Source organism: Podarcis bocagei, assembly GCF_964188305.1.
Source record: "Podarcis bocagei genome assembly, chromosome: 2".
In the NCBI taxonomy this organism is placed as follows: Eukaryota; Metazoa; Chordata; class Lepidosauria; order Squamata; family Lacertidae; genus Podarcis; species Podarcis bocagei.
In genome coordinates, this window is record NC_138126.1 from 82,199,744 (window position 1) to 82,251,445 (window position 51,702).

The 51,702-nt window shown below is 43.4% G+C and overlaps 2 protein-coding genes across 8 annotated transcripts; one reads left to right on the forward strand and one right to left on the reverse strand.

Annotated features, from left to right (window-relative positions):
* Positions 1–842: 842 nt before the first annotated feature.
* Positions 843–6,167, reverse strand: LOC308578117 (uncharacterized protein). The gene has a single exon (XM_081178383.1). The coding sequence runs from the start codon at positions 5,607–5,609 to the stop codon at positions 2,742–2,744; it is 2,868 nt and encodes a 955-aa protein (XP_081034509.1). The 5' UTR covers positions 5,610–6,167; the 3' UTR covers positions 843–2,741.
* Positions 6,168–6,359: 192 nt separating this feature from the next.
* On the forward strand, positions 6,360–51,463 carry ARHGEF37 (Rho guanine nucleotide exchange factor 37). Of its 7 annotated transcripts, XM_081178447.1 has the most exons (14): positions 6,360–6,499; positions 21,535–21,947; positions 29,263–29,471; positions 30,395–30,518; positions 33,104–33,251; positions 35,097–35,296; positions 37,405–37,535; positions 39,118–39,222; positions 41,930–42,040; positions 42,732–43,061; positions 45,500–45,628; positions 46,643–46,841; positions 47,963–48,135; positions 48,717–51,463. In XM_081178447.1, exons 3-14 carry the CDS (start codon positions 29,271–29,273, stop codon positions 48,948–48,950), a joined length of 2,085 nt encoding a protein of 694 aa, XP_081034573.1. In that variant the 5' UTR covers positions 6,360–6,499; positions 21,535–21,947; positions 29,263–29,270; the 3' UTR covers positions 48,951–51,463. The 7 variants fall into 7 exon arrangements, with proteins under 7 accessions (XP_081034573.1, XP_081034574.1, XP_081034571.1 ...); XM_081178448.1 differs by lacking the exon at positions 21,535–21,947 and having other exon boundaries at positions 6,364–6,499; XM_081178445.1 differs by lacking the exons at positions 6,360–6,499; positions 21,535–21,947 and adding an exon at positions 8,387–8,516 and having other exon boundaries at positions 46,646–46,841.
* Positions 51,464–51,702: the final 239 nt, after the last annotated feature.

The following is a 51,702-nucleotide window of genomic DNA, read 5'->3' on the forward strand; positions in this document are numbered from 1 at the left end:
GACCTTGTATTTCCCATGCTGCTTGCAGCTGAGTAGTTCTCTATAAAATTAGCTCTGGATGACTGGATTCACAGACTTTGCAGGATATTGCTTTCAGGACACCCATTCTGTGCTAGCATGTGCAAGCAACCTCTCCACTGCCCCCTCCCCCTTGCCATGCCATTATGTCAGCACTCTGCCCTTTATACAAGGGCACAGCCCCTGCTAATAGCTTCAATTCTGAAGTAGATCTGTGGCTTTCCTGTGACCTTGGCTGGTGCATTACTACAGGAGACAGGAGCTTGTTTATGAGGCTACTTTAGAGCTGCCTGTTGTGCTTTTGGCTGCAGATGAAGAGAAGGGTTTATGCTGTTAGAAGTCAAATGGTACAAAGTGAAATGTAGGGACAGAATTCAGAGATAGCTAAATAGTAAACGATGGACTTCAAAATTTGCAAATCTCCATATTTTTTCAGTGCAGTCCTGCAATCGGCTAATCATGTGTACAAAAAGGCAAAAGTTTGCACAATTTCCATATATTAGTGGAAAGAAAATTATGTTTAGGGAAATGGCTTGCATCCAAAAATGTGACCATTAGGAGAAGTGAGCACTAGAATGCTGACAAATTTTCATGAGGACATAAAAATAATAATCTCATACTGTTGTGGAAATGTGACAACTGGCTTTAAGATTGAAAAAATGAGAAACAGAGAGAACCCAAAACTGTGTTTGAATGCCCTGCCCTCTGGTGATTTCTAGGATTCCCTCATGCCTGTCAGATGTTGTGCCAGAGATTCCCATTATGGTGTGCCCCAGCCCACAGTTTGGGAGTCACGTCTTAAAGAAAACAGACAAAGAGGCTCAAAACTTTAAAAATGCAGCACAATATAAACAAAAAGCATCACACAGAAATGAAACTGGTAAAAGTTAATATGAAACAGCAAAATCGTTCAGCAGCACCAGTTGTTATTACCTGCCCTCCCCCAGCAGGTCCCAGGGTGAGTTACAACAATTTAAAATTCAATATTAAAAAGAGTTGAAACAAATTACAGCCACAGGAATAGGGTGGGTGCTGAAAACACATATTTCAAGTGTCAGAGGCCAAGGTAAAGCAGTGCATCTTCAGCATAGTTTCCAAACTATATAACGACTGTGCCAGATTCACCTTTGTGGGAAGCAGGGGTGCCAATTTGAACAAACTATTGGGGGGAGGTAAGCCCTGCCCCACATAATTAGTCACATGATGGGCCACACCCACACCATTTGAATGGCAATGCCCATCAACTTGGGGGGTGGCCCCCTCAAATATTTTATGGGGGGGCTGAAGGGACCTTGGCCCCTAGGAGTTGGTTCCTATGGTGTGTGGGGAATTCCATAGACCAGGAGCTGTGCAATCAGCTTGAATTTATCCCCAAAGCACCTTGGAATAAGTGCTTTGTAGTGCATATGGTTCAACTAGACCTACTTTCTTCCCCCAGAAACAACAGATTATATATCTACCCCAAATATGCAGAAAGTAGCATGAGATTTTCACCCCTCTCTCATCCCTGCTGATTAGGAATTATTGTTAGATCCAAACAGGTAGCTTTTATGACTCTTAGACAAAGTTTCTTTTTCCAATCAATATTGCCACCCCCCTTGATTGGAAGATCCCAGAGCATAGGTTTGGTCGCCTAACCATTTGCCCTTGTGATGCTTTACCTTTCTACCCCCGCTTGGATCTTCTGTATCACATTTACACCTGGGTGTTCCTTTTTCAGGATTGCTTCTACTCTAGAGCGCTTCATGGTGGATCCCATGAAATTACCTTTAAAGCAGGCGGCACTATAGCCATAGCTGGGGGGAAATGGCACTTATCTGAGATGACAAGAGGAGGGAAGGAGAACATGGTGGTATGCTTGAGAATTAATTGCACGGCACATTCATCTCTCAACAGAAGAGAACAACAAGAACAACAGCAGACTTTGGTAAATAAAGGTGTGTGCAGCCAAATATTTTTGAAGATATAACTTTAGTAAAAGGTTTATAAAAACCTGAAGTATATGCCCTCCTGTATATCATAATTCCATACAGGAACAGAAAGGATTTTGTTAATTTTATTTTGGCATTGTCATGCTGGCTGGCAATGTGATTCTTTTGTAACTCTAGTTCCCATTTTATTCTACTTTCAATCTTTTGTGAGTATCTGTGGGTGGGTCTCCTTTTAGAACAAAATATGGTCTAGAAACATATGGTACGATGGCAGTTTAGGAGTGCCATTGTTTAGATATTATTTACCCACCACCTACAGTCGCCAGACTATTGCTACACACGTCCTTTCCTCGCCTGCCCACCCAGAGAGGTGGAGGTTTACTCAGAAGTAAGTCCCACTGTGTTCATGGGGATTATACTCAGATGCACAGGATTGCAGCCTGTAATCCTATGCAAACTACTTGGGAGTAAGACCATTGAACATAGTGGCAATTGCTTCTAAGTAGTATGCATAGGATCAGATTGCAAGTTTGGATTTGCAGGAATCTCGTATCCTGCTCAAACCATTTCCCCACCACCACTGAATGCCACGCTCTCCAGCTATATTTTTTCCACATCTATTATTCCATGAAAGAAAAAGTTTCATCGCAACTGGCCTTGTGAAACATACCTGATGGGGACAGAATGGTGGCTGTCAGTGCCAGTGGCTATTGCTGTTATCTGTTTGTAATGCCACTATATAAATGAGGTATAATATACATACAAGGCATTTCCCCCCACAGACTACTTCCTTTATGGCACTTCATCCGAAGCAAATCTAGGCAAAATGGGGTGTTCCTCTTCTTTTCCTTCACCTGTCTTCATAGCCATATCAAGCTTTTGCCAAAACAATGCAACTTCCTTCTCATCCTGGGGCCATTTGAGATATGTCTTCTTCCTAATAAGTTTTCTCATTCTATGGTAGGGTGATAAGTACTCGCTGGGAATGTCCTCCAGAAAAATGAGAATCAGGACATCCTTGTTTTCATCAAAAAGGCGAAAGCTGGCCACCTGGATCTCCTTGGAGCACCACTCACTTTCCAGGTAGTGGCGACTTATGATACAAATGGTTTTCCTGCTCATGTAGATGTTGTTTACAATATTTTCCAGGATGGACCGTCCTGGCTCAAAGTCTCGGTGATGAAGACAGAGCTTCCAGTGATACTGGTTTTCTAGCACTGGCAGAAGGTCATTTATCACCCATTCTTCATTGTGTGTGTTGTAAGATAGGAAGGCGTCATAAGCATAACCCATGACTCGCTCCTTCCTTTTTTCCCTCTTGTCAATGAAATATGCAAGTAGTAGGTGGTAACTGTAGATCATGTGCAACCTCCACTGATAAATGAAGCAGACGAGCATCAGTAAAATTGCTGCAGATGTGTTTGTGATATACAGGATAAACCCATAGTCAATTATGCAAGAAGACGTCTCAAAGGTCCACAATTTCTGCCCCTTTTGTGTTGAAGGGGAAGCACAGATGTACTGGTAGAAATGGAGCACCTGAGTTTTAGGATCCTTTAGTGACCAGTTGAGGAACATTTCATTACTACAGGAACAGGCAAATGTATTTTCCCTGAGATCTAGAAAACGAAGGGCAGGCAAAGCTCTTATTTGGTTTTTTGTGATAACGTCTATTTGGTTTTCAGCTCCTCTGAAAAGAGTTAACTTGGATAGGTTGCCATGGGAAACAAAGCTGAGTGAATTTAGTCCGTTTTTATTGAGGTGCAGTTCCCTCAGGTTTGGTACAGGCCAGAAGAGCATATTGCTGACATTGTTAAGAGAATTATCACTCAAATCAAGCTCTTCAAGCGTAGGGGTATATTTAAAAGTCTTGGGATCCAAAAAAGATATTGCCAAGTTGCCTGCGTGGATTTGCACAATGGACTCCAGTCCTTGTAAGAAGTTAACTGGAAAATTTTCAAGTCCGTTATGACGTTGGCTGTTTATATTAAATTTGTTTAAGGACCTTAGCAGTTTAAAGGGAGGATTGGCAAGCATTTTGGAGGACTTGTAACTGATATAATTGTTAAAAAGGTCTAGGTCTACTAAAGAGCTTAAACCTTGAAATAGCCCTTCCTGGAAAGTGTCTTTGGTGATCTTGTTGCTACCAAGAACAAGGCTCTGCAGGTTACTCAAACCTTTAAAGGCTCCAGGTTCTATAGCAGCAATCTGATTGTCTGCCAGGTTAAGAACCAGCAGAGAAGTAAGATTCTTGAAAACGTCCTTTTTTATCGAATCCAGTTTATTTTGCCTTAGTATCAGGGTTTCCAGATTCTTTAAGCTTCCTGGGAAAGGTTCGTTGAGTTCTGTTAAAAGATTTATTTCAAGATTCAGTTCTTGCAAGCTGTGTAGATCACCGAAGATATCTGAATGGACATGAGAGATACGGTTTCCAGTGGCATAGAGACTTTTCAAATTATTTAGATGGGCAAAGTCATCTGGAAGAATTCTATAGATCTTGTTAAAACTAAGATCCAGGCATTCTAATGATGGCATGTTAGAGGTAGCATTTGGCACCATAGTGAACTTGTTGTTTGCCAAAGAAAGAAGTTTCAAAGAATGCAAGGACTGAAACAGTGTCATTGGCAGCACTTTCAGCTTGTTAAATGCCATATTCAGATACCTTAGATGTGTGCAGTTTTCAAAGGCTCCTTCATTAACACTTGTGAACGAATTGTGCTGTAAGTTAAGAGTCTCAATATTTCCATGCCTTAGACATACCTGCTCTATAAGTCCATCTGTTTCAGTCAGGTGTAACTGGTTTAGGTGGATAGCCTCTAGCCAGGTGCAATTGATCATTTGGAGCACCTCTGAGATAGCTGGTGGTTTCATAGCTATACCTCCTAAAAATAATGTCTTTAAGCCTTTTAGGAAGCAAGGGTCTTGTATCAACCATACAATGGAGATATTAGGGATAGAGAAGGATAAATCAAGTGAAGAAAGGCTTTGTAAAACTGAAGTTGTGACATCAATGAGAGAAATTGGGTTATGAGATGCATCCAGTTTACGAAACTGCTCAGGTACACTAATGATCTGTTTGGTTGAGAAATTCTGCAGATCATTGTCTTTGATGTGCAGTTCCTGCAAGGATTCCACTTTAAACACAGCATGCATAGCATTCATGGTATACAATCTGTTTGAAGATAAATCAATTACCTTTAATTTCTCCAAATGGGCAAAGGCATAAGGTTCAATCTTGAGTATTTGATTGCTGCCAAGCATCAAGACCGTGAGATTTGTAAGCCCATCAAACATGGAGCTGGAGAGAAGAGTCAGCCGGTTTGCAGTGAGGTTCAAGAACTCCAGGTAGCTTGTGTGTATGAAAGCACCTCCTTCGATGTGTTCTATTTTGTTCTGAGAAATGTTCAGAACTTGAAGGTGACCCAAGTTTCTGAAGTCAGTCCTCCACAGACTTCTGATTTTATTCTCAGACAAGTCCAAAGCATCAACCTTGCCAGGTAGGTGGGTTGGGACATTTTTCAAGTTCCTGTTGTAGCACAGAACTTTTGTTCTGTTCCCCAAGACTTCATGCACCTCACATTTCTCAAATGAGTAAGGTGTCACCCTTTGGTCTTGGCTGAAGAAAAGGAGCAGTGTTGATACAAGCCTCAGAGAAAACATCCTCCTTGTTGTGTAACTGCTCCCAGTGAGTTTGAGAGCAAAATGGGTAAATTGACACTGTGAAATATGTGCATTGCTGCATCGGAAATTCAGCTACTTACAAAATGAGAAGAAATGTTCCAAATGTGGAACATGAAAGTGCTGACTCATTGGAGATGTGTACAGGAAGAAAACGGAACTGGTATGGCCAACTAGTTTCCAAGCCTTACTATAATTCAGTCGAAGCATGTACAACTGAATCATAGAATCATAGAGTTGGAAGGGACCATGAGGATCATCTAGTCCAACCCCCTGAAGTGCAGGAATCTTTTGCCCAAGGTGGGGTTCAAACCCACAACCCTGACATTAAGAGTCTCATGCTCTAACAATTATTGTTGTTTCCTTGTTTGCCAGAGCAATTTGTTTTACACATTTCTTAGTTGCTTGATGCTGTCATATGTAGATGTGTGGTGCGATCCTATGCATGCCTTCTCAAATTCAAGTTCTTGAGTTCAGTGGGGCTTACCTCCAAGCAAGTGTGTATAGCATTCTAACCCAAGCAAAACATTTGGTTTAAGGTGCACCTTCCCAGCAAGAACCAATAATTTGTCTGTACAGCAGGGACACAGCCTCTTAGGACACACGTAAACATCTTTAAATTGCATCAGCGCAGGTGAGGGAATGTTTCCAGCAGAGCTTGTGCTCAAACAGGCTCAGCAAGATTTTCTCTCTCTCCTTCATAATGCGTTCTTTGCAAGCCTTCCATTCCAGACTTTTCAGCCAATCAGGAAAAACAGAGATCAGATACCGCAAACTGAGAGCGACTCCCAGAGACTGGCGTCTTAGCAAATGTGGAGCAAAACATGGATGGTTAAACAGTGGAGATAACAGAAAAGAAGAGCACAACTAAGGTAAGCATCTGCCTGTATATGTGTTTTCAAAGCTTTGGCTGTAAATAAAATGCTCCAAAGGCGCTTCCAGGCTGATGCTTTTTGGGGGTGGGATTCAGTCCATAGCTGTCAGCCTTCCCTTTTTTTGCTGGAAATTCCCTTATTCCAGTGCCGCTTCCCGCTGCTGTCCCAGATTGTTAGATATCCCGTAGACTGTCCCCGGGACAGGTGAGGCTGCTGATCCCTTATTTTCGAGGCTGCTGATCCCTTATTTTCGAGGCTGCTGATCCCTTATTTTCAAATCTGAAAGTTGACAGCTATGATTCAGTCGCATACCAGCAAACTGAGGCTGTGTAGTAAAGTCTGACTGGGAGCTTTTGCACAACAAACCTGTTCCCCCCTAAAGATGGCAGTTTTTGCAATAATGAAAGTGATGCGAAGATGCACTCAAAAGTGTGGGATGGCGTCATCTAACTTCCCTGCAAACAAATCAGAATGAATGCTCAATAAGCAGGTTATCTGGAATTGACCCAAATTTGTGACACGTAGTGATGGAAATATTGACAGCTGCACAAATTAGAGGTAGGGGGTGAAATAATGTTTGCCAGGATCCGAGTTGAAGACAGGGATGTTCTATTAGCTCATTGCATTTCTTAAAACTTATATAATCATTGAAGTTTGCCCCAACCACATTTTACCTTTTGCAGAATAGTCCTCTACGGTTTATTCAACACCAGTGGTGTATCATCCAGACATAAGGCCATGTTGCGTATTCTGCAAAATGTTCTTGACACCATTATTGGTGGATTTGTTCTGCTTCAGTTTGTTCTGTGATACTTTTGAGATGCTATCACACGATTGCTGTGTGAAGCGGCTATTGTACAACAAAACTGGGACGAAAATAAACCAAAACTTTTGTAGTACAGGACTTTAACAGGAAGTTATGGGATATGTACTGACTGGAAATGAAGCAGTGTGACTTCCCTAAAACAATTGCACGTGCAAGTAGTATGGAAAACAGGATTGCCTCATGAATGCACATTAAAAAGGACTCGGGCCCATAACAGTTGAGGCAAGGGAGGCAGTCTTGCTATGGTGGAAGAATGTATGCTTCAAGCAAAGGTTGAGTAGATGCTTCCCGCCCCCGTCCCCCTGGAATCGGGAGTGTGGAGCTGCCAGAACACTTCCCACTTGCACATCCTGAAACAAGACCAAAGAAGAGGGGTGTCTCCAGACTATCAGACTTTTGTACAGGGATTCAAGTGCATACTGGAACTAGGTTTGCACATTTAAAGTGCTCTGTCTCCCTAGCGCAACAAATCCACTTTTCAAAAGACCTGGGGTTTTTTTGCCGTTTGGAAAGTGGAGAGGAAATACATTGAAAAGCATGCAATGAACTAATGGCAGATAAGACATGTAAACACACCACGGCACATGTGAATGAGGACAAATGCAGGATGCATGTTCATTGTCATATTACCACGCTTTAAGCAAATTGGAACGGATGCTCAATAAAGGTTGGATATAACCTAACCACCACACCATGTAAGCTTAGTGCTAGTAAATCAGGATGAAGCTCAGTAAATAGGCTGGCTGGTGGTGGCATTAAAGCAAAATGCTGCTGAAGGAGGGAGCCTAGCCTTCATTTTTAATAGGTTACATGAGCATTCACCGTCTTAGGCAGCATGGTGAGAGAGCATTTAGTCTCCAAAAACTAAAGATGTTCAACCATCACTTGGGGGAAAAAAAAACCTTTCAACATTAATGAGCACAGCTGGGTAGTTATGCCACCGATGTCACTACAAAATAAATAGGCAATGAACTGGCCCAGCCACATACCATGCAGCAGTCACTATCCAAACACATCAGCTGGGGAGGGGACAAGACATTGCCAGTAACAAGATGTTGCCAGTTGAACAATGGGAAAATGTGATATATTTCCAAGAGAAGCATTACTTTCGGGGGCTATCTAATTTTAATGTATAAAATAATTACCTGAATCTTTGCAGCAAATGAATGAGAATGCTTCATGGGCAAGGTAAGCATTAAATTGGCACTAGCCTAGGGAATGTCTGCCGTTCTTTTACCACTGAAACTAAGCTTCGGTGACAGGCAGGGATGAAACATGACCACACATTTCACAGCGGGGATGATGGTGAAGTTTCCAAGAGTGCTATATGCTGATTTCTTGCATATCAAATAAACAACATAGGAAGCTGCCTCCTATCAAGACAGACCGTTGGTACATCAGTCACAGTACTTTATAAACTAGCTGGTGGAGACTGTCTGCAGTTTCAGGCAGGGTTTTCCCCAGCCCTATCTTGGGACACCAAGATTTGAACCCAGGACCTTTGTTTGTTTGTTTGTTTAATTATTTTACAAAGTTGTTATTGTAATTCACCAGATCTTAACCTATTACAGTACAGTGGTACCTCGGGTTAAGAACTTAATTCGTTCTGGAGGTCCGTTCTTAAACTGAAACTGTTCTTAACCTGAAGCACCACTTTAGGTAATGCGGCCTCCTGCCGCCGCCGCACAATTTCTGTTCTCATCCTGAAGCAAAGTTCTTAACCCGAGGTACTATTTCTGGGTTAGCAGAGTCTGTAACCTGAAGCGTCTGTAACCCAAGGCACCACTGTATTTGTAAGAATGGATTCCAAATAACATTGAATTTGTCCATGGCAAGTCTGTGTTTATATGCAAGTTGTTTGTATGTTGTGAGTTTTATAGGTCTTCCATCCAATCGTAGAAGGGAGCCGCATTTTTATTTTTCCAATTCACCAGTATTGGTCTTTTTGCTGTGGTAAGGGCATGAAGAGTCCACTCGTATTGTCCTTTTGTAAGGTTCCATGTGCTGGGTATATAATTCAAGAGGATACTTTGCTCTGTAAATGTAAGGTTGTTCCGTACAGTTCTGTTATTAGTTTCAGTTACCTTCTGCCAAAAATCTTTCAATATAGGACAATGAAAAAACATATGTTTTAGAGAAGTATTATCCCTATTACATCTCCAGCAGTTAGATACCCTTATTTAAACAATCATAATGGGGTCCAGTATATTCTAAATATTATTTTTTGTTGTATGAGCCTCAATTTAAGGTCCAAAGACACCCTTGTAATATCAGTTAAAACAGTTTCCCACTGTGTGGTGGAAACTGAGATCTCTAGTTCTTTATTCCAATCCTTTTTTGTGGAATATAAGATTTTCTCAGAAAGAAACTCACCAGACAAGCTGACCAGAGGAGGAGGAGCTTTCATGAGTGTGCACAGCTAAGTATTACACTGTTGCTTTTGTTTTGAAAAATTCCAAAACCCCTTTTATTATGACTATCCAAAAGTAGTGAGCAAGCTTTTGAGTACAACATACTCGTAAGTCTTTGATGTAAATGGTGTAAGGAGGATAGAGCGGTGCAGGAAATGTTGCCTTGGTATTGAAGCCATACTGTCTGCCTTGGTCAAAAGTTCATTTTTATTGTATTGTCTTAGAAGAGGCATGACTATGGAGGTTGTCAGGAAGGATGCCTGCACTTTAGGATTTTCTCACTGTGCTACTGCGTAAAAGGCTGATCACTTGGGAACCATACTGCTCCTACTGTGAGCACTCTGGAGTCAGAACAGAGTATAAATCTGATACATTAAAAAAAAAAGTGGTAAAGCTATTACAAGTGGAGGAGGAATGTTAGATGCCAGATATGTGCAAATGTTTGTCCTGACTCAGGGAATTAATGTTGTTAGAAAGTTAGTGCTTTATTAAAGAAGTACCAACTTTTGCATAAAGCAACATGGAGGTGGAACACTAATCAGGGGCAGGACTTGGGATAAGGCATGGGCTGCACAAGCAATTTGCTGAGCTTCAGCTATATACAGTATCATGCAATTGTTTGCTGATGCAGAGTGCAAGCATACCTCAACTATCGCGCAAAATGTAAGGAGTGCTGTTGTAGAGATCAAAGTACAAGGGTGAACGCATGTCAGTTTGGAGATGGCAGCAACTTCCGGCAGATATCATTGAATGATCTATGTACGGTGCTACATTTCCTTATTTACTTGCAAACAAGTCTCCATAAGCCAAGCGGGTTGGATTTGTTCCTTTCTTTACAGTAAATTTGCTTTACCCAACACATCCAAAGTACTTATACCCCAATCTGTGTCTCATATATAGAATAGTGTGTGTCATTCTTTTGAAGATCTCCATAAAAGTATTTAAATAGTTCACATCCTGTGGTATCTTGATTCCACCCTACCAGAAAGCACCAACAATCTGCTAGATAATCTGAGTATTTACATCCTATAATTCTTTCTTGGATAGCTGAGGAAATTGTTCTCTGCTTTCCTGATGTTGTTATATATGTTGAGTAATGTGAATGATATTGTGCCATTTGCAATTAAGCATCATTCTTTCTAGCAGTGGCTGGAAGCAAGTGATTCAACAGGCGTGGTTGTTGGGTAGTGAGTGGGTAGCATAGAAACCCCATTATGCTTTTTCCTTTGTGCATTCACCACAGAAAGCCGTGGAAAGTGTTGAAAGGAAGAAAGTGTATTTGGGGTACAAATCAACACACTAGTGGGACAGGAAGAGGAATGGCATGGTGGGGTCTGTGTAAAGCCCCAGATAAAAAAATAAGGCATTTTATTAAATAGACAGGAATCATGTTCACACATTTTAGCTGACAATATCCAACTTTGTACTTAGCATTATTATCCTGGCTTTTAAATATAAAAAAGATCATCACATGCAACAAGGAAATGTTGCATGGGTGGAATACTGCAGTGTTGAAATCTGTTCATCATGTTTATATGATACTGCACTTTGGCTTAGTGGCTAAAGCGTGTTGCTACACCTAGAGTTAATTGATGGAATATTTGAGTCATCATTTTCCACATGCCCAGCTCTAGCTGTTTTACAGTTTAGAGTGTTTTCATGAACAAAAAGGAGCAGCGGAATTGTTATTTTGGATGTGCAAAGGATACCTGTTATTACTGCCATTCTAAACTGTCAAAGAATGCAAACTCTCAAGAATTTCTTGATCTTTTCTTTTTTGCAAAACTTTATGAAGTTGAGAGAAAGTGGGGGAAAGCTCATTCTCAACAGAATATTATTTCTTCTGTCAAAATATAAGCTGTCTGCGTGACCACATACACACAGAGAGAAATCTACCAATATACTGCAGGCCCTACTGCAGAGCCTTGTTTTTTCCATTTACTACTACTACTAAAGTTGTCACCAGGTGATCCTCCCTAGGGAGGGCGTTCCATACACAGGGCACCACAACTGAAAAGGCCCCATCTGTAGTCAACACACACCTAAATTCAAATGGTGAGGGGATTCAGAGGAGAGCCCTCAGATGAATTAAGCCCTCTTCATGAGAAGACCCTCCCCTGAAGAGGACGTCAGTGAGGGCAGAGGAAGCCCCAAAGAGACCAGAGGCACAGCAGGACTTTGTTTAGGCTGCTCAGCCTCCCCACCTAACAGCTGGCATGCACGGGAGCACAGCAACAGCAGCCATTTTTCCATTTCTCCTCCAGCGTCCAGCTGGCCCCGAGCTTTAATTCTGGTTGTGAATGTTTATGAATACAGTGTGTGGGCATGGATTGAAGAGAGAGTGGCAGAGAGGGTGTTTAGAGGTTGCTCCCTACTTGACGCAATTTCACTTATGTGGGGGGGGGGGGCAGAACTTAATGCCTGTATATCCAATTCTCCATTTCATGCAGAATGAAGGATACTTTAAAAAGCAATGTCCTCTATCCAACCAGGTCTGGATTGGAACCAGGGCTGTGAAGATGAAAGCCTCTACATCTTTTTACCACTGTATCTTAACTGTCCAGTCTAGGCATCTTTTGGGGCTTTTTCTGTGGCTTAAAATGATTTCATAATATGAAAGCATGAATTAAAAGAAGGAACCTGTTTAACAATAGACGCACCTGCATCCTTTGCAATGCACAGTTTGCAATAAGAAGGGGAAGAAAAATAGCTATGTAATACTTTCATTGTTTAGCATCCTTTAAAATACGTGATTAAGAGGACGCTGAGAGCTCAGCGGAAGTTGCTAAAGAATAGAATTCTTGCTTTAAATAATGAGAGAGAAGCAAAACTTTCAAATGAAAAGGGAAGTGGGGAAAAGATTTATGCTTCTAGGTATTAATCATCAAGCTCTGCCTATAATTCCCAGGCTTTTTGCTCATCATTAAACGCAGACTGGTTCTAATTTAACTGGACGGGCTGTCTTCCTGCCTAATAATGCAAGGCTCCATGGACCTTTCCAGGTGATCATCATTTTGCAGTGCAATGAATGTGCACTTGTTACAACTAGCACCTGAGTTGTGGGGGAAATCAGGGTTTTTCAGCACCGAAACTGCTTTGCTTAAGAAACAGCATTTTTCACCCCAGCAAGTGCATCTGCTGTGACAAATGTTACACTGATGTTGCAGGCTGCTTGAGTGTGGTGTTTATACCATCACAGACAGTAAGCAGTAAAATGCCCCTCATCTATGCCTGTGCCATCTTGTTTTCTTTTTCTTTAAAAAATGGAATTCGAAAAAGAACTTTAAACGCCATTTACTATTTCTACTGACAATACAATCCTTATCTACACAACTCATTTGACTCAGGAGCCAGTCAGAATAAAACACCAAGAACAGATATCTCAGATTTTATATATTAAGAGACATGGAGCAACACCACTCCCTGTACCCACAGATCTGTGAGCATTCAAATGTATAGGCAGGGCCTGCAAAGCAAAGGGATCCAGGCCGTTGGCTGGAGTGGAGAGACGAGCTGTGGATTTTACATGCAGATCTGCCTACTGGTCTATGGAATAGGCTTGTTTATTCTCACTTGAAGGGCAGTTCCTCCCTCTCCGCCCCACCCTCCCCCTCTGGATCTGGCTTTGTCAAAGAGGTTTTCGCGGAATCGATAAAATGTCCAGGAAAAACCCAGAGTATGACAAATAGGGTGATTTTTTTAAAAAGAGAAAAGCTGGTCAACAACTTTGCCCGGATTTTCACTTTTGGGAATATGGCAACCCTGACTGTGGGAGGGGAGGGGGTTCAAGCCTCTTTCTAGGGAGCTCTCTGGAGCTTGTGGCAGCAAGCATCAGTTGCTGTATTGATACACACTGAGCCATGGGAGGATCTGATAGACAAGGTGCCGTGGGCTCTTCAAGGGAGTATGATCACCATGCATTAAGGTTTAGAGGTAATGTTTCCATAATGTCACCATACATTCCTGCATGGGTAATTTGGGGGCAGTGTGCAGTGTTGTGATTGGTAGGTAATGGCGCAGTTGCCAGGGATGCTGTGGGAGTGACTCTCAGCGTTGCTGCATTATCTTATGTTCATACAGTATTGACATTGTTTACTATTTTTGGCTGCGTTAGCCAGCATGGTGAGAAGCCAGGATTGTTTTCTGTGTCCTCCTCCCCCATCCTTCTAGATGTGAGACTGCTTAAGGATAATCTTGGGGAAATTGCAGGGAGTAAAATAAATGGAAGGCACTGGATTGGGAGAGGAAGCTAATGGAAAACATAAGAGCCGGTGCTCTGTTCAGGAAGCAACAACCCATTGCAGTTACTGGCAACCTTAAGAGATGGTTTCCTATCACTCTGATTAGCTGCATTTAAACTGCTCAATTGAGACCCTTCAAAGGATCAAGAGATGAAGGTTAATAGCAACCATTTCTGCCCCAGGAGAGAACAATTAGGTTTTCAGTGAAGATTTTCCATTCTTTTATAAAGTTCAAATGGGAGGAGAGAGATGTAGGACAGAGGATGCATTAGGACTAGATCGAATTGTGTGGGTGGTGGTGAAATTAGAGGGAAGGTTGCTTAAAATTCTGAAAGATAATGTTCTGCTGAGTGCAAGCCTGATCACCGAAGAGACCTTTATCCTATATTAAATGGGCAGACATCAGAACAGCCAAGCCTATTACAGGCTCCCAGCCCATAAATACACCTCTTGGAACTAAAATGCTGGCATTTAATATGTTCTGCTCACCTCAGGTCCCCTATGCTGATATTCATTGACTTCTTTTTTTTTTCTTTTGCTGTTTATGCTGTGACCCACACAATTAAGGTGGTTAGATAGGCAGTACCACATGACACAGACTTTCCCCTAGTCTTTCAGTAATTTTTTATCTATGGAATGAGTGATAATTCTTTGCTATAACAGTGATTCTGTGTCTAGAGCCTTTATTGTGCATTAAGTAATATTCATTGAAACAGAACAGTTATGTATATTTCTCAATTAGGGTTCTGTACGCATTCAGAATTCAGAAGCAGGTGTGAAAGCTCATTATGACTAAGTCAATAGATTAACCATTCTGCATCTCAGGCCATATGACGGCTTACTCAGGTGTAAGTCCCATTGAGTTCTGACGTGCTTACTCACAAGTGTGCACAGGGCAGCATTTGAAAGCGGGGAGCCCCCAGATGTTGTCAGCTCCAGCCAGCATGATCAGGAATAATGGGAGTTGCAGTACAGCCACATGTGGAGAGCCACAGGTTAGTCGCCAAAATTGAAAGCTTTAGTTAAATAGTAGGTGGAGAACATTTGTTGGGGCTGAAGGTTAAAGGCAAACTTTGCTTCTCAAACTATTTTGGTTTGGGTGTGGCACTGTAACAGGAAAAAGTAAGACGCCCTTTCCTCCCAATAATGAATGGTAAAGGTAAAGGTAAAGGGACCCCTGATCATTAGGTCCAGCCGTGGCCGACTCTGGGGTTGCGGTGCTCATCTCGCTTTATTGGCCAAGGGAGCCGGCGTACAGCTTCCGGGTCATGTGGCCAGCATAACGAAGCTGCTTCTGGCAAACCAGAGCAGCACACGGCAACACCGTTTACCTTCCCTTCGGAGTGGTACCTATTTATCTCCTTGCACTTTGACGTGCTTTCAAACTGCTACGTTGGCAGGACCAGGGACCAAGCAACAGGAGCTCACCCCGTCGCGGGGATTCAAACCGCCAACCTTCTGATCGGCAAGTCCTTGGCTCTGTGGTTTAACCCACAGCGCCACCCATGTCCCACCAATAATGAATGGTAGTGTTTGCTTATTAAAATAAGAATAAGAAAATTGTATTGTAGAGTTGCAGGGGACCCAAGGGTCATCTAGTCCAACCCCATGCAATGCAGGAATCTCAGCTAAAGCATCCATGACAGATTGTTATGAAAATCCTCAAAGGAAGGAGAATCCACCCCCCCCCCGAGAGTATGTTCCACTGTCAAACAGTTCTTCCTGATGTTTAGTCAGAATCTGCTTTCTTGTAACTTGAAGCCATTGGTTCGGCTCCTAGCCTCTGGAGCAGGAGAAAACAAGGACCAAGTTACAATGAGTCTTGTGGTTTGCCATTAAGTGCAGGATTTTACTTTTATAAATAGCCAGCACAGACCAGGAGAGGGGAAGTTCTGGATCAGGACTGCAGCAGCGAGCAAAGGGTTAAGATCAGGGTTAAGAATCATAGAATCATAGAGTTGGAAGAGACCACAAAGGCCATCGAGTCCAACCCCCTGCCAAGCAGGAAACACCATCAGAGCACTCCTGACATATGGTTGTCAAGCCTCTGCTTAAAGACCTCCAAAGTAGGAGACTCCACCACACCCCTTGGCAGCAAATTCCACTGTCGAACAGCTCTTACTGTCAGGAAGTTCTTCCTAATGTTTAGGTGGAATCTTCTTTCTTGTAGTTTGGATCCATTGCTCCGTGTCCGCTTCTCTGGAGCAGCAGAAAACAACCTTTCTCCCTCCTCTATGTGACATCCTTTTATATATTTGAACATGGCTATCATATCACCCCTTAACCTCCTCTTCTCCAGGCTAAACATGCCCAGCTCCCTTAGCCATTCCTCATAAGGCATCGTTTCCAGGCCTTTGACCATTTTGGTTGCCCTCCTCTGGACACGTTCCAGTTTGTCTGTGTCCTTCTTGAACTGTGGTGCCCAGAACTGGACACAGTACTCCAGGTGAGGTCTGACCAGAGCAGAATACAGTGGCACTATTACTTCCCTTGATCTAGATGCTATACTCCTATTGATGCAGCCCAGAATTGCATTGGCTTTTTTAGCTGCCGCGTCACACTGTTGGCTCATGTCAAGTTTGTGGTCAACCAAGACTCCTAGATCCTATTCACATGTACTTCTCTCAAGCCAGGTGTCACCCATCTTGTATTTGTGCCTCTCATTTTTTTTTGCCCAAGTGAAGATCAGGCCCCCATGCTGGGAAATCATGAAAGGAAGATTCTACACTGGGACAACACCCAATTTCACAACAGTACACACTAAACCTTAAAATCTACCACTTTCCTTAATATATCAGAAAAACTCAAAATAAGTTTTGGCTTTCTTGCTTGCTTATTTTGTTTGTTTGTTTGTTTGTTTGTTTGTTTTTTAAATACCGGTAGTTATTTTGATAAATAGAAGGTGACATGCTTAATCAACCAGAAGTTGGTGGACAGCTTTATTTAGAGGTTGATATCAACCACTATCTAAATGAACAAGGAATCATAGGGTATTTCAGCTGCAGCTATGTGCCCTTGTTCTTATGGGTTTCATAAGCAGATAAAGGTAAAGGGACCCCTGACCATTAGGTCGAGTCGCGGACGACTCTGGGGTTGCGGCGCTCATCTCACTTTATTGACTGAGGGAGCCGGTGTACAGCTTCCGGGTCTTGTGGCCAGCATGACTAAGCCGCTTCTGGAGAACCAGAGCAGCGCACGGAAACACCATTTACCTTCCCGCTGGAGTGGTATCTATTTATCTACTTGCACTGTGTGCTTTCGAACTGCTAGGTTGGCTGGAGCTGGAACTGAACAACGGGAGCTCACTCCATCGTGGGGATTCGAACCACCGACCTTCTGATCATTTCTGCAAATTCCATGGATCAGAAATAAGAAATGAATGAAAGGGGTTCTGGACTCAGAATCACTTCTGACAATCAAGTGCTTATGTCCCAAAAAACCAAAAAGCTTTCTCTTGCAAGTAAAGTAGTCTAGCGTTGTAAGAAGTGCAACATAGAAAAAATGGACTTGAAGGAAATTATGACACAAAGTATCACATGAATTGGATCTCTGTTTCAACTCACTTGAACATACACAATATGTATCACCATTCTTACTAGGTGGTATTAAAACCTGTCTGAAAGTGAAGGGGAAATGGAAGTGTTATATCCTGCACCACTTTAATAACTACACATCTGTGGCAAAAATGACCTGACTATTGGTGTATGTTATAGGCAACTGATTTTTGTCCCCTCTTCCCGCTTGTTTCTTTTTATTCCTGAATCAGAACATGGGCTTGACAACAGATTGAATTTCCAGTCTCATAAAATTTGAGTGCATTGGAAATTGAGTACAGCAAGTGACCAAAGCCCCATGTGGTGGCATGGTATTCCATCATTAGGATGATGACACCAAATGAATGTTACAGTGGTACCTCAGGTTAAGTACTGTACTTAATTCGTTCCGGAGGTCTGTACTTAACCTGAAACTGTTCTTAACCTGAAGCAACACTTTAGCTAATGGGGCCTCCTACTGCCGCCGCGCCACCAGAGCACGATTTCTGTTCTCATCCTGAAGCAAAGTTCTTAACCTGAAGCACTATTTCTGGGTTAGCGGAGTCTGTAACCTGAAGCGTATGTAACCTGAAGCATATGTAACCTGAGGTACCACTGTAAATGGAATATCACCTAAGAGATGTTAAGACCCTACTTACCTTGTCTGGGCACAGTGTGCTAATGACCTCGCTGCTGTGATTAGTTACTGCTCTTCTATCACACTTCACATGTACTCATCTCTCTGTGAGGGAGGTCATTTGAAACGATAGCTTCCAGAGCAATCATTTTGCAAGCCAAGTATCTCAAGATCTTGATGTTCTTTCAAATTGTTGGTTATTTTACCATTAGATCATGTGCATCGTAACAGTTTGAACAGCATGATTTACTGGAATAGAAGTAATTTAATGGAGACAAACAGACGGAATTGCTTAGATCCGTCCCTGTAACTTCTTTAAGAACCACGTCTTAAACATTTGCTGAGTTGGGTGTGCATGAAATACTACATGCTCCCCTTGAAGCTTATATGGAAATAGTCTGAAACAAAACCATTGCTTTGTGCATAGAGGCAACCTAGTGCTGCAGGACTAAGGAGATCAGTGAAAGATATTAAGAATGTCAGTGCTAGATAAATTTAAAGAAAAATAATAAGATGATGTGTTAATGCTTTTGGAAAGCTCAAGAGCATTTGAAATAACAGGAACAATCTCAGTAAAACTATAAAGGGAAAATATTCATTTGGTGTTGAGCCCAGTAATGCTGGGTTGATGAGAAAATGGGACAAAAAGATTGATCACAGAGATGGGCTAGTTGAGGAACACATTAGGGGCAAGGTGACCAGATGGCACAAGCTATGAAATTAAATGGAAGGCCTGAGAATTCGAAGGAGGATCAATAAATAACTCAACAAAGAGGACTACATTGATCTGGCCTCATAATGAAAATGGAGTGTCAAAAGACCGCAAACAAGAGTTTTTAGATTGCATTGTGTATTAATAAATGGAAAAAGGCCAAGACCAAGAAATATGTAGCTTCTTGTGACTAAGGAGGCTTGCAAGTAAAATTGGATGGCAAGCAAAAGCCGTGAATATTATGACATTATATGGCTGTTCCTAATGTAACTGGTGGACAGCTGAATAGGACAGATAGCGGTGGGTGGTGATTAAAGAGGCAAAAAGTAACTTCAGCTGACCTGGAGGAAAAAGTGACAGTGATAGATTAGGCCTTCTGAGGAAATAGCACAAGCTTCGTAAGTTGGAAGGTTTAAAATGAGAGTCTTACCCAGCATACGGCCTGCATAGCCAAGGTCCCTTTCGAGCCCAAGAACATACAATAAGAAAATAGGACTGTGGGGCAACCTACATTCATATCCTGGCTATCCTAACTGACCTGTACTGACTATCCTCAGGTTTTTTGACCCAACTCTGGAGCCTCCTTTAATTGCTGGGCACTGTCAACCTTTGTAACCCGACCTGCCCTTCTCTTGGTTCTTTTATGTGACAAACAATTCTAGTATCATACCAGAGGTTAAATCACGATATCTTACTATTGTGGGTTCCTATGTTCAGTTACATTTGTCCACTGAGCATTCATTCAAGGATCTGTTGGCTAAAAACAGGTAAACTTGGAATCTAATCACCAGTGTGGGAGGCAATGCCTTGGATGGGGAGGGGATGGCTGTACTATTCCTGCATGGAACATGGGAAGCTGCCTTATATTGAGTCAGACAATTGGGTGAGGGGTTTCTATACAATGACTGGCAGTGGTCCTCCAGAATTTCAGACAGGGTGTCTCCCACCTAGCCCTATCTGGAGATGCCGGGGATTGAACCTGGGACTTCCTGCATGCAAAGCAGATGCTCTGCTGGGGAGTCACCTACCCCAGCTGATGAGGGTCATGCCTACAAGCATTTTGCAATCCTGTATGGGCTTGTCCACACTTCTGCTTGTCCCATGCCTAGGAAGCATGGATCTGAGCAGTTTTCTGCTTGTTCCATGCTTTCTAGGCATGGGTCTGAGCAGTTTGGCCTTTCCCTCACTGCTTTCCCCTGGAAAACCTACTCTTTTGTGCTGAATCGGAACAAACAGCAATCCACAGAAAACCTGAGTGTCATTTGTGCCTATTCAGCACTAATGATTGGGTTTTCTGGGGGTCGGGTGGGCAGTGGGGCAAATGGAGGTGTGGATAGGTCCCATCTTTCTGCTTTTTTAGATGTGGAAGTCATTATGCCATGCTCACAGAGCAGACATTTTATGGCTAGCACCGACTGAACATTCTCGAAGTTCTATATGTGTCTACTGGTGGGAAAGAGTTGGTGATCTCTGCTTTAAAGTATGCCTTCCTGGTTGCCCAGTCCCCTTTTCAGCCCTTGGCTGTTTTTTTGTGTGTCCTGTTGATAGTGCTCCAGTGTCTCCTTCTGGGCCTAATCTAATTTTTAATCTGCAGGCCTCCATTTCCATCATCCCAGAATACAAGGCTGCATCTAGTGCTAGAACTTTTAAAACATCAACATGTTCTTATAAGTTACCTTTCTGTAGAAACCTTTGCTTAAAGCAATTCATCAAAATAAAATAAGCAAGCAGAAGTAACAGCACAGCTGAAAAACAACAGCCTAAAAAGTAAAACAGCTACCATACAGTAAAGAATTGTGTCAGGCTAGCAAATCCCACCCCTTAGAAACATGCAAGCTAAGCTTTGTTAAATGTTGACATTAGATTTGTTAGCAACAGGAAGACAAATTTGGGAAGAAGATGCAAGGCAAATATGCTGAAGCCAGTGAATTAGATTCTACTGATCTGACTGGTAGAACTGGGGGATATGCCGTTATGCCATTCCTTCTTCTCAACCTTCCCAGGTCACCGTGAGGAAACCTACCTACAGCCACACACATTATCACAAAACCGACGAGAGAGCCAGCTAGGCCACGAGAAAGCCATGCCATCAAATCTGAGAAGCTTGGCTGGCTGGCTGCTGCTTTTTGGAGTCATCGCCTGTGCCGCCCCCGGCATGATTATAAAGATATGAAATTTAATAAACATGAATTAAACATTAAACCTCCCTCCTCCGCTGGTACAATTTGTGCTCCTTCCCAATCAAATCTGTTTTGATTTGGGGCTATTATGGTGCAAAAACCTGTAATTACCAAATGCTCAGAAATCAGCCTCTAGGGAGAGCTTATGTCCCCACCTGTCAGGCATAGCGGCAGGAATACAGACCGCAGTTTATATACTTTCCGGGGCGTCTTTTCTTTTTAAAGCAAAGCCTGTTTGCTCATGGCTTTCATAAACCTCCAGACCATGCTTGTTAATAAGAGTAAATGAAGCTGCCCACGGGACGTTGCGCTGATGCTGGAACATGCTGAGGGTTTGCCAGTTAGTAAACAGGCTTTGAGGGAGTGCCTAGGACTGAGAGGTGGCCTAGAGCCAAAGCTCAGTCAGCTGAGTTGCTGTTTGTGGCCTGCACTGCTCTCTGCTCCCCACAGGATTTTCCTATTGTGTGTGAAGGTGTTTCTTTTTTCCTGCAGCTGGCCCCCCTGCCAGGCCGCAGGGCCCATTCATTTCCATCTAGAAATCTCTACAGCTGGCCTGCTGCCATCCCGGCAGGGGTTGCCTTGGATGCATATTCTCTTGTTTTGGAGCACTGTGAGCGAATACACTCATCTGACTCCCGCTTGGACTTGCACACAGCCTGTGTGGCTGCAGTAAACAGAGCAGCGAGAGAATGGCAGCGAGGGAACGGAGCCCGGCCTGGCTCACAGACACTTACTTGCACACAGCTGAGAGGGCCAGCCAGTCCTCTGCACACATAGACACAAACAAGCCTGTGCTTCTGCAGCTGGAACGCAGTGGGTTGATCATTAACTCAGAGGCGGCAGCGGCGGCAGCAGCAGCAGCGAGGCAGCTTAAACAAGTCGAGAAGTCCCCGGCTAATTAGCAGGTAAGAATTAAGAGGCAAAAAAGCCAAGGAGAGCTGACAGCAAGCGCTTTGCTGATGGAGGAGATGTCTTCCGAAAGGGCAGGGGCCAAGTCCTTGGAATTGTGTGCGTCTCACAAAATCTCCCGGGCAGCCATTAATCAGGGACGGCTGTCTCTCCCTGCATGGATGAGTGGGAAGGTTGCATAACCACATTCCAGATCCTGCACATTCACTGACTTCTGCGGGGAAGAGCAGGTGCCTGTCACAGGAGGCGGTAAAAGGAAAAGCTGCTTTTTCCATAGTTTTTAGAGAACCAATATGTTTGCCACTTTTTTTTTGCTTTCTGGCAGCATCCCTGAGCATTTAACAGCTGCATAGCAAGTAGGGATTCTACAGGTGCGGTTGAGTTGTGGGAAGCATCGCCTGTTTTTAATCTCCCCCTCCCAATTATTAACAGTACAGAAGCCCTGCTTGGGAAAATGAACAACCCGAACTGGGTGGCAGCAGGACTCCTTCAGCAGGTACAGAAAGGGACTGTGGATGATGCAAGCTCCTGCCTGCCTGGTTTCTGTGTGGTGTTTGTACATGTTCAGAAAGTCCCTGCTGGGACTGTACCACTTCAGAGTGAAGGTGAGAGGTGGCATCTTTCCGCAGGGCCTGTAAGACAGAGCTGTTCCACCTGGCCTTTGGTTTAGACTCAGTCTGACCCTGATATTTCCATCCCCTTATGGTTTTGATTTATGGGCTACTATTAAAATGAGGCTGCATTTTAAATTGTATTTTAGCCCGTATTTTAATTAACCTTTTCCCCCTATTATGTTTTATTGTAATTTTATTGGTGTTAGCCGCCCTGAGCCCAGTTCTGGCCGGGAAGGGCAGGGTATAAATAAATAAATTATTATTATTATTATTATTATTATTATTATTATTATTATTATTATTATCATCATCATTACATACTTTCCAGCAGCATCTGGAAAAATAGTATTTGTGAGGGAAGGCTACATTCAGAGACCCAGACACGGTAGAGTTTTGCAGGCAGGTGAGAGCCCTCAGTCATGGAATTCTCTGAAATGGCACGTCCCAAAAGAGTCATACCACATGATTTTTCTGAACATGCAGATAGGTTCTTCTATTGGGCCCAACACAGAGTACTCAGCTTACTGTCATTATTCAGCGCTGTCACTTGCTTGCATTGGGCCTTCTCTCCCTCATTTTTGCCATATGTTGATTGGAAAATTTGGGAGTTCTATAAAGCAGGCTGTCTCTCAGGTATATGTAGGGCCAGTGACTTGCCCAAAATAACAAACCAGTTCAGCAAGAAAGGTAGTATGAGTTCTTCCCTATTGACTAGCTTTTCATCCACCTCCAGTACTGTCAAAGTTATGCACTTTCAAGTCCATGTAGAAGCCTTCAGCCAAAGAATGGGCTGGTTAGTTCCGATCAGTAAGTGAAATTCAGCTTCCCAACATCGTTTTGCCCTTTGCTGCCCTCCCTATAGGGTTGCCATGTCACAATGTTCTGTTTTCACTGTCAGAGGCAGTATGCCTCTGAATACCAGTTGCTGTTGTGCTCAGGTCCTGCTTGTGGGATTTCCATAGCCATCTGGGCCTTTGGCCTGATCCAGCATCGCTCTTAATGCTACAGTGACAGTAGAAGCCACAGCTGGATGCAACAAGGATGAAGTTCTTTGTGTCCAGCTTCTAGACCCAACAGCTCCTGTTTCACTGACCCAGAGTCTACCAGAACCATCATTATCTTTTCACTTTCTGTACCTGTTGTCTTTACATCAAACAAGAAATTTTGGCCCCGGCCTACTGTTCTCCTTATCTTCCTTCATTCTTCCTGTCCCATCACTTACAGTTTCCTCATGTGTAGGAAAGAGATGTCATTAGCTTCTTTAACCTTCTGTGGAGAGACTGCCATGAATCCTAATTAAAAGGAAAAAACAGTTTTTCTTACAAACATTTTAAGAGTACAACTCCAGATTCCTACAAAAAAGAAGACCTCATAGTCTCCTCTCCAAAGGCCTCTTTGGCAGTCATCAAAACTACGGAATATCAGACATTTATGCAACCTGTAAACAAGCTCAAATTCAGTCACTTAATTCCACAACTAGATAGTTAAAATTCCTGCAGCATGTTCAAAACTGTAATTTTCTTGTTTAGCCCAGAATGCTTTGATCTGCTTGATTACCCCCCTATGTTCATTCTTCTTCTTCTTCTTCAGCACACATCAGGTGGCCTCCTCAGGCCCAGCACTTGACGATTGCTTCAAAATCAATAGATGGTCCAGGGGAAAACAAACTCTTCCATACTGTGATGAGAGCTGACACAGGTTCAACTGTTGTTTCTCTTGAAGATCTTCTTTCAGGGGTCTTGCCTTGTGATTCTGGTTGGAACATTTTGTCCGTGCCTCTCTTGCTTTCACTTTGAAACAAGCCTTATAGAGAGTTCAGGGAAGAAGCTATCAGTTTCATTTCCTTCAATTTTCTGCCAGCAGGAAAGAAATAAGACAAAGGGAGGAGGCATGCTTCTTTCAATAAACAAGTGTTCCCCACTCTTTCTGTAACAAATGGCACATATTTTAAAATCAACCTCTTTCACCCTCAGAAATGTATTTCAGAAGGTCTGCTGCAAAGTTTGTAGAACTGAGGGAGGGCAACCCTTGTATACTGGGGGTAAAATCCTTAGTAGCAAAAATATTATATTTTCAGATATTTGGACACATGAGTCTCTTCCACAGACCCAACTGCATATCTTTTTTGCTCACATAACAACAACAATGACAAAAGGCACAATCAAATTAAGCAATATCAGACTTGTAGATTTGACAATTCCTAACACACTATGTGCTGGAGGACTCCATATAGTGGCAGTGTTTGCACGCTGCTTTAAAAAAAAGAGTCAAACTTAGGTATGGTTTAAAGGTGACTGTGCAGCATGCTGGTACAGTGGTACCTCAGGTTACATACGCTTCAGGTTACACACTCCGCTAACCCAGAAATAGTGCTTCAGGTTAAGAACATTGCTTCTGGATAAGAACAGAAATCGTGCTCCAGTGGCGCGGCAGCAGCAGGAGGCCCCATTAGCTGAAGTGATGCTTCAGGTTAAGAACAGTTTCAGGTTAAGAACGGACCTCCGGAACGAATTAAGTACTTAACCCGAGGTACCACTGTACACAGAGCAGAAACGTGTGCTTGTTCACCCCTCCCCTCCCCTGCTCCTGCTGCTCTTGTGCTGCCAAGATGGGCTTATAGTCTCCCCCAAAGAGTGGAACAAACCTAGGTTATGTTCTTGTGGGGTTTTTTTGAGAGACACAAGACACAAGCCTAAGTTCAGACAGCACAGCAGAAGCAGGAGAGGAGTGAAGTGATTGTGATTTTCACCCCATGCAGCAGCATGCAGCACATTCACCTTTCAGTCACAGTTGAGCTTAACTATGGTTTAAAGCAGGCATAGGCAAACTCGGCCCTCCAGATGTTTTGGGACTATAATTCCCATCATCCCTGACTACTGGTCCTGTTAGCTAGGGATGATGGGAGTTGTAGGCCAAAAACATCTGGAGGGCCGAGTTTGCCTATGCCTGGTTTAAAGTGAAGCCAGCATTCCCCAGAAATGCATCATTATTAATCTTTCCAGCTACAGCTAAACCTCTGCATCAACTGTAAGGCAAAAATGGCTGGCATCAAAACAGAAGGAATATTCAAGTGACTAAAAAAACAACAACCCCAAAAACAATAGGGTGAAAGCTTAGGGTGATAATGGAAAATAAAGGGGACTGTGTTTTACCATCTGCCTTCATTACAATAGGAATATGCCTACCAAGTCTGGCACCAACCTGTTTTGAAAGTTGATAGTATTAGTCACATATGTTGTCTTGTGTTATTACAGTGATGAGGATTATGCTACAGCAAATGTGGGGAACCTCTCGCACTCCAGATATTGCTGAACTTCAACTCCCATCATTCCTGGCCATTGGCCATGCTTACTGAGGCTGGTGGGAGTTGTATTTCAGCTACATCTGAAGTGCCAAAGATTCCCACCTGTGCTGTGGAATGCAACCATTTTTCCCCTAGCAGTTTTCTGTTTCTGTAATAACTTCAAGACAGGCAGTAATTGAATAGGTTAAGTTTCTCATCAACTTTACCTCCTGAAGTTCCCTGTTGCACAGCTGTTAAAAGTACACAAACTCTGTCAATGTAGCAAACCTAGTTTATACCTAATAGCCAGGGTCTTTATACTTTAAAAGGTACAGAGTTCCCCTTATGAGCCCTGATGAAGGGCAGCAGCAATCAGTTGATAGGTAGTTCTGTTGTCTCCATCACTAAAATACTGTATGGCCGGACTGCACCTTTGGAACTTTTACCTCCTTCAGAACCTTTAACTGAGATCCTGGACTCAGCTACCTTAGTAAAGAAAAAGCATTTTATATGTGTTATAACACTCTGACACCAGATGGTGCTGTGGAGTCCCATCTTTCTCCAACGTGATTTCCCGTTTACAACACGTTTTCCTGAAACGCTTTTTGGATGTGTCTAGATCCAGCCCCTTTGTAGTCACAGCACAGATTGGGAATTCTCAATTTTTGTGATAGTGGGTTATCTCATTACTTGAGCCTTCCTAGGAGCCTTTCTTCTGGTCCAGGCCTAGGAACCCTGGACAGGTTCTCAACTACATTAACCTATTTTAGAAATGGGCAGTCTCAGTCCATCTTTCTCTCTTTTTTTGCTTTTGCTTCTTTATTCCAATATCATCTCTCTAAAATGTCCATCAGCATAATGGCGTACAAACAGAACAAAAGGTTCCAGGCCTGACAAGTGCATCTGTTCTCAGGTAAAGCAGCCCCTTTGCAGTCAGAATCCAGGAGGGTAGAATAATGATGACCGGGGTTCCAGCTTTCTATTTGCTGCCTTTCTGTTGCATTAATAAATAGTGTTTGAATTATTCAAGGGAAAGGAAGCTTCTACATACGAGCCATCTGTGGTTCCCCTTGCTAGATTCAATAGATTTTAAAGTGTCTTTTGCAATAGCTAGCCTGCAGTGAATACAATTGATCAACAGCAGCAATCAGATAAAAATAACCCAGCACTATGGATGTATAGCACAGACTGGCACGCTGTTCAGAATATAATACTGTAGTGTAAAGACACGGTCTTGTGGTGTGCAGAAATCTTCTCTATGGTCTGTTTATTTATGTGGACCATTTCCATTCAGTTCTTAAGTCTTCTGGTTTTATTTTAGGGGTGAGGATGCTATGCACACAAAAATGTGCACGTTACTAATTTTCAGTAGGATATCCAGAGAACTGTTCTCAAGGTATACTGAAATTTTGTCAGCTTACAGAGAATGAATGTTTTGTCAAGTGAGAATATTGTTACACTTTTTTCAAGCAGTGAGAAATTCTAGGAGTACAATGCTTACCCAGGTTCGGTTTATTTTGGAAGGAGATCACTGAAATCTTATGGGGTTCTGTATTATTCTGTATGGAAATCAGCCCTGAGTGTTCACTGGAAGGACAAATCGTGAAGCTGAGGCTCCAATACTTTGGCCACCTCATGAGAAGAGAAGACTCTCTGGAAAAGACCCTGATGTTGGGAAAGATGGAGGGCACAAGGAGAAGGGGACGACAGAGGACGAGATGGTTGGACAGTGTTCTTGAAGCTACCAGCAGGAGTTTGACCAAACTGCGGGAGGCAGTGGAAGACAGAAGTACCTGGCGTGCTCTGGTCCATGGGGTCACGAAGAGTCGGACACGACTAAACGACTAAACAACAACAACAATTATTCTGTATAATGCTGTACTTCTGTGTGATCATTTGGGAAATTGCCTTGGTCTAAATCAGTTGCTTCAGATCTATTTGGCTGTGTTTGGTTAGTTTGCAAATATTTTGGTTCCCTAGAAGGGTGACAGCCTACTGGTTAGGGAGTTGGCTTTGACTCTGGACTCCTTAACCTTGACAAGTCCTACCATGCAGGCTGCTCCTGGTTTAAATCTTGCAATAGACAGCAAAATCCCGGCTCTCCATCTGATCTCCAGTCTTAAGAAAGTCCCAGCTCTGGGTGCAATCAACCAGAAATCGCCTTTAAAAAATGATTGACTTGGCAACTTTTGTCACTGACTTATTATTGATATTATTATTATTATTATTATTATTATTATTATTATTATTATTATTATTATTATTATTACTCCACCCATCTGGCTGGGTCTCCCCAGCCACTCTGGGCAGCTTCTAGCACATATAAAAACATATATTGGCAGTGCTGCTTTTGTGACCCATCTTAGAACAGCCCATGACCCAAGTAGTGGGTCCCGGCCCCCCAGCTGAAGTTCACTGCTTTACACTATTATTATTACTATTTATTGAATTTGTATATGGCCCTTAGTCAGAAGACCATAAGGCAGTTTACAACATACAACGCAAATATAACGTTGTATAGAAGTCCTTAGTAAAAGTCATACAACATGGGTGCTTTATGGGTAAGATGACACTTAATCACTCCAAGAGCGTTTGGGTTGCCACTTTGGGCAACAGGATGTGGACAGCATAGTAAGGGAGTCCCTCACAAAACTTCTGGCTCCATTAACCCTCTGTCTAAATCTCCCAATTTTACAACAATATAATATTCTCCAAGATAGTGCATCTGTTTTTATTGAGAATAACATGCTGAATCCACCAATTTGCAAACTTTATTTTTGGGGTTTTTTAGAAACTTATTTGCAAGCTACACACTCCTCCTGTCCTGTCCTGAAGCACGTTTCCACATGCTAGTGAATGCTAAGTGGCTTACATGGGTGGCGGCAGAACCCAACCATCAAAATAGTCTGAAAGGCTATCTCACAATTCCAGGCCAACATCAAAATTTGCTCTTTAGTGATTTTAAGTATATTATGTAGATATATATTGTAACTTGATTCAAGGATGGAGATGTGTCATTGTAGCACAAACCATTTCAGGGGCATCTTAGGGGAACGTTATGCAATTCTCAGCTCAGGGTACCTGTTGTGTACTCATAAATGCTGGAATATAAATCTACTAATTCAATAAATTAAGACACCTAGTAACTTTCAGGGCACAGACAAGATTACAATAAGCAGCTTCCTGGCTCACAACTGAAATGTGATGGCATTGCTGCCCTACAGAAGCTCTCTGCCAATGGGTGGAGCAGCTAGTCTCATGGCAGAGCATAGGCAGTATGACATTTGCAAAATAATAAACCCAGCAGCATGTTCCCACTGAAGTGTAGAGTTAGGATGGGCCTGAAGATTATTAAGTGGATTATGTGCACTCATGGCCCGCCTTTTCCTCTTGTGTCTCCCTCTCTCTTTATAGCTCCCAATATGGCAAATGACAGCACAGATGAACTGACAGCTGAGGAGACACCAGAGGCTGAACCCATATATGAAACTCTGACATACCTGGACAAAACAGAGCAGAACCAACGGCTGGCTGTGGAGGAGCTCATCAACACAGAGACCAGTTATGTACAGAACCTTCAGCTGTGTATTTCAGATATCCGTAATCACCTCCAGAAAAAGCAGGTGAGGCAGACCCTCCACACCAGGGGGTGCCCACCCCAGACGATGATGCACATCAACTTCCATCATCGCCAGAATGATGGGAGTTGTAGTCCAGCATCATCTGGAGGGCACCAGGTTGGCTATCCCTCCTCTACACATTTCCATGGGAGTGAATCGTGCAGCAAAATGTTTTTAAAATCCGCAACAGGCAATCTCAAATTCTGAAAACAACGACGCATTAAGGAACTTAAGAAAGCTAAGCATTTGTTCCTAGTAGTGAAATTCAGAACTTGGGGTAGGCTAAGGCCACGCTATATATTTAACAATGGATTAACAGTCAATCCCTCTTCACAGGGAACTCTGTGAATTGTAGCTTGGCAGGTGAGGGAAGGTTTCCTAACAATTTGAAGCACCTTTCACAAACTACAGCTCCCAGAATTGTTTGGGGGAAGCCATGTCTGTTTAAAGTGGTATCATAGTACTTTAAATATATGGTGTGAATGTAGTCTAAGAAGCTACCATGATAGTCGGTGTGTAGGCTGCAGTGTGAGATGCTTTGGGTAACAGTAACATCTTTGGGGATATGCTGTACATTATAGACTAAGACAAGACAGTTCTTAAGCTGGTGCTATACCTTTCCCCAGTCCCTTCTACAGCAGTGCAGAGTACCTGGCTATTTAGAGGTCTGTCTACAGGTGGCCACTGGGTCCTGTTGTCAGCAAGTTTTCTCCTGGTAGATGGTGACAATTAAGCACCATCTTTGGTGCATCCGTTCTGCAAGGATGTGATCTCTGTTTCTGCAGTCCCAGAATGCATAGGTGTTTGATTCTAGATGTACCCTTAGAAGCAACATTCGGATTACTGTTCAAACAGTAATCATTTGCTCACTCATGGACGCACAGAGAAAGAACTGATGCATTCTCCTAATCTATTGTGCCTTTTAGCTCCCTGAGATTGACCTGGAAGGACTTTTCTCCAATATAGATGATGTCCTGCACATCTCCAGACGTTTCCTGAAAGGACTTGAAGCTGCAATGAACCAGGAGCACGAGCAGCTCTACCGTATCAGTGAGTGGGAATATAACAACCAGCCATCTGAGACAGATGTTATTAAATCAGTGATATGCTTTGTGTTACATTAACTTCTGTCTATTGCTAGCAATAATTGCTGTGATGCTGACCAGCCAGATGGATGGGATATAAAGATGATGATGATGATGATGATTAATTCCTCCTGTGTTTTCAATATTGATCCTACCATCTGTAGAAGCAGAAAATAATTACTCTGAAGGTGTTTACATGGCCAAGGAGCAAAACAAACTTTGGTAATTTGTGCTAAGATTTAATTCATAACCCCAAATCATGGACAGGACAAAGGTCATAGCACAGTTTCACTGGTAATGCTATTGCACTAATCCATTAAGAAAGGGGAACTATAACTACACTGCATAGGTTGCACTGCTAGAACAGAAGAAGTACAGGGAAATCATCAAGGTTGCAACCAATTAGCAGAACATAAAGAGGAGTCCTCAGGCAACTGCTACCTGAGCCAACCATGCATTGTTTTCTAAGCTACAGTTTTCCTGGGCTTCTAGGTCATTCTTTTGTGAAGATAAAACAGATGCCCTTTATACATTTCCCCAGCTGAATGGGAACTGCTTGTGTGTAAGGCATTCCCACATAACTGGGTGAAAGTTGACATGGTTTCACCATATTTAAACGACTGATTGACTGCACCTTTCTCATGGAATTGGCACAATGGTGTGAAAGGGTTGCTAATTCTGGGAGTTGGGGTGGGCAGGAAAAAGGTGATCAAAACCTAGCCTTGTAGTAGGGTCCTAAACATTCTCACAGCTGCACAGGAGTTGCTCACGGACAAGTAACTCCCACATGTTTAGGGGAATGTCTAAAGGGCAGTATGGTCAGTACTAATTCTTTAGGTCATCACAACATGTTTTCATGTTAGCTCATTAATTATTATTATTATTATTATTATTATTATTATTATTATTATTATTATTATTATTATATTTATACCCTGCCCATCTGGCTGGGTTTCCCCAGTCACTCTGGGCGGCTCGTAACAGAGGACTAAAAACAGAATAAAATTTCAAACATCAACAACTTCCCCAAAACAGGGCTCCCTTCAAACGTCTTCTAAAAGTCATGTAGTTGTTTATTTCCTTGACATCTGATGGGAGGGTGTTCCACAGAGCGGGTGCCACTACCAAAAAGGCCCTCTGCCTGGTTCCCTGTAACCTCACCTCTTGCAGTGAGGGAACCACCAGAAGGCCCTTAGCGCTGGGCCTCAGTGTCAGGGCTGAACAATGGGGGTGGAGACACTCCTTCAGGTATACTGGGCCGAGGCCATTTAGGGCTTTAATGGTCAGCAGCAACACTTTGAATTGTGCTTGGAAACATACTGGGAGCCAATGTAGGTCTTTAAGGACTGGCGTAATATGGTTTCGGTAGCCACTCCCAGACACCAGTCTGGTTGCTGCATTCTGGATTAGTTGTAGTTTCCAGGTCACCTTCAAAGGTACCTCCATGTAGAACTCATTGCAGTAATCCAAGCAGGAGCTAACTAGAGCATGCACCACTTTGGCCAGACAGTCTGTGGGAAGGTAGGGTCTCAGCCTGCATACTCAGCATGGTAGACGCTGCCCTGGACACAGAATTGACCTGCACCTCAATGGACAGCTGTGATTCCAAAATGACTCCAAGGCTGTGCACCTTGTCTTTCAGGGGCACAGTTACCCCATTCAGGACCAGGGAGTCCCCCACACTTGCTCGCCCCGTCCCCCCAAAACAGTACTTCTGTCTTGTCAGGATTCAACCTCAATCTGTTAGCCACCATCCATCCTCCAACTGCCTCCAGGCACTCACACAGTACCTTCATTGCCTTCACTGGTTCTGATTTGAAAGAGAGGTAGAGCTGGGTTTCATCTGCATACTGATGAACACCCAGCCCAAAACCCCTGATGATGTCTCCCAGCGACTTCATATAGATGTTAAAAAGCATGGGGGAGAGGACGGAACCCTGAGTTCACCCCACTGAAAGCCCAGGGGTCTGAACACTCATTCCCCAACACCACTTTCTGGACATGGCACAGGACGAAGGAGTGGAACCACTGTATAACATTGCCCCTTTCCTTTTTTAGCAGCATATCCTGTCAATGATTCCTTACTGGGAAAATGATGCTGATGGAATACAAAAGAGTTCTGCCATCTAATACTTCGTAGAACAACTTCCGCGAGGGAAGAGAAAGTTGTCAGTTTGGCAGGGATTAAAACTTCCCACAGTGACAAGCTGAAGACTAGGAAGAGGACCTAGGTGGTAGGGAAGCTAAAGGTAGGGAGCCCAGAGCAAAGGAGATTGAAGGTAGTAGGTCAGCTTGGTAATTTAGACACTGGACCTATTGGTCTTATGTTTTAGTTTTAACTAACTTGCCAGCTCTGGATACAGGCTTTTAGTTTTTCATTAAAAGGAGAAGGGGGCCTCTTATGTTCCATAGGTAAGGATCAATGATTAATTGTTTAGAGGACAATTATTGCTGCTGTTACTTTGGTGGTTCTGAGGGTTTTCTTAGGCACCTGTCTTAGAGATGTGATCGGTGTGCTGCAGAATCAATATTGTACCTTTGCTATGGTAGGCACCTTATTCCAAGAGCTCAAAGAGGAGGTGGAGAACGTCTATAAAATTTATTGTGGTGACTATGATCAAGCTCTTCTACTGCTGGAGATTTACAGGAATGAGCCAAGGCTGCAGAAAGAGATTGTGGATACCCTGACTGTCACAGTGTAAGTAGCTCCCTTGATAGTCAGAAACATGTGACCCAGACTTCAAATGTGAAATAGAAGTAGGCTTGTGAATGGTTGTCTACTTAAGGGGGAGCCAATGTGATGCTCTCCAGATGTTGTGGACTACAACTGCCATCATCCCTCGTTGTTAGCTATCCTGGCTGGGGCTGATGGGAGTTGTAGTCCAACAACATCCAGAGGGCACCACATTATTTCTGGTTTACTTGCCCTCCACAATGTATAGTTACTCCTCACATTCTTCTTGCTTCTGTTGCCTGTGTCATTGTTGGTGGTTAATCCGAAGGTCCACCAATGGCAATGAGGAACTGAACCAGGAACTTCTGTTTTTCAACCTATTCAGCACTGTGTTTCTGGATATGGCTAAAAAGATCATGGTCATGTTGTGATGCAGTGCCCACTCAGAGGCCCTGCTGCCTTTGTTACTTCTTCCCTCCATCTGTTGGAGAAGAATCAGTCCCAGGGTGAGTTCGTTAGCTAAACAAACATGACACTGTGTGTAATGAGGCAAGGACATCAGTCAGTGGCTGGCAGCATCTGTGTCCTTCGGGTCAGTCCATCACTTCAGCTGGCTGAGACTGTTATCTGAGTGACTGAGCACGGCTGTGAGAGGCGACAGTTCTCTTTTGCAAATGAGCAAGGACAAGCTCCCCAAACCAGAGAGTGGAAATCTGCCAAGGTCTACACAGGTCAATGGAACAAAGCGTACATTAGTTAACCCCAGCTAGTTTCTAGCCTTGAATCGGGGTGTGGGTGTGGGTGGAATCAGTAAGAGAATGAATAGAGAATAATGGGCAAGAGCAGAGTGCAAATATGGTCTATGTTACATCTTCCCACTGTTGTTCCATTAATTTCTTATAGTTCCCAGCATCCAGTGTCCATGATGTGCCATGCATATGTGGCAGCATTCAGTGTTCAAGCCTGTACTGTGGCCTCCATTGCCAAGAACTAATGGCCTCTCCCCCCCCCCCCCTGCAATTCTTCACATAACAACTGATTTATGGAATTCACTGCCATAAGGTGTTATGACCACCAGCTTAGGTGGTTTAAAGGATTATACAAATTCATCATGTAGGAGATGTCTATCAATTGATATTGCTATGGGTAGCTATACTATCCCCATATTCAGAGGCAGTGTACTGCTGAATACCAGTGGTTGGGGAGCAACAACAGGGGACGGCTCTTGCTTTTGTGCCCTGCTTGTGGTCTTCCTAAAAGTATCTGGTTGGGCACTGCTGAAAAAAGATGCTGGAAGATGAAGCCTTGCACTGGTCACAGATGGCCTCATTCATAATGTCAGTGTAACAGCAGCAAACGAATTCTCCAGGCCCTGCTGCATGGTGTAACCAGTTAACATGGCAATGATACAATCACCATGCACCATGACAGAATAACTAGGCACCAGGCAATGGTTCCAGTTTTCTTACAGGCTTCAATAAACAAACAAAATCAAACTAGTAGGGTACAATTACTGCATGGGCGTAGCCAGGATTTATGTTAATGGGGGGGGGGACAAGCTACCTGTGACATGATTAGTCAATTCACGGAAGTCAGGCCTATCGCTCAGTAGGGTTGCCAGCTGTGTCACTAGAATCCGCCACAGCATCGTCCAAGTGACCTCAGCAAACATTTCAATTTCAAATATTCTGATTCTTTCTACTTTTAGTTAAGTATTTTTATTTACTTGATCCCTTGGCTATGCCCATGAGCTTCTACCATAAGTAAAAGCACTAGTACTTGTACTACTAGAGAAACCTAGGGAATCACTAAGCTAGTAAATTCTGAAGCCTGCTTAAATTTTGCTGTCCTTCTGCATCTCTTAAACAGGCCTCACATTGGGGCTTCAGACCTGAGCTTCTTCCTGGTGATGCCAGTGCAACGGGTCACAAAATACCCACTGCTGCTGCAGAAGATATTGGAAAATACCCCAGTCAGCGACAATGCCTATGGAGCTCTCCAAGCTGCAGCTGCTGCTATGACAGACGTCAATGCCAATATCAATGAGTACAAAAGACGCAAGGAAGTAGGTGAGGGAAATGGATGCTCTCTGGACACCATCTGCTCTACTCCAGGAGCCCTGTACTGTGTGGGTGGTTTCAGTCACTTGGGCTTGTTTATTCTTCTGAAGCCACTCTGGGCATACATTTGATGCCTGCTTGTGGGACCCTGAGGTCTACATTGAGTGGGTTACCAAGGATGGCTGTGTCTCAATAATGACAAGAAAAAATGCAGACAGTGTAGAAAAGAAAATATTTTTTTAAAATGGTTGTATTGAGCTGTTTTACTCAGAGTAAGCCCACTGAAATTAATGAACATGGCAAACTTACTTGTTTTATTTAATTATTTCATATAATTTATAAACAGTTTGAGTGTAGAAAAAAAATCCTCACAGCAGTTTTCAGAAAGAGTGAAACAAATTTTTAAGTAAAAGCAGTTTAAAACAGACATCTGAAACATTCAAATAATAATTAAAATCAGCAATAAGCTAAACACAGATTAAAATACATGCAAGCATTCTATATATCTTGGTAGGCTTGCCTAAACAAAAAGGTTTTCAGCAGGCACCAAAAAGAGTACAGTGGATGCGCTGATGTCAAACTTAGTTGAATATCATTCAGTAACTCTAACGTCAGTTCCACCTCTGCACTGAGAGTAGTTTGCTAAACCAGCCCTAAGAAAATTAATAGGCTAAGAATCAGGAACCATATACTCACAATTGGATATGGATCTGAACCATCCAAATCCAAATCATTATTACGGTCATAGACCTCCATAAGTAAAAGCACCTCCATACATAAATAAAACATCCTAGATAGGCAATTGGCAACTGCAGAAGTAGAGGGTACATACACTCATTCTCTCAATTACAGTAGACCAGCATAAGATAAAGACACACAATAGACAGCATGGTCTCTTGATAGCCAATTTCTTGCTCAGTGTTATGGATGCCCACGGACACACAAACACAATCATGCAAACACATGAGGAAAGCATCCTTCCATTTTGCTTTGGAGCTGTTGCCCAGTTGCACCTGAGGAGTTGAGCTGAGGATCCCCTGTCGAGCTGGGAGCACTCAGCGGCAAAGTTAGCACTGAAGCAAAAGGGGCAGAGTGTGCCCCTTAACTGTGGTCTCAGAAGATGGGCACAGTACATGCTAAAAAAACCAAAGGCAGCCATTTTCTCTCATTAAAAAACCCCACAGTAGGGCAATTCCTTTTTTAGGCCAACCAAAATTTCACAAAACAGTGTGCAAGGTTTTGAGTCCTCTGCAACTCTTCACCAGCCTAGATGGTAAACAAAGCAGAGTGAAAGGGTAACAGGGAAGGGTAACAGAAAGAGACGAGAGGTGTGTGATAATCCCAATAATTAATTAACATGCTGCTTCCTTGAAAGTGGTCAACCTAAGAAATACCGTATTTTTCGCTCTATAACACGCACCAGACCATAACACACACATAGTTTTTAGAGGAGGAAAACAAGAAAAAAAATATTCTAAATGAAATAGTGGATATATGATTTTTGTGGTTCATGCTGTGGCCACAGACATGTGATCTGACAGTGAGTTTGGAGTAGCCCAATGCAAAAATCCTGAGGATCCATGTGGATCCATGCTTTGTAACCACGGAGGAGGGAAGGAAGGGGAACTATGGATCCTCTGCTCACGACTGCAGCAGATCCCCCCGCCACCCGCAGGTATTCGCTCCATAACACGCACAGACATTTCCCCTTACTTTCTAGGAGGAAAAAAGTGAGTGTTATGGTGCAAAAAATACGGTAATTTTCTTACCAATCCTTTTTGAATGCAACAGTTGTACTAATGTTGATGTACTAATGAAGAACTGTACCAGAAAAGCAAATAAAAATAAAATATAATAAAATAAAAAGAAAGAAAGTGGCCAACTCAGCAAATCCTTCATGGCAATCTCAGGGCCAGTTTTAATTGAAAGATAGCTGATACTTCAAAACAGAACAAGGTGCTTCTCCACCACCAAAGCCATGTGTCAGAAACTATAGTTTTCTTTTTGTATTGGGACAGTGTTCTGTATCACCAAATGCCCAGGGCATTCATTTCCACCGTGTGTAATGTGCTCCTTCCCTGTTTTCCTACCTTCTAACCCATGTGACATGAGAATAGCAAATAAATATAACAAGCCTGGGTATCTGACTCTGCGGGAACGCCTGGCTCGCCTCAACCCCCACTCCATTGCCAAGAAGACCACACGACTGAGCCGCCTCTTTATGCAGGAGGCTGGAATTGTGCCTAAGGTGAGTGCTCTGTGCTTGTCTTGTCTCCACTATCTCAGTTAAAGGGTGGGCTGGCAGCATCCTAGAGTGGCAAGGGAGGGTGAATTCAGGACACACACACAAACCAAGACTGGCTTTTGGAAAAGCATTCTTCTATGCCACCCATAGTTTCTATTTCATCAGACTGAACTCACTGACTTGGTGTCTTCAGGCTGCTTCATAGATAGCAATAAGCTATCACATATTAGCCTCTCTGAGCTCATGCAATCAGTTTTGGGATCATGACATCAACACTGAGGAGATCACATAACAGCACCCACTTGTGACCTGGCCAGGAGTGTTTCTTTCATAGTTAAGGGCAACACCAGTAATTTGTGCAGTGTGGTAAGCACGCAGAGCATTTTCCTGTCCTCATCGCATTCCAGCCGAGGTATCAAGCTCAAGGTGGTTCCTGTTTTGCAGACGCTCAAGCCCTTTGACCCTGCTTAGGAACAGCCGATCAGTCATTAACCACAATGGGAAGCTGGGCTGGCAATCTGAAATGAAGTCATGGTTCTTTCCATCAGCAGAAAAATTAGCAGTGTCAGGGCACTGCAACCTGGTTTATGTGGTTTCTGAAGTGTGAGAATGAACTGAAAGAATCCGGGGGGGGGGGGAATCCAGGAATTGCAATAAATCCTCTTGGCCTTTTTATTTCAATTTTTATCTGTATAGTTTTAAATTCAATCTCCTCTCTCCATGTCCTAGTAGTCATAGGAACATAAGAAGCTACTGTATACTGAGTCAGACCACTGGCTGGGTTAAGTCAGTCTTGTCTACATTGAGTGGCAGCAGCTCTCCAGTTTTTCAGACAAGGGTCTCTCCCAGGCCTGCCTGGAGATGCCAGGGACTGAACCAGAGACCTTCTGCATGGAAAGCAGGTGCTCTGTCACTGAGCTACAGCCCTTCTCCATAATTCTTAATTTTTAATCTTTTTCTTTTTATTAGCATAATTTGAAAATAAAATGAAACCCTTCCTTTCAATATCCCAACTCTGCTGTTTATGCAGCAGGTATACAACAGGAAAATGTATTCAGGCACCAGGGCACTTCAGAGGTACAGAAGAAGAATTCACACAGCAAGTCTTGTATTAGGTATTTAGTTTCCTGCTGATCTAAGGTGTGCATATATCAGGAATGATGTTTAATTTCCTGGAAGACTCCAAAGGCGACAGGTGCTTGTTTTGTGTAAATAATAATAATTCGTTAATATTTTGTTCAACAGAACTTCCTCTCCTGTCCTTGTGCACCCCCAAAATCTGCTCCATGGCACCCCCAGCCCTCTTGAGCAGATTTTGGGGATGGAGTTGCAGAGGACAGGAGAAGGAAGTTCCACTGAACAAGTAGAAGTCTGTCACATGAACAGAACAACAGTACTGGATTCAACCCATTATTTGCAATATAAATGTAAAGCAATGATGCACAGGCACAGACATCACTATGTACTGTTGCTACCATGCCAACACATTTAGTGTCTCATCTTCTCCCCTAGCATTCTATAACTTAAGGCTAACCCTTTGCTGTCCATTGGAGCTATAATATAATTTCCTCTCTCTGGTCTTTAGACAAAGGACAAAGAGTTTGACACACTGGAAGAAAAGTTCCAAGAGTTGTCATCAGCTGTAGCCGATCTGAAGGAGAATGTGGCCTCTTTCCTGATCAACACAGAGGTACTAATATTCATTTATCTCATGTTGAAGCTAGCTCATGGGATAAGTACACAGAGTACTCAGCAGGGATTTCTTAGAGTACCCTTGACAACCCATCATTGTCTCTTGACAATGTTTCAGTAGCTGGTCAGAAAGTACTTGGAGAATCATGACTGAGGTCTGCCCATTTGTATCAGTTAAAACTTTTAGTTTGCATGTAAGTGCCTGGGCCCATTAGTTCTGATTTCCGCAAGCCACAGAGAAACAGCACTAATCCAAATTCAATTTGGGGAAATGAGTCTGCATGAGGGATCTAGCAGGAATATTTTTATGCTCTTAAAATGGCTGCAGATGCACATCTTTACATTGGAGAACGTTTTCAGATGCTAGTCTGACATAAACACCTGGCTACACCTTTGGGGTCTTCCTTGCCATCTGTGCATTTCAGGTTCATATCTGTGGATGGGATGCTCATCCACAATTCCTCTGGTATATTAACAGGTAATTGAAAGGAAAGGAGTAAATATGAATAAATGCTCTTCTGGGAGGCAAGCTGTAATCTTCCTGCAGGAATAGAGATAGTTTCCACCAGTATAGATTTTGAAAGCAGATAGGGAACCAAACCTTAGGAAACACATCAATCTTTCTTCCGCTGAGCCTGAGAGATGGCCTGTGTCACAGTTTAACCTTTCATTGTGTTATTATTGCTTCATGCCCAGTCTGCTCTGGTGTTTTGCTAGCAAGAAAATGAATCAGAAACAGTGTCCTCAAAGCTAACAGTGCTTGGCACATGCTGCAATCCCCTGCTCTTGAGATTCAGCATGTTGAACATACTCAGGCTCCATGCCCTGGGGGAGATCCTGTTGGAGGTGTGAATAAACTCCTGGGATTCTATGAACCAAGGGCGGAAACAACCTGACCTCCAAATGCATTGTTTGGCAGGTTGACAACAGCTTTTAAATTGCTCTGCTTTTCTCTTCCTCATACTTCTGCAAGTATCAGTCCTTGGCCACAAACAAAGAGCCCAGACTTCACCCTCAAGCACAGTCTCAACATTACGGAGTTCAGAATGCACTTCTTGAAAGGGCTTAAACACACTTCCACTTGTCCCATGCCTGGAAAGCATGGGTCCAAACATTTTTTCCCTTGCCCCACTCCTTTCCCAGGGAGAATCCGCTCTTTAGCTCTAATTGGGAGCAAATAGCAATCCACAGAAAGCCCAAATTGCCATTTGCGCTGATTGAGCTCTAAAGAGCAGTTTTCCCCAGGGGAAAGTTGCAGGACAAGAGGAAGTGTGGATGAGCCCAGAGTGACCAGAAAACCCTCCCACTTTCTTTATTTTCATAACTGATTCTGATGCTTTCTTTCACAAGACTCTGTTTTCCTTAGGATAGATACATCCCCACACCAGATCTATCCCATAGGGGTACTTTGGAGCACAATGGCTGTGTACACATTGCCATCTTAAAGTGCAGCTAGGCCATTCCTTTTTCAGTTTGGATCCACTGGGATAGCAAAACCCTTTTGAATGTAGTGAGCAGCATTTGGGTGGTGAATCTTTGCTGCAATCACACACAGAGAGATGCTTGCAGGTGAGAAAATGATAATGTTATTTGTTTTAGGAAATACATAACATGGATGGGAAAGTTTCAAGTTCTGACCCAACTAATTAGCCTAGGAGGACAGGGCAGTCATGTCTGCTCCTTTGTTCTCTTAGAGGAAAGCAGGAAGATGACCCTCTTATCTTGAGGTTGAAGAGAGGAGTGTGAGGAGGAGCAGGAAGTTGTAAACAGGATGCAACATATCAGTCTAAGAAACAAGGGGATAGAGAAGAAGAAAGTTGACAGGTTAAAGGTACAGGGATAGTCTGGGAATATTTATGTTCCTCACTCTTCTTTGTGTTAACCCATGCAAATCCCTCTTCTGCAAATCCATCAAAATGCAGTATTTCATTAAAAATGAAAGGGTAGATACAGAATAGATGTGGATTGTGGTTAACGTGGTGTGTACACCACTTCCCAAAGCAGAAGTGGGAGCTTACTGGATGCAGAGGAAACAGGAGTGTGAACGGCTCCACACAATAGGCTCCTTCACTCATTCTTTGAGCAGGTTATGTTTCTGAAGTAGGAGCTGGCTGAAATCAGAAAAATTAAAAATATGTTGACTTTGCTGTTTGTTACACAAAGTGGTGATCTGTGATCACAATTAGCTGGCTTGCAGATTCTATGGTTTTGGGACTCTGCAATAGATTGTGGAAGTTTTTATTGGTATACAATCAGCCTCACAGTAATAAGTTATGAGACTTCAGAGCACCATCTAAAAATAGATTTGTTGGTACTAATGGCCCCATTCAGTCACATATTTCACTGATACTCTAAGCAGGTTATGTAACCAGAACAGAAAGGAGAAGAATGTTTGGACTTGAAGATGAAAGACCACCCAGTGCATTTTGAAGAAAGTCTCACATCAGATCTTCCTTTACTGGATCAATGTCATAACTCACGGTTCCTCTCTCATAGCATTGTTAGCTACCCAGTGTTTCGGAAAAACAGGATACAGATGGGTCAATTAATTGAAAATTAATTCCCTACTCTGGGACCGTAGGGAGCTGCTTTCTACCAGGTCAGAATACTGGTCCATCTAGTTCAGTATTGGTGACACTGCCTAGCAGCAAAAAGATATCTTAATCACTTCTTCTTGTAATCAAGCTCTTTTCTTTGTCTCTTAGGAGTTCCTCAGCTATAAACCGCATGAGAATGAACTAGGAACAGAAGGAGGGACTATCCAACAATATTGCCAGCTTGCAGGAAAACTCCACAGCACTATCTTTGCTGAGTTTGTAAGTAATGTCTTGGTTCTTTCTAGTTACAGCCTGGTTGTGGTGTAGGGAGGAAGAATGTAGCAGATCTACCTTCCTCCATCCTGGCTGCTTCAGAGCTTTTCCATTTCCTGGTAGCATATTTGATGGCTGCTTATCTCTGAATCATCCAGAACACATGTTCTACTGCTCTACAACATCTGCCTTGATTCTACAAACACTGAAAGTTTGGCTGTTTACACACTCCTGCTTACTATAAATCCAGTGCATCCCCACTGCTAGTTTAGGAAGCAGTGTGCACACAGCATTCACCACAAACCCATCTCTCTTCTATATCTACCCTGTTACTTCTTATGAAATACTGCATTCCACCCTCCAACTTCAATTTGAATTTGGGGAGGGGGGGAGACCTGGCTGTATACATAGCATTTGACTGTATTCTGACCCATGTTGCTCATTGTTGTAAAATGATGCTGCAAATCTTTGTTAGGAACTGGGTTCCTTTGGGCTTGGGCTGTTCATGTTGCATAACAGGTGAGAAGGTGGAGTCTGGTGATGGGACCCAGAGCATGTTCCTTGACCTTTTGGAGCAAGAATTCCTCAGCACTTCCCTAGTGGAACCCCAAAGGGCCCCAATCCCCGATGCCTCTCATCTGCTGAGTGAGGGGAGGTCAAGATTTCAGAACTGTATTTGATTTTCCTTGCTTTGCAGAGGAGACGACTGGAGAACCTGGTGTACCTTCCGCTGGTCAACTTGTCAGAGACTCTGAAAGGGCCTCAAAAACTGATCAAGAAGCGCTTGGACAAGCAGCTGGACTATGAGGAATTTGAGGAGAAGAGGAATGAGACAGGCAGTGTGACATATGAAGAGGAGGCTGCCATGAATACCTATCTCGCCATAAATTCGCTGCTTGTGTCTGAGCTCCCAGTGTTCAACCAGCTGGCCCGGCAGTGGTTGGGGCATATTCTGCGTACTTTTGTGGCCCTTCTGAGGGATCTGGCCAAGCAAGTTCTCCAAGAGGCAGAACGGGAGGCTACCCAGGTAAAAAAATTGGAAGGAAGGATGAGGATGTGGGGTTATGGTGTTTGTGCCTAGAGACAACAGATAACTGTATTGCCTCCCAGGCTTAGGGACATACATGCACTGGCGGATGGAGTGGGAAAGGGTGCTTAGTGAAACTATCATCTCAGTTAAAGATGGTTCCCAGGCTCTACCTCTTGGTCATATGCATGGGTGACCAAGAAAGGGACCCCGGGTTTGGACTGTGACATTTGCTACGATACCAGCGAGGCTGTTGGGGAAAGACTAAAAGCCGCTTCCCCTCTCCTCAAACAGTTCAATAGAGAGAGGAAATAGGTTTAACTGTGGCTAACAGGTGCCCACTGCCCTCTCTCTTCCTTCCTCCCTGCTTCTGATAACAATGAGCATTACACTAGCGTCTATTAGCATGTTTATTAAAGAGATCTTCCATTTATATCCATGAAGCTCTATGCCTTTTCTTTGGAGAGCTGATTCTGTTCCTCCTGCCCAGCCAGAGACATGTGCTTCAGCAGTGTTAGAATCCTGCCCAAGCAGTGAGTCACCTGACTAAGACAGGCTTGTTCTCAATCTCTTGGGGACTCTCCAAATTTTAAAAGACTCAGAGTTTCAGATCCTTCTATTATTCTTTCCCACACCACCAGCTTTTCAACGCCCTTTCCTGCTATGCCAGGATCTGTGCTTGCTGCTTCTCTCTTTCACCCAATCTGGTAATCTGCCCCACTGCCTGCTCCACAAGCAACAGCTGAACATATTTTAGTTAATTGTTTCTAATATAGTCATGCCTATTAATTTCAATGGGTCTGCTCTGAGTAAAATTAAGTAGCGTACCACCCAGTGGGCAAGATTCAGCTAATGAGTCCTGTAAGCGGACACTCTCTGCCCCCCAAATGTAGTTCAGGGCAGGTTGGGAGAACACCTGGAACAGCGCGTGGTGGGCAAGAGAGGAAGGATCCTTCCATCTGGCAAGCCAAAAGCCTTGCCCTGAAGGAACTATCAGCTTAGAGCAGGGGGTCAGCAAACTTTTTCAGCAGGAGGCCGGTCCACTGTCCCTCAGACCTTGTGGGGGACTGGACTATATTTTTTTGGGGGGGGGGAATGAACGAATTCCTATGCCCCACAAATAACCCAGAGATTCATTTTAAATAAAAGCACACATTCTACTCATGTAAAAACACCAGGCAAGCCCCACAAATAACCTAGAGATGCATTTTAAATAAAAGGACACATTCTACTCATGTAAAAACACGCTGATTCCCGGACTGTCCGGGGGCCAGATTGAGAAGGTGATTAGGCCGGATCCAGTCCCCAGGCCTTAGTTTGCCTACCCATGGCTTAGAGCGAGGTTGAATTCCTTCAAATATGACAGTATTGCCTTGACACTGTGTGCTGAGGCAATGCACTATAATGTAAACCAGCAATAAAACTAACTAGTCTGTGCCCTTCTTTCACATGTTTAACTCACAAAACCGCTAAAACCAACTTGCGAAATACCTTATAAGGTATTACAGACAGCTGAAAACATGCAGTGTGGATGCTTGCTTGGGAGAGGTTCTTCCATAACATGGGCCCCACCATTGAGAAAGCCCTTCTGGATGCACGAGAAGAATGTACTACCTTAATAAATCAAAATACAGAAGAATAGCTCTTTTGGATCACACTGAAACTCTCATTTATTCTCCACAAGGAAACTGCACAAGCAGGTCATGAAGGCAATAGCCTTTCCCCAATTCGTACCCAAGCAACTGGCATTCAGAGGTATATTGCGTCTGAACATGGAGGTTCTGTATAGCCTTTGCAAGAAATAGCCATGGATAGCCCTAATCTCTAGAAATCTGACTCATCTTCTTTTAAAGCCATTTAAACCAGGAGTCTTTACAATTTCTGGGGGCAGGAGTGTATCATACATTAATGATGCATTGTGTGAAGAGGTGCATTCTTCACTGAGTGATACAGCACTATTGGATTCTTCTGGGACAGGGAGAAATTATATATATATCTCCATCTCCGCACCATACATCATTTTATAAACCGGCTACTACAGAGAGCAGGACTTGCCTTGCAGTCCCAATGGCTATAGGAGATTACTTCCTTCTCACAACCTCATCCTTTCCACACACAAAAGGATGCAATTCATCTCTGTCCCTCTTCCAGTGACTGTAAACAAAGAAGGAGCAAGGAAAATGCAAAGTAAGCACTGGCAGAGACATATGCTGCACACAACAGGATGGACTTAGCTTGCAAACAGGATGGATATTTTGCTTGCTTTCAGAAACCTCTAGCAAAATTTATATTTGTACATAAAATCCGCTATGAACCTCATCATTATCTTCTGTTATTATCTTATTTTTTTAACATAAAAAGTACCTTTTCTCTGCTTTCCATAATCCATCCACCCACCCCCCAAAATCTCCAATTAATTATAAGATTCTTCTTTACAGCTGCCACACAGACACCTCCCTGCACCTGATTTTGGGAAGATGGTGAAGGACTCTTTAAGCCAGGCTGAAGCTCAGCTCTACTCCTACTGCAAGAAATTTGAGACTGTTATGCCAAGCACTGTTGCAGAGGTAGGAGACTGATGAAGTTTAGAGGGTGTTCCTGCAACCTTTCTTCCCCCGCCTCTCCCACAACTCCCCAGACACGATGGCTGATTGATACATTAATATGTGGCATGGGCATAGGGGGGGAAGTTACTCATACCAGTGGTGTTGTTGCTGCTATCCACCAGGTCCCCATGACACTTGCATAATCCTATTCTTCACTATATATGTCCTAGTTTCAGGCAGTAACTGGATTCCCACCCCCCCCACCCCCGTATGCTAATAAAATATTGGAATTTCAGTACTCAGGAACCACAATAATCCCAAGGCAAAATACCAAAACAAAAATGAAACAGAACCAACTCTTGGACAGGATCAGGCAGGCAGCAAAAGGCAGCAGGTTTCAGAATATCTTTACAGGGAAACAAACTGTCTGTTTGAACATTATAGTTTCTCACTCTTGCACACTAAAATATATTCTGGGCTGTCTCTCAGGCAAGGTGTTTGTATCCCCTGCATTCTGTGATTAACTACTGTGCATTTATTTTTCTTTAAGTAAACGCTTATAAAGGCCTTAGCACTAGCATTCCACAGCCACCCCCAGCCCAGAGGATCTCTGTGGAAGGAGTGCAGCTGTGAGTACAGAAGCAAATGCAAATAATTTCCTTCCCCTTTTCCCCTCAGAGTTTTTATTCACAGCTAAATTCTGCAACAGTATATCTCATCTTTAACCCACAAAATGTCTGCTTCCTCAGTGCTTCCCGGCTGCAATTTTAACTCTTATTTTCTTAAAAATAAAATAAATCTACCCCATAGGAAGCATATATCCTGTTAGGGTATCTGCACAAACCCACTGTTCAATGCAGTAAAATGTAAAGAATTGGTTCAATTTGCAGGATTTGTTTCATCATCTTCTAAGATATTTTGGTTCAGATGTGGCTGCACCCTACTTATGATGACTCATCCTCCAGTGCACTAACGTGGTCGCACAGTTGACTGCAGAAAGATGTTTCTGACCCACTTCTCCCTGTGTCTTTTCAGCAGCCTCTTAGCCCTGCAGAGGAGAGGAAAGTCCATTTGCTCATGAGCAAACATGGCCCAGAAAAGCTATATCAAGTGACAAGCAACACCAGTGGCAGCAAAAACATGGACTTGGTATTGCAGAGGGGGCAGATTGTGGCTCTCTTGCATGACAGGGACACCAAGGGCAACACTAACCGATGGCTGGTGGATAGTGGAGGTACGGTAAGGGTTGCAACTACACACCTAAACCTTTTATTTGCTACCAAGGACCTCACCAGGTCAGTACTTATGACACAGATCTCCCTGCCTTAGGGTGTGACAATTGCATCTGTCATGATGAACTCCTGCACTTCTAAATGGACCGCTACACTGCTCTTCATGGTCATGGGATGCCTAGGCACAGGGGTGCAGCTCATATAAAGTAAGGGAGCCCAGTGACCCACTGAACATACTGGAGGGGGGAAAGTCTTCAGGCACATGTGGGGTAGCTGGACTGAAGCATGCTTGATGCTCCCAGAAGGCTCCGTGTGTATTGTCTAGCGCACACATTACTGCAGAACAAGAAAGAGCAGCAAGTACATGGCCAACCCTGTCTCAGCAGCCACCCTGCTGCAATTGCCTGGGCCAGAACAACAACAACAAAAGATAACTAGCTGAAAAGTGGCAGGCCAGCTGCTAGTGGCAAGCCCATTAAGCTTAGGGGAATGGAGAGGATGGGTGGTGGCTGGCCTGCAAGCTGCCTGCTCCTTGTTTGAGCCTCATTGAGAACAGGGTCAGAGAATATCTACACCTTTTCTTTTCTTCCCAAACCCTCCTTTCCCTTTTTGCTTTGTGTCTTTTTCTGAATACTGCTCCTCTCTCCACCCCTTCCTCTTCCTGCACTGGTTTTCCTACCACTCTATTAATCTTTCTTTGTACTTTCCAAGTTACTCCTTCCACCACTAATTCCCCCCCCCCCCGCATTGCTTCCAAATCCTCCCCTTCTCACATCTTGTTCCAAGTTCCACCTTTCTCTGTCTTTGACTTCCTTTATATAATTGGTTCCCGAGGTCAACATCCTGCACTTGTTTCTTATTCCTCCCCACCACTCTGTTCTTCTTTCCTTCCACTAGTACAAACCACACATCCTTTCTCTCTCCCACACAAGAGCAGTGCCTTTCTGCCTGCCTTTCCCCTCCCCGCCCATTACAAATCTTTCCAATAATGCCAAACCCTTTCATTCTCATCACTGTATTTATAGTCCACCCATCAATCCAAATTATCAAAAAGAAAAGTGCTGTACCTGATGAGAGGACCCTGCTGCTCAGCCTGACCATAATGGTTTTATGTGCCCTACAGGACCAAGAGGTTATGTATCACCTGGGAAACTCCAGCCATATCATCTAGTCCAAAGCCAAAAACCCAGAATGCAGGTGTCAGTCCCAGGTGGTGGTGGTGAACAGATGCATCACCCTTACAACTTGCCCCAAGCTCCCAGCCCAGCACTTCATTTCAGGACACAGGCTTTACATGTGAGTAGAAAATTTCAGCAATGAGTCTTCTTTTAATTCTTTTCATTCATTTATTCCCAGCATATTGTGGCATAGATACATGTGTACATGGCTGGGCAGTGGTGGATGGAAGGCATTTTGCGGTACTGTTGGGTAGATCTGTATTTCAGATATGCAAACTTGTGCAACCATCCCAATATAATGTGGGTATTATGTTTAAAAGATGATCTCGGCTGGTGTGACAGAAACTTGGAATAGCATAGCCTTGGAATAACCCAGCTACATGGTTTGTGGCCAAGGCATTTTGCTGCCTGAGGCAGAACAACCAGTGGTGAACCTGACCTCCTTGTGTGGGGTCCAAGTGGGCGCTGCTGTCCAACAACATCCAGAAAGCACCAGGCCAAGGAAGGCTGACCTGGCTACTGCTGTGCCATAAACTTCACTATGCCTGCCTACCTCTCCATGATATTCTCACAGCTGAGACATGCACCTCAGAGGGGTAGCCTAGTTTACCTCTGTTGCTGGGCAGCCCTTGTTTCTCCCTTCTCCTTTGTGTGGCATATGTATGCAGTGTTAAGATTTAATCTCTGTGCTTTCCTCAGGTAGTTGCTGGTTATCCATTCGCAGCCAGGAGCGGTCATGAGGTCAGCTTGCAAGCAGGTGAGCCAGTGACTGTGTTGGAGCCTCATGACAAGAAGGGATGCACAGAGTGGAGCCTGGTGGAAGTGAATGGCCAGAAGGGCTATGTGCCTTCCAGCTACTTGGTGACGGTGCCTATCCCAGAACCACCTGGATGGGGCTCACCTGCTTGGCCATATGCAGCGCCGCAGACATAGCCATAAGGAGGTGCTCAATTTCAGAAGTTAGCTGTGCTGTCACATACCTGCCCTTTCCATTTCCTCCACGAGACTTTTCATATTATGCAGTGAACAAAGAGGCAGGCAAAGGGACCAGCAGTTCTGTGGATTGACATGAGTGTCAAGGTGGGATTCATGTCCTGCACATATTGAAAAGGTGTGATTGGATATGGATGTGCGGCTGCTCATAGTGGCCTGATTTTTTGAAATTGTGTTTTCTTAACCTAACACTACTGATAAGATTCTTCCACAAGTACTTTGAGGGAATGTTCTCATACAGATGTAGCCTTAGGCTCATCACTGGCTTTATTTGATAAAGGGATGTTCACATGTGTCAAGTAAATTACAGGGACAACAGACTGATGTATTCATTCCAGGATAACCATCTCAATTGGCATCAGCAGGCCACCTAAACAAAGAGATCATGTGTCACAGGGCAATTGAGCGCCTTTTTTGCTTTTGTTGAAGTGATGTTCTCCTTTTGACACAACGTTAGTGGGAAAACAGCCAAAGAAACTGGCTCAGTGTTTTCCACTGATGTGCATGGTCCGCCACCTCCGAAGATGCTAAGCCCAGTCCTGATCTCTGATAATAAATCAGCTTTAATAAACTAGGCAAAGGTGCTGCAATATATGTTTGCTGGAGAGAGAATCATAATGTATTTAATATGTAGCCATCCTCTGATAGGCAAGGAGAAATATCTGGAGCAAAGTCAGATAACAAAGTCACAAGCAAGAGAGCATGTATGCTCTAGATAACTTTTATCTTTGGGTGTGGAGTAGTTGTCTACCTCTAGGAGAGAATACAAAGTATTATGGGGTTGTGGAGGAAGTCAGATGCCAGACCCTAAGGTCTGATTCGCACAAAACATTATGAATATGAGCTCTTTAATTCTTTTTAGTTTGCTTTCCTTCAGAAGGAGAAGTGAAGGCAAAAAGAAACATGAACTGAGGTCCTTCTCCAGGCTTATGAACAATATAACACAAGGAGCAGATGCAAATTGCTGCATGCGGCAGAGCTGCCAGACTAGCTTCCTGGGCAGGTGGGCCTGTTTCTTACTGAGGGAGAGAGAGAGCTGGCAGGGAGGTCAGTGTGGTGCAAACACACAGGCAGAAATCCTGGATTGGCTCCACAGGTGCATTTCTACTGTGCTGTTTTACCACAAGCATAGAAAAGAATAAACTAAGAATAATGATAAGAATATCATCATCCATTCTTTGGTGATGCTGCTGCTGCTGATTTCTTACTTGCCCTTCTCCATAAGGTCTCAGGGTGTGTTATAATATAGAAATACAAAGGGTGGAATTCAGCTAACAAGCCCTGTAAAGTGGAAGTCCTGTGCAAGGACTTCTGCTTGTGCAATGGGGCTTTTCTCCCACTCCTCTCCCTTCATGCCCATGTGCCCCCCAAAATTGTCCCAGGAGGGATCTGGGAGAATCCCCCAGAACACTGTGCAAGGGGAGAAGAGGGGAGGAGTTGTTCTATCTGGCAAGCCAAAATGCTTGTCCTGATGGAATGATCACTTTGGTGCAGCACTGAAGCGCTCTCAAGATTAAAATCGGTTAAAGCAATATACAGTCAGAAGAATAGGGTGAGTCTTTAAAATATATATCTCAAGTATCAAAGGTGTACTGAGGTGTGTCCTCGACATAGACAGAAGAACTTGGAGCGAGGGAAGCCATACCTGTGAGATCACTGTGGCCTACAGGTATGCCTAAATATAGATGTACTTTCCATGCCGCCCGCCAAAATAATATGCTCATCCTTCCCACATCATGTCCTCACGATCATCTCAGAACGCTTTTGGCACCAGCATTGAAAACTGATGTCTTCATTGACCTGAGCGATCAAGACTATGTGAAACATTTAGATGTACTAATGCTCCTGTGTGTGGCTGATAATGCAGCTTATGCTGTTTAAAAATTTAGCAGGGGCTCTTCAGGTGTAGCTCTTGAAAAATGCATGGGATTGCTCTTTGATGTACAGCATTTTATGTGAGCTGGAGGACAAAGGAAGTGGAAAACATTATGTTGTAACTCACCCTTAATAGAAGATCCCTTGGGTTTGCACTGCACATCCCAGTGCATGGGCAGAAGTCGCTCCACTTTGTGAGAGGTTGGTGGGATGGCAGCCAAGCGTGGGTCTTCCTCCTCAAAGCTTCCCTTGGTTTTTTAAAACTCCAGTTGCTATTCTGTGTTCACGTGAACCTTGGCAGAAGAAGTAAGGTCCTCATCACAACACTAATGGGCTATCCCAGTCATATGAATTGAGCGTGAAATGTCTGAATCTTACATGCGGCAGCATCTGCAATCTGTGGATGCACCTAAATAAAGTGGTGGATGCACCAGTAACCATGGACGATGAGCCTGCTCCAATTCCTGTTTGTACTGGCTGTTTCCCTCCTGCAGTTATGTTTAAGGCACTTTATATTTACAATGGCTGTTTTGCACTGCATTGATTGCAAGAAGTAAAGAGTTGCTCCTCTACTCAAAGATGGCTTAGAGTTTTGTTTTTAAATTGTGAGTTCATATTACTTGTGTTGCATCCATGCTTACAAAACTGTTTCTTCCAGTAATCATGCCTGCTCCATGTACCAGCAAGTTCAGAGTTTCACCACCAGATGGCTCAGCTACCTCATTTGTCAAGTGAAAACGTGCCAGACAGTCCTAGAACTGGGTGCTTGCCTTACGCTTTGGGTGCTGATTTATAGAGGGCAAAATTTTCTGCTTGT

Excerpts from the sequence above, each read along its gene's own strand:
- ARHGEF37 (XM_081178444.1), top strand. The coding sequence starts at position 8,495 with ATGAGAATGCTTCATGGGCAAG. Across the intron at positions 33,252-35,096 it reads GATACCCTGACTGTCACAGT|GCCTCACATTGGGGCTTCAG; the intron begins GTAAGTAGCTCC and ends TCTCTTAAACAG. Across the intron at positions 39,223-41,929 it reads CTTTCCTGATCAACACAGAG|GAGTTCCTCAGCTATAAACC; the intron begins GTACTAATATTC and ends TTTGTCTCTTAG.
- LOC308578117 (XM_081178383.1), bottom strand. The coding sequence starts at position 5,609 with ATGTTTTCTCTGAGGCTTGTATCAACACTGCTCCTTTTCTTCAGCCAA.